The sequence below is a fragment of the Pagrus pagrus genome (genome assembly GCF_965226575.1).
Source record: "Pagrus pagrus genome assembly, chromosome: 9".
Classification (NCBI taxonomy): Eukaryota; Metazoa; Chordata; class Actinopteri; order Spariformes; family Sparidae; genus Pagrus; species Pagrus pagrus.
Window position 1 is genome coordinate 23,671,385 of NC_140193.1, and position 70,599 is coordinate 23,741,983.

The following is a 70,599-nucleotide window of genomic DNA, read 5'->3' on the forward strand; positions in this document are numbered from 1 at the left end:
CAGGGATCATTAGAATACTTCTCTTTGATTGCCCAGGCTGCAGCCGGCAGGAAGTGGCTCCCTTGTGAGTTTTTAGCAGCCTGTTTTTTCTACTGGTGGAAAAAAAATTACTTGATTTAAGATGCACAGAGATAAATGGACTGGTTTCAGTTTTACTCATGGTCTCTGTGGTATTGCTGTACACATTTAAAAGGCTCACACATGAGGGAGTGTGAAGATGGCATGAACTGCATGAGTGTAATCATTGTGATCAGTGTTATATATCGAGAGATTCATATCATATCATCTAATGTGAGAAATATTTAGAGAGGCATTTGTGTAATTTGGGTGAACTGGCCCTTTAAACTACCTTATGTGAATGAGCCACAAATGCATTAGAGTATATGCTGTGTTTTGGATTAGACTGAATAAATATAATAAGATGAAAGGTGGCAAGCATGGTGAAAGGTTATCTTATCATTATTCAGTGGAAACTTAAAATGACATGCTTGCACTACCCTGACATGCTCTTTTGAAAGGAGTTGATATTCCAGTCAATTCGCTCTCCATTTTTTTGGTGTGAGTGTCTCCTCCAGATTAAATCAACGAAGCTAGCACAAATGAATAAGCACCGCAGTTTCCACAACACACTGATATGCATCATGTAATCCTGAATGCAATCCTGAAATAAAAGGACTGTGATTTATTAGTTTTAAAAAGGACACTGTTAACAGCAAAAATAGCTTTATTGTCATAGAAATCATCATGTTAAAGGATATGTTCAACAATATGTTTATCTACTCACCCCCATGCCCATGGAAAGTTAGTGATGTTTGAAAGTCCACAAAACATTTTCAGGAGCTTCACAGCAAACCATTGTAAATGTTATTTACACCCTTTCTGAAGTCGAAATCTTCACTGTAGCTGATTAGCTAAAAGCATGAGCGCCCGTCCCGTCTGAAGTGTGTGCACAAGCTGGACCACGTGTCGAAGGTGTAAATATTTTCTTTTCAAATCAGTTTGGGGTCTTGGGGCCAGACGAGCCGTATACAGCCATTTTATTTTACCTTAAAACAAGTCCCCAGCTACTTCAGGTGTTTAGGAGAATGCTGTTTTCTCCATTTTTGGGTGAACTTATCCTTTAACATACTATAATGTTTTACAATACTGACATTTACTTTGAGAATGAAGCTTTTACATCAGTGTACTGCTGGGCAGCTTATAGTAGTGTCATATAAAAGAATGATCAATTTCTTCTAAGATGCCGCTCAGTCATTTATGTAAAAAGCATTGAGTTTATTAATCAGCTTGTTGTAGTATAATTTAGAAACTTGTGCAATGGCCCAAGTCATGGCTCAATGCTTTCAGGGATTTTGAGATTGGGACCACATGTGTATCTGCGCTCAGTGGCAGTGTTGAAACCATCCGCTCCCTTTCACTCAGCATGCCCACAGCCAAGATGTCTACCAATCAGAGAGGCAGACTGAGCTGTGTTTGGCACCGCCTAGAGCAAGTGTTTGCTAGCAAATGAACAGCTGCTGTGAACCAAGTCATGACCAAAGACACACACACACACACACACGCACATACACACACACACACACACACACACACACACACACATATAAACACAAAATCTTATTGTTAGAAAATGTTCTGCTAGCTTCCTTGCCCTCTTTCAAGTTGTGTACAACACAGCTGCTGATGTCCAGGGACAGAACTAAAACAAACAAAGTTGCCAGAACTGCTTTCTGTGCTTCACTGGGCTCAAACTACTACACTACACTACAGAGTCAATGTTGTGGTTCTTACCAGTTTACAGATATCGTCAGATTGGGTAACGCATATTGCATACTGCAACATGAAATACAGAATATACACATAATAGGATGTAGCTTTGATACTTGGCTAAAAAGCAATACCATATGCGATGTTTAGACATGGGCTCTAAAACCTCTTCAGCGCACCCACATTGTGACTAATAGGGCATAAGACCAATCGCACAAATTGAGGAATCCCACACACATAATAACCAATGCCTCTTTAAAATCCATTGTAACCAACAATATTCATTATTGCAGGGAGATAAGGGCAATGACACACTGGCCCAGTGAGGATTCAGGCACCCTCCACTGGTAAAGCAAAGCAGCCCACAGCCGGGGAATATAGAGTGCTAGTTATACAGTGGGTATACAGCACAGTGTCATGACTACATAATGATGATCACAGGACTATGTCTTCATACAATGTTATTTTCCCTTTTATCTGTCTTCCATGTGAGTTTCATGGTGCACAATTTAACAAAGTAGGATGGTACAGAAACAGTCTTTAAAGGGGCTCTATGTAACAATATGTGTCAATCTACATGTATTAATCACTTTTTTATTGACCATATGTGAGCATATTGTACCCTGACAGGAAGAATGAGACCTTCCCCATCTCTCTTGGTTGCCTACAAGCCTGTGGACAATTTGTTTAAGTAGTTAAATGCTGCTGGACTACAGATTTCTTTTTTGTAGGACTTGGGTCTGTTTTTCTGCGACAATCCAAAGGGTGTGACTTATGCATAAAGTCACAAGTCAGTGCTCTCTCTGCTTCGCTAACAGAGAGCAACAGTAGTTAATGTTAATTTAGAAATGAAGTCCGCTGACATTAACTAGCGACCGGCTTCCAGCATAACACAGAAGGTCCACAGAGCCGTTTAAAAACTGGAAAACTGCCTTTGCTATTCTGCTGTTGAAAGGTGGCAATCCAACCATTTAAAATAATTGTAGACCAATCTCTCAACTGTCTGTTTTGGCAAAGATGCTTGAATTTCTGGTCAGTGTGCAAGTAAAAGAATATCTGGCTTCCAATTCCATCATCTCCGTATTTCAGTCAGGATTTCGCAAGAACCATAACACTACTGCTGCTGCCATGAAGGTCATAAATTATATAACTGAAGCCCTGGATAATAAGCAATGCTGTCTTTCGCTGTTTATAGATTTTTTCCAAGGCCTTTGATACCATTGACCACGATACTCTTGTTGGACATCTTACAGCCATTGGTTTTTCTGAACAGGCAGTTGGGTGGTTTGCAAACAACCTCTCATACAGAGCCCAGGCTGTTCAGTAAGAGGCCCCTGAGGTACTGCAGGTCCACTAGGGGGTTCCACAAGGCTCAGTCCTGGGCCCTTTATTATTTACATTGTATATAAACTAGGGTTAGGTCGACATCGACAACTAATCCCTGACCATCGTAACATCATGACTCAAAAGGCTCCGCACCACAATTAAGTGGTGTGTTCCCTCAGAGTTGCCGTAGTGCAAGCGTTGTTGTTGTTTGTGATATGTTGGGAGAGGAAATGAAAAGTATGTTGCTCAGTGCACTAGCATTACGTCTCCATGTCCCGTTTATTATTTTCTTATTAAACCAGCTCAGTTAGGTGAGCCCAAGACACTCAGTTAAATTTGTTAAATTTAGAAACAAGTCTTTCTTTTCTTTTTGTTGATTATCTTTGATTATGGAGCTGTGTTGTATATGAATTCCTCTGCTCATTGTCTTCACATGCTGCGTAGCGTTCTCTTGACGTCTTATGATTTGTTGTTCCCAAAGTCCGAACTGAAATTTGTGTGCAAATGTTTCATCTGATTATTTGAGTGTGTGTGTGTGTGTGTGTGTTAGTTTGCTGTTGTAACTCTGTGTTGTGGCCATTATTGACTAGATCTCCCTTGTAAAAGAGATTTGTGATCTCAGTAGGACGAACCAGGTTAAATAAAGGCTAAATAAAAAATGTAACAAACTGCTTTCAGTGACAGCATTCAAGGGAGTCTCTACTGATGTAATTTAACCTGCTACTGTCCCAAGATTAATGGTGAATAAATCTTCAATAAGGTTGTCATATCAGTAACAGATTGCCACTTTCCTAGATGGTAACCGCACAGCTGTTGGAAATCCTGCGAAAGGGATCATTTTGAGCCCAAACCACGATCTTTATATTCACTGCGCCACTGACTTTTTGTGCCTAAAGCTAACCACATCTTGACCACAGTGTTGTTACAATATAAAACATGATGTACACAATAAAAGAAACAACACATACAAATCTTGTGAGAGTTTGACAAATCTACCATTGAGTCCGATCAAGAGTCCCCTCTCACATTTTCAGAAATATTAGGAGCAGTTGGAGATGTAATTTACTTTACATTGATTTCAAGTATTTAATGAATCTGCTGCTGTTCGTTTCAATGCGGGACTGGCATTTTCTGTTCCTGTTACAAACAGTTTTTCATCCTATGAAAAACTAAAGCTCTAAGATCATCTGTGGTTTGAACGCAGTCTTACAGTCTATATTTGGAGACATCTGTCACAAAGGCTTGTGGTTGAAAGATAGATGAAGATGATCTCAGTTTTGCTTTGGGGCGAGGCAAGAAGTGCCTTCACTGTTAAGTCACCCAGAGCATGAGGAAGGGCCCACAGTCAAATGGAGCAGTGAACAAGTGAGCGGATATCAGTAATGAATGCTACAGCGGTCACTCATGCCAAGCATCTTCGGCGCTGACATTGCCCTTCCTCTGGCCTTTCTCAACTTTACCCAGGAGTGATACACACAAACACACACACACACACACACACACACACACACACCGCACACTCACGTCTTAGTAATGTGCCAGGCCTAAAATAAAGCCCACTCAAATCACGCCCTTTTATAATCATCTCTCTGGCCATTTGCTTTCCAGTAAGAATTGTCATAATCAACTTATAGGATTCCCTATCATGACAACACTTTCCATTTTAGTCTCCCTGAGCTCTTTTCTACTGTTTACAGTTAAGTTTGAGCCTACTTTGATTTTACAGCTTTATTTTTGAAGCGATTGTCCAGCTTTTCTTGGTTATGTGTTTCTTTATGGCAGCAGGATGCACTGCAGTACTTTATATGGCTGTAACAGTGCAGTTATATAGTCAAGCTCATGAAGCCTGAGTTTACCCGAATGTACAGCCATGTGCGGTCATGTGATTGATTAGTTCCTGCAGTGCCAATAAGATAATCAATATTTCAGCTATTTCACTCCCTCTTTAGCCACTGATCTGCCATGTAGTGAGCCCTTCTGTTCTGTTCCAAACACTGTCTTTATCCTGTACATCTTTACAGATAGAAGAAGTCACTAGAAATGTGAGAAAAAATACTACAAGTAGGTGGACAATAAATGGGATACCATCAGGTTATTTTGAGTGTCAGACATGAGGAGGATGTTTCTTCATGAACTGTTTTATTCCATGCTAAAGGGTGCAGTCTTTTGCACTACTTTGAACAGCTGTTGTACATTTTGCCCTCAGTAGTGTTCATAGATTTGTCATCATGTTGCCTGAAGGGGAAGCCATGGCCTGACAGTGCCTTGATCATACACAGCAATAGGTCTAGTCATCTAAAGAAATAGTAAAATATTATGTTTATGAAGTTTTTGAATAAAATGACCTCTTAAATTCTTATTGTTCTTTCTGTGACAACAAACAGTAGCTCTTGAATGCAACGCACTTCAGCAACCAACTGTTATGTTTCAGATGTCTGAGCTTCAGCAGTAGACTTTTCAAGTTATCACACAGATCACACAAAATGCCATTTTCTACAGAATGTTGCTTTAATTAATAATTTAATAATAATAATAATTAATAATTTTTCCACTTTCAAAAGTATATAACTTAATGATGCTTTGGAAAATGTGGACAAGTCATGTAAAGAATATGTGATGCAGTCTGCATAGTGTATACAAAAAAAGGATCAGCTCTAAAGCTGCACAGCTGGAGCCTGATGTTCCCCTTTGACTTGGGCATTGAGGTATAGTATGGTCCCATATACAGTCAGCCTATATGTTCATTTGTAGTACACAGATTTAAAAAAACACAGTTCAGATTATGACTTCAGACATTCACACTGAACAAGATCAAAACATGGTTTTGACTCATATAAAAGATCTTTGGATGGGAAAAGATTGTATATAAACACAACAACATGCAGTCACTACTAAACAACAAACCAATAAGGATTATCCTGTCAGATATGCATTAATGAGAGGGACTGTTTGTATGTAGCAGGTTTTAAACCTAGATACAAGCACAACACCTTGCCAGTAACAAGAAGCTGAGATGTTCAGAAAATGTGAAGTTACCAAGGGAAACAGGAGACCATTTATAGTTGTGAACAAAATGGAGGTGACATTTAAGGGGACAAATCGGAGCATAAATCTGCGTTTGCGTTAGCCGACTGCAGTCGATTAGCCCGGCATGTTACTCTGCTCGGCCTCACTCCGCCTAATTTGTTATCCTCATAACTCATTCCACTGTTACGTAACAGCACTGTGGGTCTTTTCTAACTTGTAAAGACTGCATCTTTCATTATTTATACCCTTACATAGTGCAGATCTATCTGGGATATAGGCCTGTACGGGTTTGAGCATTAAAATGGGGCAAACTTCCTGCATTCAGGAGGAAGTGCAGCATGTGTGCGCCAAACTGTCATCAAAAGAGCCACTTTTAGAGGGATAAAGCCTATTTCCGAGTCAAAGCATCCATTCCTCTGTAGCTCAGTGGCATTAATGGAGCAGCAGGGCTGAGAGTATAGTGCCTCAGAGTCGTTACCTATTCTACCATCCATTAGCTGAGAATTGTGTTGACTTTAAAACTAGTTTCTATAAATCCAGTGAGAAGGGTTTTCACATTTCGTTAGAGTTAAGGTTTTGTCTCTGTTAACCAGAGGAATTGTACATGTTTGGTACTGTTTTTTTGCACAGAGAAAGGGGCAGGTGAGGTGAGCTGAGCACTCCTACATCATAGTCAAACCCTGAATATTGACAGTGTATTTTCTACATTTTCTACTGACATGATAAAACACAGACCAGTAGCCAGAATAAAATGTCGGCATTTTATGTTTCTGCAAATCATGGATACCTTCAAATGTGCGCATGTCATACAAATCATATCAACATTTCTACAATACGTGCCATATCACATGGTGCTTGGTGGAGGTGGACGGTATGGTGGTTGCGTTACAGGTAGGTGAGAAAGCTGCCATGTCAGAGACCACTGTTCGAGATGCCGTTTGAAAAAAAGCCTGAAACCAAAAATGAAAATGTTCATGGAAACAAAAAAGATACTTTGGCAAGAGTAGATACAATGTTCGTGGCAATAGAACCACGTAAGACTAACATGATCATTTCCTGGCCTTAAGCAAGTGTTTTCTGTCCGAACATAACCTGACCATAAGCACATTGTTGTCACAGCAAAAACTTTAACATAAAATAAAATAAATTTAAAGTTTCAACATATGTGGTGTTTGCAGAAAGGCACATTGTCAACATTTTAGTCCGGAGACTGGGTTGTTGAATATTATGTACAGTGTTCTCTATCATACTAGATAATGGCAGAACAGGGTTCACTCCAAAAGATGCAAGTAGTGTCCCCGGAGATGTCTCTAATGTCTGTTTCTATTTTTAAAAAGGTCAAGCCAGTGTTTGCAATGCTTCATCAACACCAATCTGATAGATGATCATGGAGTGTGAAGAGAGCTTTTAAGAGAAAAGAAGATACCTTCTTTTGGCAAGAGCTTCCTGGTCTGTTCACAAATCACTTTTAAGGGGCCTGTTGATCTGAGAGCTATGAATAAAGTGTTACATTTGAGCCAAGTAACAGAAAAAAATGAAGGTTTAACTGTTTAATCAAAACCGTATCCTGCATAGAAGGACTGCACTAGATAAAAGAATATCAGTCTACTTTTTACCAATGGAAACCCTTGACTGCAGGTGTTTGCTCAGTAATCCTTACAGATACTCTAAACGGGATCTCATGGGTCCTGTTACCGTGGTCACTTTCCATCACACAGATAGAAAAAAACAAAAGAAAAACTTGATCCTGGCCTTGGGGAAATGCACCAACTCCTCCTGCTGATGTCACTGTGGTTTGGGCATGGACTAGAAAAAATGAGCTCTGAGGGAACTCTTGGTATTTGTCTCAATCAGCAGAGACAGCGTGGCCAACAGGGGAGAGGGTGGTTCTTTTCTGTGGCTCATAAACACAGCAACACAAGGAACCACTTATCATTTCCTTAAAACAACAATATGTATCTTTACGGGGGTAGTCAGATATTGACGCTTTGCTTTGGTGGTTTGGGTCCATCGCCAACCCAGTGTGTCAGTATTTGACAACCTGGGGATGAGAGTTAACAATCAATTATCTTTATCCTCTAAGTTACATATTGTTGCTTTAAATCATTGGATTGGATTAATTATCAAAGCAAAGCAATATTTTCTTGTACTAACAAACAGCTATAGTATCATAATCAAATGGTGGAATGGTGATGATAGAGTTAGATAATCTGAAGTCTCAGAGAGTTCTTATGTATCAGGTCTTTCTGTATTCCCTGGTCCCATAGAGACCGTCGTTCTTAGCACTTATTCCCAAAATGGTGCGATGGAGGATCCACCTGTGAGACATCCCTGGAACCGCTAGCATCCCTTGCCATTCTGAATAAGACATGAAAACAAGCTTTGTTATCTTACACATATCATTATAACCCTTCTTGACTGATGATGACTTATGCAACCTACAAATAGTATTTTACTCATTCATGATTTGTTTTTTTACCACATACAATTATAATAGATACAATTTGGTCTTTTGAAAATGATCAAAATTGCTACATCAGCCTCAATCTATTACAAATATAAAAGACAATCTATTGCTTGATGACTTGGCCCTTTCACACAAACCAAATCATATGAATAAATGTTGGCAATATAGGTTCAGTTTTCTATTTTATGTGGTAACAATGCTGTGTTTATGGTACGGTTAGGTTTAGGCACAAAAGCCACCTGGTTGAAGTTAGAGAAATATCATGTTTTTGCTTAAAATACCCGTTTTGGTTGCCACAAACAAGGCAGTAAATTGTCCTGAGGTCTCCTTAAAAATATCCATCCAAACTTAAGCATGTAAAGCTGGAGATCTGTGTGTGTCAGTATACACGTGGGAGAGGAAGTAGAAGAAGATCATGGTTTATGAAACTAAAGTTGAACATTTTGGTTTTGTAGTTGTTTGCTGCACATCAGCAGAAAGTAACACTCAAACAGTTTCACATGAATCTGTGAAATCTGTGGTGTTCAGATGTGCTAACAGGATGCAGATGCATCAACATAGAACTGACTTGAAAGGGTGTGAATACTCATGTAGTCAGTTACTTTAGATTTACATTTGTGAATAATTTGGGACAATGCAGAGATTCATATTCACTTTTGAGATTTAGGCACTATTCCTGAGTTTATAGGATAGCCTTCTGATTCCCAACCCAAATGAAAGTGTTCAGAACTACTGCATTGATTTTGCAAAGCACAGCGCGTATAATTTTTGCAGCTTCCCCATTTAAGACTCAGGTACATACTGTACATTACAAAGGAAGTTATAGATTTTTTTGAAATGTCGAAAAAGCAATCACTAAGACAGAATGTGTGGGATAAAGATGCACCTAACTCCCGGTCCCTATTTTTATCCCCCTGGTATCTGCCATCTGTCCCACGAACACGTCTCCTCTTATACAACAAAGAAACAAATTGGACTGGAAACGTTTTACTGCCTATAATTCATTCATGAGGGCTCTACCCATGCACTGAGATGTGACTGCGCTGGGGGGAACAATTAATTGGCTTGTGAGGGCATCAGGGGGGAGATGTCAGACAGTAGGAATCGCCGTTTGCCATGGCAGCTTGACAACAACTCCTACAGTTATACACAACTGATTATTCTGTAATAAACATACAGCATGTTCCTTGTGTCTTGAGTTGGCTGTACAGGTATTGAGTTCATTTTCTCTGTCCTAATTTGTACACTGAATCTTGTTGAACTAAGCATTAACTTCACAGTTTATCACTGTGCATGGAAAGCTGTGACATAATGATCCATTACACTTTAATCTATTACAGCTTCATGAGTGCTTTGGTTGTTTATGAATTATTAACAGCTGCGATCTCAGTTGCACTGAAAGTCGTCATAGCCAGCTGTGGTCAGTAGGGGGGAGTGTTGTAATATAGATGTTCATTCATGAAGTCACATCACCTCAATGGAATTCATTCAGCAAATCTTTAACAGTATGCTCCATTGTGTTGTGCTATCTATTTTTAACCCAGGCAAGTGCATTGTGTTTTTGCTGTTCTTTTGAATATGTAACGTTTCTTTTTCGAATATGGAAACTAATAACAAAAGCAAAGGGAAATAAATAAAGTGCATCGTTTTAACACATTTAAATTCCAAGGCCTTACAGGTCAGACAGAGGGAATATGAGAGTCACTGGTCACTTCAAATGTGGCCCTTCTAAAAGCATACTTGAATAGGCCCTTATATACGCAGTACTTTGCATGATGATACATTAACAGTATACATTACTGAGAATGAATGAAATTTAACTGAATGTAGGTGTCTAATTTTGAATAAACATAATTTTCCTTGTGATGTGTTTTCATGATGAGGCATCAACCTGATGTGTGGTTTATGACAGCAAACTGTGTTTGCACTTTATCTGTTACTCTGATGTCAAGTTTCCAAGTAACTGTTACCGAGGCTGCACTACAGTACAGTAGCCTACATACTCCTCCTTGACCTCATTGATTTCATTCTGCCAAGTTACTCTTTTTTTAATGAAATGGAAGGATTCTGCATCATGCAACAATTGTTTTTTTTTCAAATTTTCCTCGAGCAGTTTGAAATTGGGTGAGCCCGTTTAGAACATTCATCTCCTCTCTCTCCAGGTGCTGTCATGGCAACCGTGTGTGACTGAATGCTTGGGTGCGTGAACACACTGTTATGGGCAGATAAAGAGCGGTGATATGGAGACTACAGGGCATCCGCACACTGTGAGGTGAGTCAAAGAAACCTGAGTGACTGGGCTAGCTAGCGTACTGTTTACTGATTCATACAAGACTGATGCGAAATGATTATGTCATTAAAATGCATGTTTCTGTATGGTTACAAAAAAATGCAATGCGTGTTTATGTAGCTTTGTTGTTTTTGTCGGATAAATAACTATTAACTAGAGAAGACAAGTTCTGAAGATTGTTGTGAATGTTCACTGTTGAGAAGCTGACGCCAAATGCGCATTGCTGTGTGTAAAAATGCTGAATAATGCCAAGAATAGATGAAAAATGTGGAATATTTTAACTGCAGCTGAAGAAGGATGAAGAGATGTTACAGTGGAAATTAGTCAAATATTATAAATGGGACTGAAACATTAAATAAATCTGCCTCCAGCATTCACAACCAGTGACTTCACAAACTTTAATTTCGTTTTGCAGCCCTGTGTTGTATAATGGCAAATAAATCACTGTGAACCTTGAAGTATTGCAACTTTGGTTCGATGTTTTGTCTTGACAGGACCAGGACCCATCGGGCATATCAACCACTGCTTCCCACCACAAATAAATATCTGCAGCAGACATGGGACAAAGCTACATATGATTTACACAGGACAAAGGTTAGGAGACACATGTTCTTTGTGAAGTACCTTAAAGGATAAATTCACCTAAAAATGGTAATTTGGTTGGTTTTAGCTTTTAAGTCTGGTCACAAACCAACCTAATTACTTTTTTTTGCAACCAGTTTATCGCCATTCAGTGCCTTGTACAAATTTGTTTTTTTTATTCTCCAAAGGTGAAGTCAGCAAAACCAACTATTGACACAACTCCACCAAAGACGTATGCTCACCTGACTCTCAGTCTGAAGAAACTTCAGGTTGGTATTTTAGCTCTCGTGTTTTCACCTCAACTCACATCATGTCCATAGGGTGGCAGCAGATGTTTCAGATGAAAACTTGCCGTAGCATAAATCCTGCTTGTGTTTCCAATAATGTGTTATTGTATTAAGATTGACGAGGAGAGGGCATTGAAGATTCAGATGGAAAACAAGCGGAATCTGGAGAGAATAAAACACATCATGAGGACAAATGGACAAGTTGACAACAGGAATTACTATGAGAAAAAAAGGTTAGTTCAGGCTGTCAAGTCAAGTCAAGCAACAAGTTGTATTGCCAAAAAATAAGGTCGCCCTTGAAACTAAAAACCCAGTTGCCGAGCATGTGTTCACTCTTCATTGTAGCCTTGGCATGGAGAAGCGACAGCAGGAGTTGCTCCAAATTACCAAGGAGAATCAGATGATCCAGTCTCGTCTGAGTCACTGCAAGTCTCACTATGATGCGAGAACCTTCCATGAGGACTGGCTCAAAACTCTCAAGGGGATGAACAGGATTGCACATTACCCACCAACAACAGCAAATCAGCAAAAGGTTACTTTATTTTATTTTTTTTATTTTAGATAAAGTAACACGACTGCTGTTATTCATTCACTATGCACAAGCTGTAATCTGTAATGTATTTATCAAGCACAAATTGTATCATGTGATCATTACTGTACACAATATAAAGACTTCATTTTATATGTCAATACCAGGGACAAAGAAACCCATCCTCATCAAAACGTGCAGTGACTGTGACGAAGAACAAAAGATCAACGCTTCACACACACAACAAGGCCAATGACAAAGCAGAGTCTGAGGAAAATGTGAAGAGGGAATAAACCAGCAAAACAGAGGGTACAGGGAGAGAGATCCAGCAGGACATAGCTACTGAACTCGATTATGTTCATTCAATAGATGGAAAACATCTCCATGCACACCCACACATACACACACACACACACAAACTCTCTCTCTCACACACATAATACAGGGGTTAAACATTTCCCCTCCTGGTGGATCTGACCAACACCCCTCATACATCTAACACACTCAAGCATAAGACTGCTGATATAAAAATGCAAATAAAATGTTTGTTTTTTTAAATAAATGAATGGTTTAATTGTGTATGTATTGTTTTTTTCATAATGAAAATAAAGCATACTGCAAATAGTGAAAGTTTTAAGTTACCGCGGAACTATCTGTCCAGTATGAGTTTCCGTAGGGAACACTTTTGCAGAACACCCGATGCAGAGAGAAGCCGCGGATTTGATTTTACGCAGCTAGCAAGCTAGCACGTACTGTTCTGTCCACTGTTTGATACACTGTATTTATGTGTCTCTAATAATGACATACTTCTGATAGTCAGAGAGATAATTCTAAAAATATATCAAAATGAATCTCGACAGACTTCGAAAGCGAGTACGACAGTACATTGACCAGGTAAGAATTATGATTTCTTTCGGAGTTTCTGTGTTGCTAGCTAATGCTAGCTTGAGTGCAAACCTAGCGTCACTGGTTACAAACATTCATAGTCTGCCTGCCTGGCTAACTTCAAGCTATCACCCGACCAGGCAGACAGCCACCCACAACATAAAAAGTACATTTGAGTGACTCTGACCCTGTCTTTGTGTGTGTTTACAGCAACAGTATCAAAGTGCTCTGTTTTGGGCCGACAAGATAGCATCCCTTTCTCACGGTGAGTGCCGTTAGTGCTGTTTAAGACGAGCCAGGATGATAGCATAATTAACCTACCAACCTGTTACCTAAACGTATAGAGCTAATGTTAGTAAGGCTCTGTTTTAGGGAGGACATTCGTGTTTTGTGCCTGTTCTTGTTTTTCATTGGTGCTTAGGAATTTAGCTGAAAGGAAACTTTTTACTCGTGATGATGGCGGTCAAAACAGTAGCTTACCAACAGCTGTAACGGTGCTGTGCAGCCTGTCAGTGATGACCCAGAACCAAACGGAGTCTGTGGATTTAACTTACACTTTTCAGCGGTGATTCATAATGAAAATCTGCTCGATTCAGCGAAATGTTTTGTTAGTTCAAGTGATTAACACTATCCATTTAAGATGACGAAGATGAGCCAAAATAAGCAAACGTAATACATTAAAACAAACTAAAATGATCTCAAGCATACATACTTTCATACCTACTGCCTAAGGTGAATCTTATTTTTGTACATATTTTCACACTACACCACACACTTTGATCGTATTGCTAACTGAACATGACACACGACTGTCCCACACATGCACAAAGGTGTGGAGATGTGTTTAAACGCACACATTCCGTGTGCTTCTGGTCATGACACTCCTACATCTTTGTTTTGGCATACAGAGGATCCCCAGGACATCTACTGGCTAGCTCAGTGCCTTTACTTGACCTCACAGTACCACAGAGCCTCCCATGCCCTCCGTTCGAGAAAACTTGACAAGGTAAGTGCAGGCCAAGTGTGAATGGTAGGTATGCCATTCAAAGCTATGTGCTGTGAAGTGAGTTTATGTTTATAACACAACTCAATACGTGAAGAGTGTGTAATGATTTGTTATGTGTTTAAATCAAAATGAAACCAATTACTACAAAATCATCAATAGCATAATCTTCCTTACGCCAGTCCCCAGTCTAAATCAACACTTGTCCTCTCACACACAGCTGTACGGAGCCTGTCAGTATCTTGCTGCTAGGTGCCATGTAAGTAACTGGACAATACAGATGCCAGATATTGTTGTGCGTTAGATTGACAATATTCTGACTGTTTTGGTTTTTTTTAGTATGCTGCCAAAGAGTTCCAGCAAGCCTTGGATATCCTGGATGCAGAGGAGCCAGCAAGTAAGAAGCTGTTGGACAGGAGTGTGAAAGAGGACAATGGCACACCAGAGTCAGCAAAGGATTGGGACATGTCCCCTGCCTCGGTAAGTTTGGGCTGCCACTAAAATTCTATTTTGAATACAACCCCATGATTTGGGTGCTTCAATTAGATAATAGATTTTCAACTGGCTTATTTATTATTTTTCCATAATATAATGTTGCGTCTGTGAGATTTTTTTTATTAAATGCTGCTGCTGCAAATTCATAGCTGCATTGTACCAATTAAATTTATTTTAGTGTCCAGAACATTCAGCCATGTGCAGTTCCAGTTCTCACAAAAACACCCACCACCAAGTACAGTTTTATTTACCTTGTTGGTAATAATTACATGTTTGCATGCATACAGTGCCATATATTCAGTCCCTTTAAATCCATTCACAAGTTCAGAAACCAACATTAGAAATGTTTCTGTTGTTCCGGTATCTTCCTACAACCTTGATTGGTATAAGGGATTTTCACACTGCACATTCTTAGCCCAGGGCAACCCCTGAATCCTAGCTGGTCATGCTGATGCAATTTTGAGCAGATGGACTCAATAACATAAAAGCCAGTGCAGATTATAGTATAGTTATAAGAGATAAGCATTGTCAGTAATAACCAGTGGAGTGCAGCAGATATGATTGAGCAAGAATGTTACGTGACATTTAATGTTGACATAAAATGTCTTCCATGTCAAAATGCGCGAGTTGTTTCAGATTGCTGCTTTAATCCATTCCTGTTATTATTATGGATGGACCTTTAGCAATATATGAAGTTATGAGTAAAATTATGGACATTTACGAGAGATTTGCATTTCTTCTCTCCCTCTTCCCTCTCTGAAATATTTCAGGTCAGCAGCTCCATTTGCCTCCTGCGGGGTAAGATCTATGATGCCATGGACAACAGACCACTGGCCACCTCCAGCTACAAAGAGGCCTTGAAACTGGATGTGTACTGCTTTGAAGCCTTTGACCTTTTAACATCCCACCACATGTTGACTGCACAGGAAGGTGAGGCTGAGCTGTGGCCATGATGTGCATTCATTCTAAAAATGTCTACACATATTTGCCATTAATTATCATTTCAGTCACATGTACAACAGCAATATATGTGAAACGTGTGTTCATTTTTCAATAGAGAAAGACTTCCTTGACTCACTTCCTCTGGGTCAACAGTGCACCGAGGAAGAGGAGGAGCTGTTACACTTTCTATTTGAGAATAAGTTAAAGAAGGTAGGAGGGCTCTGCATGTGTTCTAAAAAATTATTAATTATATCACTTTTTCTCTTTTAGTTATGTGATTGATTAAAGGGTAAGGCTGATGATATCCTTTATTCTTCTTGTTACCAAGTAATCCCATGAAAAAACCAACGATGAATCAGTCCAACTAACAAATATTGTCTAAAGCCTGATATGGCTTATTCCTCTGTGCCATAGACATATAATTGTTCCTTTGTTGTCCAGAAATTATTAAAAGCACATAATTGAGCCACATTGTTACATAGAATGATTATAAACGTAAACTGTTTATGTTTAGTCAATCCCAGATACATCATTCTGCCTTGTCCATTAATATGAGCTCTTTGAGAGCTAACAACCAAATGGTCCCCTACGGTGTTGCCAAGCTTCATTTGAATACAGTCATTAAAACATTGAAATGCAAATGTCTATTATGGATATTCTGGCCTTTGTTTGTTCTGACCCATCTTCATCTATCTCCTTGTCCTCTCCTTGTTTACTCTTTTCCCACCTACTCACACTTAAACCCTACACCCACCTTTCACAAACATGCATAAACACTTGCTCTCTCTCCCTCCCTCTCTTTCCTACTGCAGTATAACAAGCCCAGTGATCTGGTGGTGCCAGAGATGGTCAATGGTCTTCAGGACAACTTGGATGTAGTGGTGTCTCTTGCGGAGAGACATTACTATAACTGTGATTTCAAGATGTGCTACAAACTCACATCAATGTAGGTGTCTTCAGGTTTCCTATCAAATTTTTGTGTGTTGAATTAGTCAAATTGCACTGCAAATAATGAAGAGGTTCATAAGGAGCTGCTTTTGAAATGTAGCCCTTTATCCATATTGTAATATCTCAGCTCTGTACAGTGTGCAGCTTCCTTTACTGTACACATTTTCCTGAATTTCATACCACAAAGTGATTTTGTCTAATACACATCTATGTAGTCATTATAGAGTAACAGTCATCAAAACTAGCTGATAAATAATGTCCTTTGAGCAAAATTTCTCTCATTGCAGTTGTGCAGGTTTTAAAATGGCAGTTTAAAAACGATATGATGTGACACTTCAGTAATAATGGATAATTTTACTCTATATAACCTTGTTCACATCCTTTGTGTTTTATCTGGCAGCAGCAACTCTTGCCAGTGGCCCAATATTATCAATATTTCATATTGTAAGAACATGATTTCATTGCTGTAGCTTGTAAGCTTACTTTACTGAAGTCAGATTTAATTACTTGCTTTCATTGTCCGACTGGGAGATAATGAGCCTAAAACATGGCTCACTTATCCTGCTTGTGTTTCCCAGTAGAAAGCTGACATGAGTTGATTTTCTCATTTTGTATTTACTCTGAAATGGTTATGATGTGAAGACAGCTCGATGGGTAGCTTGGCCAAAATAAAATATGTTTTACCTACATATGGATACATTTGAGGATACTGTGGATATTCTGTTAAGTAGGCAAATGGTTTGGATTCCACACTATGAAAAGGTTAACAAGGTACTGCAGTATAATGTCCCAAATTTCTGACGATCAATAAAGGTTTATCTTATATCTTGTAAGTAAAAAATAATGCGGGGCAATTGAATGCAGCTGTGTTTTTCTATTCCAGGGTGATGGTCAAAGACCCCTTCCATGCCAACTGTTTACCAGTCCACATAGGAACTCTGGTGGAGCTTGGGAAAGCAAATGGTAAAATATATATCAACTGTTAATTCATGCATTAAGAATGTTTAGTTTGATTGTTTGACCTACCCATCCGTATAATGATTATTTCATTTTACACAATTTTGAGCTTTCTTGTGTTTTTTTCCCTGCAGAGTTGTTCTACCTATCGCACAAACTTGTCGACTTGTATCCCAACAACCCAGTAAGTGTTGCAACTTTATCACTATACGTCTGTTTCACTCTTAACATAGTTTTCAGTATTTAATAACTAAACAACAACTTGTTCTCAGGTATCCTGGTTTGCAGTTGGGTGCTATTATCTAATGGTTGGCCATAAAAACGAACATGCTCGGCGGTACCTGAGGTATGCATCTGCACACACAGGAAGTGCATCCTGTTTGAGGCCACGTTACAGACTGTTTATATTTAGCCTCAGTTATGCAAATTGGGTTTTGTGTTTTCTCCTGTAGTAAAGCCACCACGCTGGAGAGGACGTATGGTCCTGCATGGATTGCCTATGGCCATTCATTTGCCGTGGAGAGTGAGCACGACCAAGCAATGGCTGCCTACTTCACTGCTGCCCAGCTGATGAAAGGGTAGGTCCACGTCCTGCAGCTCAGCCTATTTGATAGAAAAGCACGTCTCTGTAAGTTTTTTCTTTTGAAAAGTTACATTTTAGCTCTGCAGCTGACTGTGTTTGACTCTATGTTGGAGAGCAGGCACAGACTATCAAGTCACTTGTCACTAAACCCCACATTTCTTTTACTGATAGTGCAGAAGTTTTACTTTTAGAGGTAATTTTTATGTGATTCGTTTGTTACAAGTAAGTTTTATGATTTTAAAGTCAGCCAAAAACGTCCACAATTGCATTCAGAACGACAACTTGAAAACATGCAAAACTGCAAAAGAAGGCAGGCTCAGATATTGGCATTTTTTTGCCTGCAGAAACCTTTGTAGGAACTTAGAAGGCAACTTCTCTAACAAAAGCAAAGAAATTCATTATTGCACTCATCCGTGGCTGTTAAACATACTATACAGTATTAAAAGATTGTCTGTTTTTTAACTTCAGCAATAGTTTTTATGGCTTCCAAAGATTTTATTCAAACATAAAGTAGGGATACATTATGCCTTGTTTGATGTCTCCTGCACTCTCTCTTCAGGTGTCACTTACCCATGCTCTACATCGGCCTGGAGTACGGTCTGACCAACAACTCCAAGCTGGCTGAACGTTTCTTCAGTCAGGCTCTCAGTATCGCTCCTGAGGACCCATTTGTCATACATGAGGTGGCGGTGGTTGCCTTTCAAAATGGAGAGTGAGTCATGCAGTCACAAACACACATGATCACACTCAGGCCTCTAGTTAAAAAAGGAACCATACATGTTATTGACAGCACAAATGGCACACAGTGGTGGAATTTGTAAAAGCTGGTTTTAACTGACAAAAAAGTATTTTTTGAAATATGAACTGTGTGTGCTGTAAATGTAGCGGCCATATGTGATTATCAGCAACTGAAATGAAATCAATAATGAATGAATGACCAATGACTATTTTCTTTAGAAGGGATTTTGGGTTAAATTGTGTCTGCTGCAATCCTGCACTGCTGCTGGCAGAAAGATTTACATCAAATTATTGCAACTTATATTACTTTGTGCTTTAGCTAACACACATTGCTGTTACTATCAGTGATTTACTGATTAGCTTCTGATTGGAAAAATCTAAATTGTCCCTCTTTTTCTCAGATTACAAAAAGACACATTTACTTAATAAGTGGTATCTAGCCATGTAGATAGATTTAGTTTAATTTGCGCTGGTTCTAACATATGTGGATAATCAACATTGTGTTAATTGGAACTACTTTCTGCTGATGAAATACTTCCTATGAAAACTTTTGACAACACCGTTTATTAAGTATATGTGTTCCTGCTGAAACACGAAAACAAATTTGCGTAACTCATAATGCAGCTCATTTAAAGATGAGCTGGAACAGCAGCCACACATGAAGGGTACACAGATTACACATATGGGTTGACACACTATTTTATTGAAGATTCAGATGTGCTGTAAGAATGTCTTTTCATATCTGCTTTTTTAGTTGGAAGACTGCAGAGAGGTTGTTTCTTGATGCAATGGAGAAGATCAAAGCCATAGGGAACGAGGTAACTGCTCCATTTTTTTAATCATAAAAGTGAAAACACGACCATGTCTCTGCGAGGGATACTTACTTTATCTGTTTTTTTTTTCTTCTTTCAATTTGAGGTCACTGTGGACAAATGGGAGCCCTTGTTAAACAACTTGGGTCATGTGTGTCGGAAACTGAAGTAAGTATGGAGCCAATTTTACTGTGCAATTTTCTATTTAATGAATGGTGTTGAATAGGCCCAGTAGGAGGAGTGGGCTGCACTTGCATCTCTGCCTTTCTTCCAAATGGCATAATAGATATCAGTCTTGAGCAGCACCTACAGTATAGTACTATTATGGGAGGATAAATTTAGGCTGAGTTGATAAATGAAGAAGATTGGTTGGCGTGAGATCTCCTCTTATTTGTTCATTGACCTTTTTTTTCTGCCAGCCTGCTACAAACCATTTTCAGAGATGTGCTTAACACTTGTTCTAGTCATTCAGCATAGGTAGGGCCCTCATTGAGAATTCATGAAATAAACCTTTAATGAATTATGCATAGGCACCATTCAATAGTCATAAGGGGCTTGTGAAATGTGTGCCAAACAAGTGGTTGTTTTGAAAGGCTTTGATAGTTTTTATGAAGACAGAGGGTTTGATCCGTGCAGTGTGTAAGCCTCTTGGAGGTTGTGGGTGCGTCATTAAAACATTCACGGTCTTTTTAAGGTTTTATTCCTCCTATGTATTCCTTTTATAATCTTGTATTACTGAAAATGAATAAAGTTTTCTGCTTTAATGTATCATTATGAACTCTGTAGCCACTTTAATAATGGTTATTATACAGTGTTTGGATCTGTAATTTTAATATATGTCATGTAGTAGTCATGTGTGAAGTTTGTACGATTACTTTTTTTTTTTTTCTCGTCATGATGCCGTCATTCACGATAAACTTCAAACATACAGCAGCTTTCAATGAAACAAAAAGTGCCCTTGTCAAGTTGTTTTATTGTAGCACTCAAATTAATGACTGTATCCTCGTTGTCAATCATCTATATTTGTTGTCAATCCATCACTAAACACAGTCATGGGAAATTAAATAATTCAGTTTAAATTACTTCAATTTACTGTTGCCATCTGCTTATGAAATGTGTTGACTCCACTGATTTTGTCTTTATGACGATGTTTATTTCCATAGAAAGTACGACCAGGCTCTGGAGTACCACCGTCAGGCACTGGTGTTAATCCCTCAGCACGCCTCCACCTACGCTGCCATAGGATATGTGCACAGCCTCATGGGTGACTTTGAGAGTGCAATTGACTACTTTCATACGGTACACCTGTGTTTCATTGGTTGATTTTCATCAATACGTGTTTTTTTTAAGGAAATGCTTGATGCTGATTTGGTTTCTTTCTGTGCAGGCACTTGGACTGAAAAGGGACGACACTTTCTCTGTGACGATGCTCGGCCACTGTATTGAGATGTACATTGGTGACACAGATGCCTATATAGGTAGGGTACAGCTGTACTGCAGTTTCAGTGGAATTATTATCATCTTTTATAGATGGTTTCAAAAGAATCGTGATTATTTGACAGTTATGAAGCTGGAATTTAGCTGTACTAGTGTTAGTAATACTTTTAGTTCTTGTCTACACTTTTCACTGACTGCGGTGAATGAGTTTTTATTGGAGCTACTTCATCTAGTTCATACTGAGGAAGAAGTCCCAATGACGACGATAGTGTGCGTTACTGGCTTTATCCAGGGTAACTAGGTCTTTGGGCATAGATTTGTCATGAAGGTGAGATCAACAGAAAACATGTTGGAGTGGCAACACAAATCCCAGTGGCAGATGTATTAAACCCAAACCCCAAACAATCTGCAAGGCCAGATACCACAAGAGGCAAATGAGAATTTTTGAATTTATGTCAGCCAAAATGTTAATTTTGTGGCAAGTATTAATATATTCACACCAATGAATATTAAAACAAAAAGTGTTGTCATTTGTTTCCACTAAGGCACAGACATCAACGACAAGGTGCGAGGCAGCTTAAACACTCCAGCACTGATGAAGATGCTGAACACATCAGAGCCTGGTGAGCTTCTAGCCACGCCGAGATTGGAAGACACCAGCATCACATCCTTGGAAACGCCACTGTCCAATCAGGACAAGATGATGCTTGGGACACCTCTGCGACTCTCTTTAACCCTGGAGTGTGACATGTATGAGAGTGATGTGATGTTAGACACCTTGTCAGACACCAGCACGTGATGTCATCCTGTCAGGAGGTGGAACTGTCTTAGCAACAGGTTGTCATAGGTACACATATCCGAGCCCAAGGACTACTATCAAGCCAAAACTCTTGGCACCCATCCTCCACCAAAGGTTTCCTGTGGATTCTCCCTGTTGTGCATTAGATATGGTTGTTTCTGTATGTGACAAAACATAGAATATGCCATTGTGAACATTATGAACATGACTAAAAGAGTGTGAAGAGTTTGTTTACAGCACCTGCTGTACATCGTATTCATTTAGCAAGAATGCACTTTAAAAGGGGAATTGACATGTGCCTTGGTTAAGGGGTTGAATACTTGGTTGACTTTGGACCTTGGGTTAAGCCTGAAGACCCTGGGAGCATGTGGTCCTCTGACACTTGATTGAACAGAGCAAACACAGCCATACACCTCACATCAGATCTAAAAGACTATAAGTTACCTATTGCTGCCTATGGCAGGACCCTCCCTGTTGCTTAACCTGTGGATTTACATGTTGAATAAAGAGCCAGCTCAATACAAGCAGTTTTGGTGAAAACAATTCTTGCGATTCCTACAATAAACCATGAATTTATCTTAAAAGTCTTAATGTATCTGTGTTTTGTTAGAAAGAAAAAAGTGTGTGATCATAAAAACCAGCATTGTCATAAGGGCTACTATAGGTTTAATATCATCCTGGATTTTGTATGTATAGTCCAATATTTCTACTTGTTATATCAAAATTATTGACAAGGCACTTATTGAGATACTGTAGATTACATGTATAAATGGACGAGTTCCTTTCCATTTAAAACCTGTTGCAGGATGATAACTTGCAAAGTTATGTAAACCACTAAATTAATTAAAATAAAAATGTAATTTCAACAAACATTTGCTCGTATAGTCATTGATGATGTTAAACAGAGATTTTACCTCTTAATCCTAACCCCTCCAGAGAAAACAGGTGATGTAGGCTACATGCGGTGATAAACTGTGCAGCTCTGTCCGTCCTCTCAGATGTCATGTTGTGGTTCAGGGGAGGAGTGAGCTCTCGGAGGCTCAAGTGAAAACACACAATGATGTTCACAGTCCAGACACAGTATTTCTCCGTTTACCTCCTGGACCTTCTTTCCGATGGAGAGCAGCTTCAGTAACTTGAGGAGAGATGGGCTGTACTCCGTCTAAATCAGCCGTCATTTACAGCCAAGACAAGGTGTGCCGGGACCTGGACACCTGCTCCACTTTTGTCCCCAGCCTGAAGAGCTCCGTGTCGACACCAGAGAAGCCTCGGCTGAGTGTGGAGAGCAGCCGGGGCAGGCACACTTTCCTCAGTGGTGAGTTCATGGTCAGATTATGAATCCAACTCCCTGCATCTCATACATGGGATTTTATCTTAAGATTAATTAAGAATTCGCTTTAAAATACATGTTAAGATTTAATATCTCGTGTGTTTAGTAAAATAATCCACATAGTGCGTGTTTGCTCGCTAGACTACTGAAGAATGACCTGAGGAAGATATAAGAAGATGTTAAGGAAAATCAGTGTATTAAATCCAACCACCTTACCTTCAGTGACATCTCACGTTTCCATTTGACAAGTTATTTCTGCGGACCTCTCGGTTTGTCCTCAGTTCCCTGCCGAGACGTCCACGGGCGGTCTGTGAGCCAGTCCTCCTACCCTGACTGCTGGAGCAGCGTGCCCGCAGGCAGCTCGGCCTGTCCGGATCAGCTCAGCATGCAGCCCCGCAGCCCGACTCCGGACCTACACGGTGACACTGAGGGACTGCTGAACTGAGTCCAACCTGCAGCTGTACAGTGGAAAATGGACACACACATCTACCTTCTCGGTGGAGCACATGTTTCTAACGCAGTGATGCAAAGGATACTTACATGAAGGCGTTTGTGGACTTGTGGTCTGAGTGTTGGATTGTTTTCTAATGATGGCTGTGTAATAATGATACTTAAAAACCAGATGCATGACCTGGTGTCATGGTGGAATCTGCATAATGAGTGATTTTACTTTTGGTACTTGATCATGACTAATAGCCTACGTTTGTAATTAACATAAGTGAAACTAGAATATATGCACAACTTCCCCTTGTAACAGAGTTTTTCCCCACTGCTTTAATGTTACCGGTAAAGTTCTGACTTCTTCTTCCAGAGGTTGTAAAGATAGATTGATCTTTGATTCAACTATGTAAGCATATTGGTAACAAATTAGGATAACCATTACTGATAAATGTAAATTCAGGGTTTAGTTAACACACAATGGAGTACTTTATAAACCACTTTTCAAGCAACTGTAAAGGTTTATAAACAATCCGTTAATAAATTGTTCATAGCCTAAAGCATTTCATCGTTTTTTACCAGTGTAAACTACAGTTTAATGAACTAACTCAAATTTCCCTCCTCTGCCCCAATAAAAGCCTGTTCATAGTCCCTAAGAGCATTATTATTTTTAAAAAAGTATTCAATTGAAAGTATTTCAATATAATTTGCAGCAACAATAAACTCGTGTTAATGTTCTCCTGTTTGTTTCACACCTGTGATAGAAAAAGTGGGTTGTGAGTTTCAGGAGAGCAACGCTGTCATTTTAAATCCCTCTACTCTCGCGATATTACCATACTCTCGCGAGTACGCCGCGACTTAGCACGGGCGAGAGGGAGATGGAGAGAAATGAGGTCTGAAAAGGACCAAATGACCGTGGGCAAGGAGAAAAGCGTCGTCGAGATACAGTTTCGAGACCTCCCGAGAGAGCAGGAAAACACTCCCGGTAACCCCAAGCAGAAAGAAGAGAAGAAAGAGGTTTTCACCAAGGTGCGTAGCCGAGCGTTTAGCGATGTGTTGCATTGTTTACGCTGTGTGGAAAACAGACATGGAGGAGGCGAGCAGGAGGAGGAGGAGGTGGGATCAGTTCAGCACCGCGGACAGCGACGAGGCGGAGGAAGGACTTTATTTACGCAGCTTCTTCCACCTGTCAGCTACACTTATGACCGCGTAGCAGATTAGGTTTCACATTTTCGACATTTATATTTAGTGTTAGGAGAAATGTCATAAACAAAAGACCCCACACTGTGTCCGAACCATGTTCATGCATCGTATGTGGTTTAAAGCACCTTCTCTCAACATGTTCAGCTCTGAAGCATTTCCCCAGCAGCTAAAGAGAGGCCAAGGTGACATATCTGAGCAATGCTGCTACTGACAGTGATATCCAATATTTATTACACTATAAATCTGAATTATTGTTTAGTGTATAACATATTTTTAATAAAAAGTATTGACGCGTGTTGGCTACATCTGCAGGCCGAAGTGATAAGAAACAGCCACGTCCCTTCATATTTTCCTTTAAGTATCTTTAATGTTAACAAATAAATAAATGATCTTGGTCAGGGAAGTGTAAGGAGTTAACATGGCACTCTTTAATATGTCTGTCTGTCAGATCTGGACTGGAAACAGCAACATCTCAAGAACAGAAGTTAAAAGCTGAATCATCCAACCAGCAAAAATGCAGATTTACGCGCCTCACCAACATGGTTCTTTCTGCTGAAGTGAAAAAACAATACATACCAGGGTTGATTGATACGTTCATGGCCTAAGGTAGAAGGAGATGAGTTATACAGCTCACGTTTCATTGACCTTGCAGTTCAACACTTAATTAGGTAGAAAGTAAATCATTTCTATGATATTCTCCACCACTGCTGGACCAAGTATGTAAATGTAGGAGGGGACTGTGTTGAAAAATAAATGTTAGGCTTTTGGAAATTGACTCCTTCTACCTTAGGCCATGAACAATCACCCCTTGTATTATATATACGTGTACCCTAAATGATATATAAATGATTGATTACAGGTGGTGCTTAGAAGGCTTCCACCTAGCCTGTCAAAGGACCAGCTGGAGGAACAGCTCAGTCCACTGCCATCCTATGACTACTTTGAGTTCTTTCCAGCGGATCAAAGGTAATCATGATAACCCTTATAACCATTCAAGAAGATAACTTGTATTTATGATAGGAAACTTGTTTTTTCCCTTGCATGACATTGTTTATGACTTCTCCCGTTTTCTCTTTCTCTCTCTTACCACAGTCTCTATCCACACCTGTTCTCCAGAGCATACATCAACTTTAAAAACCCTGAAGACATCTTGCTGTTTAGGGACCGATTTGATGGTTACGTCTTCATCGACAACAAGGGTAATTCTTGATTTTGTTTAATCTCGGTGAACGTGGGCAAACAGTGCGACCTATTCTGCCATATTAAAAGCAAACAAGAGCGTGTTTGTTTTGCAGATACACCGGCTAAATATTATGGACAGCGAGGTGGCTTTAGAGCTTTTGTTGCCACTGTTACTATCTGATAGCAGGTCTGTTAAATGATGAGCTGCCTTCTATTTCAATATTTACCCAGGCCAGGAGTATCCTGCAGTGGTAGAGTTCGCACCCTTCCAGAAAATCTCCAAGAAGAAGCTCAAAAAGAAAGATGCTAAAGCTGGGAGCATTGAAGAAGGTACTGAAACGCCAAATTTGAGCCATCAATAGACGTCATATTTAGCTGGTTAATATATTCTTGTGTATATAAGATTTGCATAAAATCATTATTTGGCATTTATTGATAATCAAACATATGCTGCCCGGAAACTCCCTCAGACCCAGAATATAAGCGGTTCCTGGAGAATTACTCCTGTGATGAGGAGAAGTCTATGGCCAACCCTGAGACTCTTCTGGGAGAGATAGAGGCTAAAACCAGAGAGCTCATAGGTACAGTACTATTTGCACTGATTCTTATTTTATCAAGACTCAGCTGTATTTTAGTAGCAGCTACTCTCAACATCTGATTACTCCTCTCCCATTTTTTTGGTTTCAGCCAAACGGACAACACCGCTGTTGGAGTACATCAAAAATAAGAAAATTGAGAAACAGGTAAGATGCTTAATTGGCAAGAAAATACATTTTCTTCCCCACAGATTTAAACGATGTAAAGAATGTTTTCTAACTTGTTACATCTTTCTTTACAGAGAATAAGAGAGGAGAAAAGAGAGGAGAGGAGAAGAAGAGAGCTTGAAAAGAAACGGCAGAGAGAAGAAGAGAAGAGGAAGCGACGAGAGGAAGAGAGGCGCAAACGAAAAGAGGCAGAGAAGCAGAAGAAATTATCTGATAAAGACATTAAAATTAAGGTAGTAGCTCATCACGAAAAACAGTTCCACATTATCATGTCTAATCTTGTTCTTTGGACGGTGTACCATATAATTATGGAGTCTGTTGCGTCTTATCTGCAATGTTGTAGCTCCTGAAGAAGAGTGACAGGGATGATGACATGGATTCAGACCGAATTAAGGACAAAAGTGACATTGGGGAGACAGACAGAGGCAAATGGGAGAAAGCTGGAGGACAAATGAAGTCAAAGGACTCCAAAGAAAAGTAAGGATTGTGAAATGATTCAATGTAGATAGGCAGCTTTCTGTCAGAGGGCGCTTTTAGATGGCTGTGAAACAAAATGGTATACTTTACATTCAGGCATACTGAGGGAATACAAACAAGTCTTTGGTCACTTTGAAGGTACAGTTTGTGAGAAAGGCGATTTTTGAGCCTCATTCCCAGGTCGTCAAACACTGATGCTTTGTGTTGGTCAAAAGCGTCAATACACAGTATGACAACCTGGGAATGAGATCTTCTGCCAATGTGGCTTGCTTTGACCTTTAAACAAGCACTCTATTTAACCTAACCCCCTCCTGTTTAATATTGGATTCTTTACCCGACTGTAAAGAAGACTGTGGAGCAACTGCGATAAAAGAATGATATCTACATTTATAACTGCAGCTTGACATCATAAAGTAAAGTGAAAAACACACAATGTTTTACGGAGGAGATCAGTAAAGCCTTCACTTATTTTCATACTGCCATGAGACATCAGTCCTGCATTTTTCAGTGTTAGCAGCTTTATTCCAAAAGGTTAGGGGTCCGGCAGTCAATGGGAGGGGTCTGTCCTGACTAATAGTAGGTGACATTTGCAGTGGACAGATACCACTCGTAAGTAAGGGTTCCCAATCTACCAATCTGAAAATGAATTTAATTTAATTTAATGTATAATTGGATGATCTGTGAGGCATGAACAAGTCATATCCTAACCACTAATAAAATAATAAAAGGCCCAACTCTTGTTCTGAATGAAAAAGGGAGAAAGCACCAACAGCTAAATTCAAAACAAAGCATAAGTTGGAATTTGCTCACTCACTAAATAATTCAGGTCAGGTCTTTTATTAAATGTGCTAACACTAAATATGTTTTGTAAACACAGGGAAAACGGTTTACTGTATGTCTGTGTTATGATGTTTTTGATGTGCAATCTCCACTCTGACCACTAGAGGTCAGCCTGAGAGTGACAAGGAGCAGAGAGAGCAGCATGGCCGCAGACAGAGGGACAAGGAGCACCGTGGCAAAGACGAAGAGAGGAAACGACAGCGAAACCACTATGAATTTGACAAGTTTATGCGCCGCAAAGATGAGACCAAATGGGGGAAAGGCTACTGTCAGGATCGAGCCAAGAAAGAGGGGCATCATCACGGATACTCCTACTGTCCTGACAGTGGAGACAAACTGGGCAAGGAAGACAGGGAGGACCTGGGTAACAGGAAGGAACGCCTCCGAAACAAGGTGAGCGAGAAGGTGAGCATGAGATGGGGGGCGGGTTGACAATTCATTGCTTTTTCTCTCATGATGTAGATGTGTAAGTGTGTTTCAAATTTTGGTTGGTGTCTGTTTTTTTTACAGGTGATTATCAGCTCAGAGAAATCAGGTTTCTTTTCTTTCAGAGTACTCATGTTGTGAAAATGAATTTTCTTCTCCTGAAGTCTTAATGCCAACTTGAAGAGAGCACTTCTGCATATAGAATAGAATAGAATAGAATAGAATAGAATAGGGTATTTAACTTTAGTTAATTGACAAAAACATGCAAAACAGGTGGATGTGAGGGCATAAATTGTTCCCTAAGACAAATGCATGTTCGTGTATCTGTGTTTGTCCTGTGAAAAAAACAATTCTTTGATGTTAGTGGCGATGGCTCACAGAACATCAGGAGTTGGGTTCACATTTAAACACAAAGGATTTAGTTTATTAAGTCAACGAGGTCATCAGTATTCTATTATTCTATATAATTATTTATTAATCAGTAACAGGTGTTCAGTAATAGGGATGGGAATTGATAAGATTTTATTGATACCAATGCCATTATCAATTCTGCTTATGGGTCCGATTCCCCTTTTGATTCCTGATCAATTTTTGTCAAGCTGGCTGTAGCCTGAGAGCGAGCTGTTGCAACAGTCTGTCGTCATCTATACCAACAACAAGGTAACAAGGTAATTTGTTTGTCATTATACAACACAGGGTTGCATAACATCATGAAAGTTTATAGTTCTTTTATGCTCCACAAGCATTAAATATATATACAGTGATTTATATATGTATATATATATATACCAATACATATATATATATAAACACATACACAAAAGCAATACATTACTTACTCATTAAAAGTCTAGTAAAAAAACCCAGCAAAAACAATCCTAATGCGATAACTGTGTCATAAGTTACAGGCTGCTGAGGTATTGACCTTATAAAAAGTGCTTTAATAGGCTTGTTTTATACTAAGCTGGATGTGACAGCTTGGACTAAACCAAATAAAATAAGACTATAATGTTGAAAAGTCTCTATTTTAACCGACTACATCTGTCTCTTTGTTCAGACCTCAGTCATAGTAGAAATGGCTAACAGACCTAAAGGGAGTTTTTTTTATTAATTTCCTGGGAGTGTCTCAGAGCTTCTCTGGACTTCATAACAGAGAGTTGGGTGTTTTCTACACCTGCAAGCCCAGTGCATGTTGGGATACACTTGAGGCCTGTGTGACTCATAAAAAGAATTAATATATACATTCAAATTGTGTGTGTCTCTCCCATGTCCCTGCTCTTATGTCTCCCTGCAGGACCGTCCAGCTATGCAGCTCTATCAGCCAGGCGCACGCAACAGGAAGCGCATGAGCTCTGCGGGCAAAGGCTACGACTGCATCCCTGTGGGCCACTCACCTGAACCCGGGACAGAGCACTGTTTTGAGGTCGTCACCATGGCAACGGGGCTGGAGAAGGGGTTTGAGAAAAGCAAAGATGAACTGTGAGCAGTCTGGACGATTATAGAAAGTACATATAAATTATTTGGCTTTTTAGCCTATGCTGATGGTGACAGGTTTGACTGGTTATCATTGAGATTTTAAAAATAACACACTCCATTGGGGGAGAAAGGCACTTCAGAAGCAGCAATCTTTTAGTAACTTTCATCTGCATTAGGTTTATTAAAATTCAGAGCTTTGAATGTTGGTCAAGGCCTTTGTTTTGCTGAAGCATGAACATTTTTAGCACGCACTAAACATTTAACTGTTTTACTGATTAGTATTTAAGAATCATCAGAGTATACCAAAAGGTTGAATGCTTGGAGTAGACCATGTGAAGAATATCGAGAACAGAGACAAACATTAGTTGTAACCTTCAGGATAGCACAACAGTTAACTAATTTTGTTTTTTACAGTAATTTGGTATATTACATGTACTGTTTGGTGCAAATGCACGGATTGATGTTGCATTGAATTTTGCAGTTGCTTCCTGCTAGCTACTTTTCAGTTTCCTCAAAGCTTTTTCACACGAAGCAGTGCAGTGTCATTCCTTTTGGTCATCGTGTGTCCCTGTTAGAGGCAGCTCACATTTGGTGTCCATCAATAACTTGCGAGTGCAACCTCATCATCTGAAACCGATCTTGTTACTCAGCCTTTATAGACTCCACTGGACCTGGATGTTTTTAGAAATCCTATAAAGTTTTTATCAAAACAAAATATAAGGTAAGTCAAACTTACAAACGATGGATGTAGAAAATGTAATAGATTAAATCATGTGTGTATTTCTGTGTGTAAAGGTGTGTGAATGAGAAGGGATAAGAGATATTATTGATGAAGAGTCAACATGTCAACATGTTTTACCGCTTTTCCCTATGTTCTATGTGTCTTATTACATGCAGTCCATCGTATTCTAGGTGTCATACAACAGAGACAATATTTTTTTGTGATCAAAGCTTTGTACATGATCACCCATGAGCCAAGAAGAACATACTCTCTACATTTCTATAAAGCATTTCCAAAAAGTAATATGTAAAGTTCAAAGATACGACACAGATAAATGGAATACATTTTCTATGCTGTGCGCATGGTTTTCTATTGATCCTGTCAACTAAATGTAACTGAGAAGACACAAATGTTGATGAAGTAATATAGTGTGTTTAACAAGCCTTATATTATTTTTGCACATGACCTAACATTTGTCTATCATACCTGTTTTATCATTTTTTTTCCTTTCAGTTGTGATAAAATAAAGCTCTTCAACCGTTATAACAGACTAAACTGTGTTTCAGTCATTGTGGAAGTGCCCTGACAGTTTGGGTGAGGCAGCCCTGCCCATAATGCAAATATTCAGCTGGCAGATATGAATCATTTACAGTTAGTAATGTATAGATGCGCAGCAGTATCACAGCATAGTGGGCGTAGACATGCCTAGCTGTTTCATTAGTGATACTGGAGATAGCTTTACCAAAGCTGACATAAAACGTAACCATTTTTCTTTCTAAATGTCAGTTGAGATCGTGGTCACATAAGGAAGATGGAATGTTGTAATTGTGGTTTGACACATTCCTTTGCTCAATGTTCTCCATTACCAGGGTCACAATAATCTCACAGAAAGTGTCTGCCACACTGTCACCCAGATAAAGCAGAACTGTCATAATCAACAGGAAGCCAGCAGCATAAGAACACATCCCGTGGATCTTGTGAGTGATGAGTTTAAATCTGGTGCTCTCACTTCACTTAAAAACACTTTCGAACAGAACCTGTGGGTGTTTGTTTATAGGACAGTGGCTACCTACTGATACCGCAAACCCTTCTTGTGGTGCCTTAAGAAATATTTAAAGATACCCTCCACACATGTACTTAGGCATACAAAAACATTTCTAATGTCTGAAATGGTTTTTGCAGATATAAAGTGTAATTACCACATTGAAATCCTTTAAATGGCACCTACTCCTTCTACCTCATTAGAAATTCCACAAGAATCAGAATCAGAAATACTTAAATAAATGAATAAATAAAATAAAATATATATTTTACTTCATGTATTTATTTATTTATTCATTATACTTTATATATAATACATGAATATGCAAATATTGTCATTTCACAAGTTTATCTGCTGGACACAAGATGTCTCTTACTTCACTGTAAAGTCCATCCTCAGTGTGTGTGCACTGGAGGCTTCGAGTTTCCACATCACACTTGAGTCTGCTGGATATTGATCCAGGCCTCCAAACTATTTGTGATGTCACAAATCATGCTTGTAGGCCCACCAACATTATTGAGCACAGTGGAAATCTACACTTTCAGCAATTAATGTTGAAAACCGCCTCCTTGTGTCAAACATACAACATTCTACAGAGTTGAAACAAACTGAAACATTCAACTGTAGGAAGAAGAAGAAAAACATTTTTGACTGGAGGACACATAGATCCGATATTATCTCAGCCCGCATACAGAATAAGGATTGTTTTTCTTCTCTATTTGCATACATTTCACAGGAATTTCTTTTTAACACCCACTTGTGTTTTTCCCTTTTCCATCACAGCAGTGATAGGAACAACAGTAAGCAAGAGTGAAAGTGACACCCTTTGATACGTTACATACGTAACATAACAGAATGGTTTTGTCAGTTTCCTATAAGCACTTCGTAGTGTGCAGTCCTCCCATGTGTACAGATAATTCATGAATTTCATCATGATAAGTAAATGTCTTTGTTCCCCATGCTGTTCTCTTGATGTATTTCTAAAGAGTCATTCTCCAAGACCGCCTCTAAAGCGTGGCTTTTACTACAGTTGGTAGAATGAAATATGTCACATGATCCATTTCCTCTCCCTCTCTATCTGTGGTAGAGTGACAAGTTCAGACCCCCGTCACAATATCTACACCTCCATCTGCAACTGCCTTCCTACCTGCCTGCCACGTCTTGTCTGCCTGTTTCCATATAGGTGAGTGTTAAACTGACTTTTATCAGGGGAATTGTTCATTATATTTTCATGATTTGACATTTTTGAGATTGAAACCAAACTGCACCACGTGTCAGTTGTATTATACAGCATTTTTTCTTGTATTATTTCTGTGTACTTTTAAGTTCTCAGTAAAAGGACTCTGGTCAACATTTGCTATTTTTAGTAGGTTTTCAGTAAGTTAATAACATTATTCAAAAGAGGATACAGCTGCATATGACATTGAAAGTGTAAATGTAAAATATATATATACACTTTCTATCATATCATACATTTATCATACATATCATATATCATATATCATATATATATATATATATATATATATATATATAAACATATAATGCCACATCTTGGGTTTTTCATTATTGCAACACAGTGTGTTTCTCGGGTTGTTTCTCAGGTGTTACCACATTGTATAACTATAACAAAATAGTTTTAAAAATTACAACGGCTCAACAATGTGTTTCTGTTGATTACATCTCCGTTTGGTTTGTGGTAACCCCCCTACCCACCCCCACTACCACCATGTGCACCACATATTATAGAAAGTGTTCGTATTTCCTGCCCTTACTGTGGTGTTAACTACCTAATATTCGATTGGGTCTCACCTCCCTCTTTAAGCCTGTTATAACATAATGGCTGACAGTTGTGATACTACCCCCTAAACATTTTTGCATGTGTCAATTGTGAGCTCCCCAGCGGCAGTTGGCATGCTTCACCGCAAATCAAGCATGTCCTTTTCCTGTGCGAAAACTCCACCCAGCACATGTGCCACTTGCACGCTAACAACAACACGGTCTAGATATGAATGCTACTGTATCTGTTTCACACCTTGAGATCAATCAGTTTTGCAGCCAAAGAGGAGAAATTACACCTAGTGACATGCATCACTTTGCTCATCATGTTGCTTCTTTCCCAGAAGTATTTTCTGAGAAAAATGAACTCTACCACATCCTCACAAGTCTTTGTCAAACTCTGGCACACAGGTGGTGAGAGGCCATTCTGATCTGATCATGACGGGGAATTCCAGCATCCCCAAACTAGACAACGCCACCCTGTCCCTGTTTAAGAATACAAACACCAGTGTTGCCATCTCTGTCATCTACATGTTCGTCACTGCCATTAACCTGGTAGGAAATGGCCTCTCCCTGTGGATCCTCATCTTCCGTACCTCCCCCAAGTCTGCCTCCATCATCTTCATGATTAATCTCACCTTCACCGACTTGGCCCTTGGCATTGCCCTGCCCTTTCAGATCGCCTACCAGCTCCAAGGGTATGACTGGAGACTGGGACCCAAGATGTGCAGGTATTCCTTATGATTGCAGTGTATTGTTAAAGTATTGATACGGAGAAATCCACATACATTTGAAAGGACATTCTTCAACTTGTTTACCTTGTGATTGTCAGGCAAAACATTATTTTCACAGCTACTCAGTGGACGTCCACAGTCCATCAGTTAGAATATTTTGACATTTTGATAAATACACTTTGCTTTCATGCAGAGAGTTAGATGAGAAGTTTAATACCACTCTTGTCATATCTGTTTGTTCATTATGAAGTGACAGCCGGCAGCCATTTAGCCTAGCTTAGCATAGCATAGAGATTCTAAACGGGTGGAAACAGCTAGCCTTGCTCTATCCAAAAGTTACAAAATCTGCCAATAAGCACCTTTAAAGCTCACTAATTAATCTGTACAAAAACTTTAGATTAATAGTGACAACAAAGATGGGCTACTTAAGGGTTATGTGTCTTACTTGATTTTGCAGATTCTCCAGTGGTTGGCTGCTAACCTCATGGTGGCAACAAATAATTCACTGCCCTTGGCAAATGAAAAGTTTGTTACGTAACCCCCCATAAAACCAGCGATGGTCCTTTTAACACTTTGGTTTTTGTCTCTATCAATAGTTCCCTGACCCTCATCTTCTACACCAATATGTACTGCTCCATCCTGACCATGATGGCCATCGGAATCGACCGCTACCTTGGCATCGTCAGGCCCATGATGTTCAGGCAGATCAGGAGGAAGAAGTCCATCGCAGTCATAAGCTGCATCCTCATGTGGGCTGTGGTCCTGTGCGTTCTGTACCCACTGATGACCACAGACCTGACCTTTGAGTTCCCTGAACTCGGGATTACCACATGCTTTGACATGCTGAAGAGAGACATGCTCCCGTCCACGGCAGCCTGGGCAGCCTTTCTCTTCAGCATGGTGTTCATCCTCTTCCTCTTCCCTTTCTGTGTCACGACGTTCTGCTATGTCAGTGTCATCCGCCAACTAGCCAAAGATTACAAATCAACCCAGAAAAACAGAGCAATACGTCTGGCTGTCATTGTTCTCCTAGTCTTCACTCTTTGCTTTGCCCCCAACAACATCCTCCTGTTGGCTCACTCAGTGCTGAGACTCTTCTATAAGAAGTCCATTTACATGGCCTACAAACTGTCTCTCTGTTTCAGCTGCCTCAATAGCTGCATCGATCCATTCATTTACTACTTTGGTTCCAAGGAATTCAGACAAAAGCTGAGGCAGATGGTGAATCTGCATAGCCTGAGTAGTGGGGACTCAATGAAGATGGAGCATAAAGAGAGTGTGTACTCGGCACATTGCACTTTCGAAGGTCAAGAGAGACAACACAGCAAGGTGTATTTGATGCCAGGCACATCACAGCATAGAGACAAAGAATGAGAGAAATTGAGGAAGAAAAAGTAGACATGTGAGAAAGGAAGTGATTGATAGTGTAAGAGTGAGTGACATGGGCTGGTCTTGTGTGCGTCAAACTCTTTCATCACCTTTTCCTGGGTGTGATTTCAGAACCATTTTACTTCTTATTTTTATGTGCACCGAGCTGATGAACATGGATGGCAGATGAATGTCTTTGCTAACTTAGTCATTATTCCTGCATTACCCTATGTGTTATTTCATGGAATGAAAAAAAAACAAACATTAATTTTGTATTTTAGTATCTGCCACGAGTATCAAAATATAACAAAAGATGTAGCATGCACGAGTGTCAATAAAATGTGAATTAAACATGTATTTTATGAAGGCCTTCTCTGCCTGAACATAGCTGACTTTGTAACATTTATAACATATTCTCTGTTCATGTTTCTGTACATTGTTGTCCTGTTTTTAACTATGAATTGATATAGATGACCTTGTGACCTTTTTAACTTATGAAACTTTCAATCTCCTCCTATTGTTATTTTTATTTTCTGTTTTCTTTGTCTACAAAATAAATGTTTATTCATTGTATTATTATTATTATTATTATTATTAATATTATTATTATCATCATCATCATCATTATCATCATCCTCATTATTATTATTATTATTGTTATTATTATTATCATAATCCTCACTATTATTATTATTATTATCATCATCATCATAATTATTATCATTATTATAGTACTAGTAGTAGTTGTTGCACATTGAAACTTGCATACGTCTCTCGTGTGGCGCCGCCCACGTAGTGTAACGTCATCACGTAAGCGTCGTCACGTTGGTTGTCGTAGCAAGCAGCCATCACTGCCAGTTTCCCTACTTGAGCAGGTAAGTCATATACCGACGTTATATATCTTGTATAAAGTAATGCGCAGACATTGAAACGTGCTTTTTAAATGACTGTGTCTATTCAACCGTGTCCATTTTTGGAGGCTGAACTCGCGAACTAAATATTACAGTACGTGTCGTTCACTTGCAGTCGAAGGAGCTTTTTCTTGAAGCAAAGAAACTAGAATCAACAAACCAACCTATACTAGCTGATAGATAACAGTAAGGTAACATAGTCAGGGCAGCAGAGTGGTGAACCATCTATGTCGCATGTTCTGTTATAAGGTTATATGTTCACCTACGTTGGTTAACTTTTGACTCTTGCTTCAGAGAAGCCTCATATTGATTGTGTAGGCACAGTAAATATGCTACACTAGCATAAAACAGTTATTCAGGAAAGCTGTGACTTAAAGAAATGGCTTCCTTCATGCATGAAGTTACTCACAGTGAGGGGAAATACTGACAGCTGCTCATTCACTTTATTTTTTAATGCATTATTCAGTAATGTATGTATGAGACGTATTGGACTGGGGCTGCAACTCACTACTTTAATGATTAACTGTTTAGCTTACGTCAGTTGACCCATTAAACGGTCAGCTAATTGTTTTAGCTCTTTATGGACCGGTCCCCACTGACTGTGTATGAACAGCTGCAGTCATCTGATTCCGTATTGCTGCAACCTTTACATAAAGTGGGACACATCTGTAATGTTTAACTCTGTTCATCACTTTAGGGGCAGTTCGTTGAGAAGGCCGCCATGGTGCTGAACCCGGTCATTTCCAAGCTTGCCGGTAAACTGGTCGTGCTGGCAAGTGCTTCTCCAAGAAGACTGGAGATCCTCCGCAATGCAGTATGTTTGCTATAGTCAAACTCATTGGAACTGAATATATATCACGACAGCTGCACATTTTGTTTGATTGTGAACTCATACAATTGTACTTTTTGAGTTGAGCTGGAACAAGATGTCTCTTTTCAGGACTATGACTCTGCTGTCAGGACTAATCTTGACTCCAGCAGTTAGAGAGTTAACAAGCTTTCATGTGAACGTATGCATCAAACAAAAACCAAACAAAGTTATTGACTTATATATACAAAATATTAGTAAATCAATACATTTAGGTGTAACTGTAAATGTTTCACGATCCAATCAGTATATCAGTCAAGCTCAACAAAGCTGAAAACTTTGGTCTGAATGGATAATACATGACACACACTTGTCACATCTCTAACTTTGCCTTATCTGATGATTATGGTGTCAGTGACAATCCGCATAATGATAATGAGTATTTTTTATTATGACTGAACTGATAAATCAGACGGGCTGATACATTATCCAATACCAACTTATTGCAGATACGTAAATCTGTAACAAGAGTATGTGTTGTAGGTAATTCATAAAACAGTGCTGCCATCCACCAGAGAGTATTATATTATATGTAGTATATAAGTTTGTAATTCAACTGTGAAATATTCCACTCAAGTACATATTTTGGTCACGGTCCTTTAGAAAACATTTGTTTATATTGTGCACTCACGTAAAATGATTCAAATATTGATATCAACTTAAAAAATAATGAATGGTTTGGACTATAATTCTGCTTATCTCCCCTATACATTTCAGGGCTTAAGGTTTGAGGTGGTACCATCCTGGTTCAAAGAAACTCTTGACAAGGGGCTTTTCAAAGCACCTCATGAGTATGCTGTTGAGACAGCCAAACAGAAGGCCCTGGAGGTGGCCAGGAGGATGCTTTTTGTGAGTTAAGCTCCTTTCTGTGTGACAGTAAACAGTAAATATTATCTTGTTCAGTTACATGCTGATAATTTATTGTGTATTAATTTGCTTTAGAAACACTTGAAGACTCCAAACATGGTAATCGGAGCAGACACAATTGTGGTAAGAGTAAGAAGGGATTACAGTTTTGTATATGCTTACTCTCTGCAATAAAAGTTGCATGTTGTATATTGTTTAATTTGCCCATTGTTTTTAATTTCCACAGACTGTAGATGGCATGATTCTGGAGAAGCCAGTGGACAAACATGATGCCTACAGGATGCTGTCAAAGTCAGTCTCACGTCATACATCCTGTCTGAGTTAACTTTACAACAGGAAATGGACAAGATCTTGTTTACAAGTTCTCTCTTCTTGGTCTTTCTCTTCCAGATTGAGTGGCAAAGAGCACAGTGTCTTCACTGGTGTAGCTGTAATCCTCTGCCACGAGAAAGAAAGTAAGTCACGACTAAATAATAATTGTTTTCTGTAGAAATGTGTTGAAGAAACACGTATTAGAAAAGTTCAGCCCTTTGCGGCTTCTTTTGTTTTTCTAAAATGTCCAGGAAGAATATCTGTATGGAAAAGCTAATAATGAAAGATTTCATACCAGTTTCCTAAAAGTACTGTTCGCAAGAGGGCTTTACTGGCCAAATGTGATTCATTTATTAACCTCCCTGCCCCCCAGATGAAGAAGTGGACTACCAGTCATTTGAATTCTACGAAGAAACAAAGGTCAAGTTTGCTGATCTCTCAGAAAGTATGCTATGGGAGTACATCAATAGTGGTGAACCCATGTGAGTATGAACATTTGAACTTCCACGCGTGTAAAATCTATTGATTTGCCCTGGTGAAGTAACCGAACCAAGCATTTGATCAGTGGAGGTCATTAAGTGAATGCAAGCCTCATGAACCTTTCGTTTTTTTGGACTTTGATGCCTGAGCTTTTTTTTTTTTCCTGCTGTGTTTGCCTTGTCCTATTTGATAGAGATGTGTCAACAAGAAATACAATCTCGACTTGGGCCAGAGAGAATGTATCTTTTCACTTATGTATCTTTGATTGAAACTTACTTTGAAGAAGTACTACTTCACTGTATTGCTCAGTGTATACGTTATGGTTTAAGAGGCCATATCATGCTCATTTTCAGGTTCATACTTTAATTTGAGGTGTCTAAAAGATGAGTTTTACATGCTTTATTTGTTCAAAAAACACATCAGTGTTGTCAGTTCTGACAGTTTTTTTGTTCCCTGGGAATCACGAGAATCAACTAGAACTTCTACCATGAATATCACCACAGTAAACACTTCTAAACGTAAAACCTTACCACCCCACAGCAGGAGTCTGATCCATATAAGCCTCAGCCTCACTGTCGAGTGGTCATTTACGTCACAGCTTTATAATATGAGCAAGCTAGCTGCTGGGAGCTAACTTAAGTTACCAAGCAAATTAATTCATCCAGCACCCTTTTCATATCTACATGCAGCAGTCAACAACACACATTCACACTCACCAGCAGGCTAATGTATAACAACGAAGCTAACGTGCAGCAGTAACGTTATAAACTTAGACAAAAAACAACATGAAAAAACAGTTACCAGCATATAACTACCTCTCGTTATTTAGTTGGCTTCAGATGAGTTTTGATGTTCACATAGTTTGGCTTCATTGTTCCTCAATATTACAGCACGAGTCCAACATCACTCCAGGATGTGGTAAGAGATGTCACAATGGATGTGCAAGATGCTAACACAAAGTTTAACAGGCTAATCTACAAAGTAAATGGTAAAACAAGATAAAAAAAAATAATTTGTTCGTATCGTTTCTATCCGACCTTGAGCTTGTATAGTTACCAGCCCTTGTTGATAATGCAGTCCGGAGTTAAATGCACACATTTGTTGCGGTGACATCTCTGCAACTTTTAGATCTAAAAATAAAGTTAATCCACTGAGCCTTGAAATCCTCATATGGTGGGATTAGATGAAGACTTTTGTGTTGGTTCTTGCAACCAACAACGGAAATGTTGCTGTGCTTTGATAGTACAGTCCACATCTTCAATAGGTTACAGTAGGGCGGGCGGTCTAGCTGGTGCTGTGTTACATAGTGACAAGTTACTGAGGAAAAGGCTTGACCACAAAGGAGGAATTTCCCTTTGCGTGGACTTTGTTCTTTGTAACTTGGCGTTCGCATGCACCAAAAAGTTATATGAAAAACTAAAGGACAGGGGAAAAACCCAAAAGCGTAACATGGCCTCCCTCAATGAGATATTTGTATCTGTTTGTGTCAGGGACAAGGCTGGTGGCTATGGTATTCAGGCTCTCGGTGGCATGCTGGTGGAATACGTCCATGGAGACTTCCTCAACGTTGTGGGTTTCCCCCTCAACCACTTCTGCAAACAGCTGGACCTTATTTACAACCGCTGCACTTCCTCCTCGGACGAAGAAAGTTTGTCTGTCTGCCTGAGCCAGAACAGCAGTCACACTCCCACAATACTCACTCAGCCCCCACCTAACCTGTCGACCCAGTCTAGCCACAATCCCACCTCTTCAGCCAAACACAACCTCTCCTCCGGTTCCGGACCAAACGGCCCATCTGCCAGTCAAACACACCATACCCAGAACAGCCCTACAGCCAGTCCTGGCCATAAGGTTAGCTTTTCTCACCCTGCTAGCACAATCCCCCTTTTGTCATGATTCATTAGTAACAATTTCCCCTTGTAGGTGAAAAGGAATGGCAGCGAAAGTGAAGTGAGTCAGAGTTCCTGGATGTTGGTCAACAGCTTGTCGAAACATACAGACACGAGAGAGGCCCAAGACTCTGAGAATACAACACTGCCACATGTGACCAGCGGGGGGCAGGTGATTGAGCTCAATGTGACAGAGCAAGAGGACAGTGAGCCGAAAAAAGAGGACTTGCAGCGAATCACTGAGCTGATGGATGGATTCAAAGCCTCAAAGGTAATTAGAGATAAACTATGCATTGTATTGTTAAAGCTCTTTGGGATATCATATTGAAATATAACCTTTAATGAATTTCTGAACTTTTGGGTAATTCACTTAAAGGTTGGGTGAGCAATTAGTTGATTATTGGTTCTCACTCCCAGGTTATCAATTACCAACGTTTTGGGTTGTTACTTTTGTTGTGACTCGGACCAACCCAAAACGTCTGAATATGAAGACTTGGACATGAGACTCAACAATAAACTATCTTTCTCTAGAATGGCTCACCCAAACTTTTAATCACTTTCTTGTTGAGAGTTAGATTCGAAAATTGATACCACTCACATATACAGTAAGTACATTTGATATGAAGCTACAGCCACATGTCGTCAGCCTAGAAACAGCTACCCTGGCTCTTTCCAAAGTTAAATAAATCACCTCTTAAGATCAATAATTAACATGGTTTTGTGTCAAAACGACAAGTTGCGGTTTTACGGGGGGTTTATGAGCAGGAATATTTATTTTGCGGGTGTCGTAACTTGGAAACTCAGATGGTTGCACGGCAACTTCAAGGTGACCAAAAGACTCAAAAAAAATGTGGTAATTAGTGAGCTGCTGGTTCATATTGAACTAACCCTAAAAATAAATAAAAACATTCCTTAAATACTTAAAACAATAATCTATTCTGTTGAATAATGTACCAGATAGAGTGCTGGTATGGAACTACACACAGAGGAATTAAGATTTTTCATTTAATTACATTTTTTATTTAATTCAATTGCTTCTGTGTCCATTTTTCCTTTCCCAAAATGTTTCAGGCACTCTTTACCTCATCCAAGATGGGTGTGTTTGACCTGCTACAGAGCCGACCAGGGCTGGATGCAGCACAGGTGGCCCAGGAGATCAAAGCCTCTGTGAAGGGGACTGAATGCCTGCTGGAAGCCTGTGTATCTCTGGGACTGTTGAAGAGCAAAGGAAGAAGTTAGCCAGAATTCCTCTATTTCCATTATACTTTTTCATACCATTAAGAGGTAGAATTTATAACTTAGTTTAAAATGAACCTAACTCATGTTTCATGATGTGTCTACTCCCAGCATGCCAGAACCTGGTGTACGAGAACACACATCTGGCCACGCGTTTTCTTCTATCAGATGCTCCTCTCTCGCTGCAAGGCTACATCCGGCATTGCAACGACACAGTGTGGCCTCTTTTCTCCCACCTGGAGAGTGCTGTGCAGGATGGAACCAACCAGCGCGAGAAGGTCTTTGGCAAGAAATCTCAAGATGTGTTTCAGGTGATTATCAGCCTCAGATGGATAAAAGGTGGGGGGGAAAAAACATTTGGAAAATTTTTACAGTTCCTTTTCTTTGTTCCTTTCTGTCACTTGTTTCTATTTAAAGGATACTTACTACAACAGTAAAGAAGTCAAACTGAGATTCATGAATGCCATGCATGGTATCGCTAAAGTCACAGGGAAGGCTGTAGCAACAGCCTTTGACCTCTCCAGATTTAAAACTGCCTGCGATGTTGGAGGTAAGGAGAGAACTAAAAGGTGTAAAATTGTGTTCTTGATGAATAAACTATTTTTTACATATCATCTTTTTATTTTTTTTTCCCAGGATGCACTGGTGCCATGGCCTATGAGTTTACTAAAGCCCATCCTAAGCTGTCTGTTACAGTGTTTGACTTGCCAGCTGTTGTTGAGATGAGTGAACATTTTCATCCTCTGCGCACAGACAACAGGGTGTCATTCGTAGCAGGTCAGTTTGTTTATCTGCATCAGAATACAATCTTGATGTCGATGTTTAATGACAAAGGTGGAAAATGCAGATACATTTGTGACCACCACTCATGGCTCTGTCCTCTCTGTATGAACAGGGGACTTTTTTAAAGATGAGTTGCCCAAAGCAGACTTGTACATCCTGGCAAGAATTCTGCATGACTGGCCTGATGAGAAAGTGCATCTTCTGCTGAGTAAAATCGCGGATGCATGCGCACCAGGTAAATTCTTAAAGCTATCTCAGCCTTTTTGTTTTTAATACATGTTTTTAATACATGTTTTTATACGAAGTAATGCTAAGGTATTTCAAGTATAAACTTCAATTCTGCAGCTTTTTATTCATACAGGCAAACTGTAGCAACTGATTTCTTCGATAAGTAACCAACTTCGGGGAAAATCATGTGTGAAATCTGCCCTTTGTCTAGTTGCAATGACAATCTGCTGCTCTTGGCCTAAGTGAAAACCGCTTCTGTAACAAGTTATTGTCAGTGTTCAGCTGATGGAAAAGATAAAAATGATAACGCTGTTGTGACAAAGAAAACAACAGTTTCTAAGAACCTCAAAGCCAAACCAAAATACCAGCTTGATGGTATATTTGTTTCCATCCTTGCTCTTCTTGACCTATTCTTTGCCGAGAGCAAAGCAATGCAAGGGGACAAACCCACCACTATTCTTCTGGTAAAGTTGTACATCTGCATAAACATCATGCACTTGCACCATTGTGCCAGGCTGTGGAGTCCTGCTCAGTGAGATCTTCCTGGATGAAGAGAGAAGGGGCCCGAGTCGTGGGCTGCTCCAGGCCCTTAGCATGAGCGAAGGGAAACAGAGGAGCGCCACAGAATACAGTCAGCTTTTGAAGAGTCATGGCTTCATAACAGCACATGTCAGACATACAGCCAACCTCCTGGACGCTATGCTCTGCATCAAAGCATGACTGACAACGCCCTCAACAATGCTACATAGAAGGTCTTGTGATATACTGTATACTGCAGGTAACCTTTCCTTTCCTACACACTAAAGTTTTAAACAATATCTTTTGTTGGGCTCTAGGATGTGCAGTGCTCATAGCTGAGACCATGTTGGATGGACAGACACCCTACTCTGCTCTGCAATCTCTGAACATGCTTGCCCAGACTGATGGGACTGAGAGGACAGAGAGCCAGTATGCAGACTTGCTGAGCAAACATGGATTTCGGGAGACGCGTGTGGTTCACACTCGGAACTTCCTTGATGCCTTTATTGCCATTAAAATGTAACTTGTCAATCATGCACATGAATCCTCATGTTTTTCATTCTTTATGACGGATGGTATTTGTTCCGATTTTGGCCTTTTGAGCAGGATCGGATTATTACTACAGTTTCATCAGGTGTGAGCTGCAAGTGAAGTTGGAGCTCATTTGAACTATTTTATGTCATGTGCAAGTGGAAAACACATCTTTTCCAACATGCTGCAGGAATGATGCACACCTGGTGTTGCATGCAAATATGCACAGTAGATCAACAGTGTAACAGTGGAACAAATAGGGTTCAACCGTTTTGATTGTTCTGCGGTGTGAAGCTGTGTGAAAGCCTGAGAAAGTGTATTGATAAGCAATCTAACATCAGCAGCATCCTGCTTGTGGTGCGGCTGCTAACGCAGTATGCTTTGTTTGCTGTTGTATTAGAGATTAACCTTTATAGTGCAGGACGTCCTGTATTTAGGCATATATTTTTTTACTATAGGAAAAAAAATCCATCTGTGGTTGCTTGGTGTGTTTCCAAAAACACTCACGTTGTGGTCAGCTGAATGACGTGTGTGGCTGGAAAGTGCATCCCTCCTCTTAAACACTCTGAAGTGTCATGTTGTGATGATGCAATCTGGATGCAATGGGAGAAATATGATTAAAGAAGAAATAATAAAATCCAATCAGCGTTATAGATGTCATTTTTCTACACCATCTCCCCAGTGGACATGACTTCACATTTACTTCAACTTTATAGGAGGCTGGAGTAATATTGCCAGTGATGAGGGTGGCTGAGCTTTCTCCAGTGGGGCCCTGTCAAGCATACACTGAGGAATGGGTGGAGCCTTTGTCTTGATCTCACATGATGGCTTCAGTATATTTTGCGAAGTTGACCCTCATTCTCCCACCCCTAAAAACTCTGCAAGTGTTATTTAGGCATTGGTGTAGGTCCTCCCTAAAAGACAGGGCATTTATGCGTTGGTAATGCTGGTGCCAAGTCAGCTGCAACAGGCGCTCAGTTTGGGGTACCACACAGCTCGGTGCTGGGTCCAGTCCTCCAGTCCATTTTTACGTACCTTCACACAACTTGAAGATGCAAGATGCACACAAGGTGATGAGGCAGAAATATTGTTCGCAGATCAGATTAACACTTTCCAATAAAGACACAAAACTGAATAGTAACTGAGGAGCATTTCATTTATGTTTTATAACATTTTTTTTACTCATTTGTTTTGTTTGCTTGTTTTTGTGGCTCTTAGTTCATTTTATTCTCTTTGTGTTTTATAAATGTGTTATGTTTTTTATCGTAAAGCACTATGCAAATGTGTTTTGAAAGGTGCTACATGAAGTTTATTATTTGTTATTAACCTTCCCCTGCCAACCAAAGTGGTTTTGCTTGCAGTTTAAGTCACTATATCCAGTGGAAAAATCCATCAAAGCACTATTATACACATACAGTATTATCGCCCCATGTGGTCTGTTTGACCATAATTGCCCTATTTTTTGCACAGAATGATCAAACTGTCTACTTATCCTCTGACGTTAATCTATCCCTAATTAAAGCTGCAGAGAAACAGTAGATGCAGCTCACTTCAGAAGTGATATTTGATACTCTGGGAATGTAACCCAAATATTTATTTTGAGGTTGAAAGAATTGATCAGTGCTTCCGTCCCCTGCTGTGTCAGTAAACCTCCTCAAGATGGCATCACAAACCTGCAGATCTCTCCAGAAAACTCAGAGAAGGAGAGAGTCGCCTGCTTTGTTGAACTGTCTAAATTCTTCCCAGTGGCAGCTGGATGTGTGCTACAGAGACTGTTTGAACATTAAGTGACAGTGAGCAATCAGAATTACCAACCCTGGGAATTAATATGTGGGTGGGATAGTCTGTTAATGCATTGAAACACATGACAGCAACCTTAAATTCCTCTTTGACTTCAGCTTTGAGGCAGCGGCTAAAAAAGACAAGCAGCTGATAGGAATGCGGGAATATCTCTGGCCAGGATAAATAGCTCTTATTCTTTGTGACACTGAAAGTGTATCCGGATTACTCTTCATTTTGGATCCCTCTCTAAGTATTTTCCTAGAAGGGTAATAAGGGTGGTCATGTTATTCATAGCTATTTTCTTGTCAGTCTGGGCTCAGGCTCTCTGTGACATCTAATTGATTTCCATTACTCAGATTTTGCTCTGTCGACGAGGAGAGACAGGGGGAGGGTGGGCTGAAGTTCACATCTGACACAGAGTGTAAATCACACAAGGTCTGTTTTACTGTGAACACACACTGAAGGCATCAAAATGGCATCTACTGCATTACTTTCCTGCCACAGTGAAAGCCGGTTTTTATTTCAATACATTCAATACTTCATACGTTACTGCTCAGGTTTTTTTTTAAACACCAAATTGTTGTGTAGCAGGAGAATGTCAGGCTTGTAAAACACAGAGGGGCATCACAAATCAAACTGCAGAGTCTGGGATCCCTTAAAACATGATGAAGCATTCTCATGAGAGGATTTGCATATTGTGTTCACTTCCAGTGTCCCATCTGCACCAGCTCACCCTCAAACGCCTCCACTCTTGTGTACAAGCATCAACAGCAGAGCCTCGGCCCTCTAATGAAAACCATTCAAGTCAATCAAGTTTACCAGAGACCAAAGGCCAGTGTAATTTGGGAAAATTGCTGAAACTCCAAAGTAATCTTCTGTAATGTGATCTTGCCTATTGAACACTGGCTGTACTGTACGTGTCGGATAAGAGCTCAGTCATTTTCTTCAAATGCAGTCCTGACAAGCAGCATGGATATCCACCTGCAAGTAATCATCATTCTAGTGTTAAGTGCTTTGATATTAAAATGACTGATTTAAGACCATTTGCTGCTCGTAGATAGCGATTTGAAAACACTTCCATATGCTGATAGAGAGGATAAGCTGGGTTTGTGAACTGGGTGGACCGCATGTTGTGTTCACTGTTGTAGGACAGCCAGCAGGAAACACAACATGGCTTAGTCGTGACTTCAGTTGAGGAAAGCAGTCTATATGTTTCACAAGAATGACGCGATAAAAGCCAGATAAATAACAATGAATGCAAAGATTTATTATGTGAATTGTAATGTAAAGTTTTTGTGCAACTTTTTGTGTAACCACTTGGGGGCAACGTTGGTTAAAGGAAACCTCCAATACGAATGCTGATTTTTATCAAGTTACATTGTTTGTTGACACTCTTATCAAAGTGACAGGAGAGGACAGACAATTTCACCGCTGAGATATTTGATCATTGTCAAATATCCATGTCAACCTATTGTGTTGAAAAAATAAATAGCATCATTGTTTATACGGAAAGCATCTCTGTGACTTTGGGAAGGATACACAGGATCCAAATGGTTGCATGCGGAATAACAAACACTCTCTAATCAGTCAGTTTTCTGAATTGCCTCTCAAAACTGAACTCATGCTTGGGCACCTGTTTCAAAGAACAGGCTTGTTTATCAAAGGCCTCCTCTGTCAACAAACAGAATAAGCGCGATGATGGCTGGCTCCTCAACCCACATCTGATTTCAGCAAATGTGCAATTGTTCAAAGTGAGTTGTGCTTCATTGATTTGTTTCAAGGCAGAGGAAAAATAACCTCGGGGCTTCTACCAGTTAGAAATAACAATGGAGTCCTTCTCTGCTGTTTGTAGTGTTTTTGGCCAGACATCAGTAGTAGAACATGGAGGGATTTTCACTGCGGATTTAACTGCTAGACTGTGTAAAAGAGTGGGCTACTTTTCTATGGAGACTGGGCTTTATGTTGTTGTATCAGATCAGTAAATTATGCCGTCATTGCTCTCTAATGTTACAGTGATTCATTTCAAATTGATTTATGTCGGCTTTTCTTTCCGCTGTCTCATATGAGTTAAACATTTCTTGATTTGTTGAACTTTAGATCAGAGTTGCCCAAAGTTGGCCCGTCATAAGGTCCAATTTGGCCCGCCAGATGAAACTGGCTAAAAAAAAAATTTGAGTTAATCTTATCAAACTATTAGAAGCATGGGACATGTAAAAAAAATGAAGGTGGATAAAAAGAAAAGATCTTGTTTTTGCTTTTGGCCCTTGTCTGCCATTACGTTTTAGTTTTGACCTTCTGGAGGAAAAAGTCTGGGCGCCCCTGCTTTATAAGACTTAAACAAATAGTTTCACATTTTGAAAAAAAGACAACAGCGGAGCGATACCTCCCTCACGTTTGTGTTCCAAGCAGAAGTAATAAGATCACAAGTTTAGCTTAGCATAACACCTGGAAGCAAGGGGGAAAAGCTAGCACAGCTCCATCCACACTTTACTGGCACCCACAGCACCTCTAAAGCTAATAGCCTCTTAGCTTTCACCGTGTACTTAAGGCACACACGAGAGTGGGATCTATTTTCTCATCTAACTTTTTGCAAGAAAGCAAGTAAGTGTATTTCCCAAAATGTCGAACTATTCCTTTAAAAAAACAACCAAACAAAAAAGACATATTAACATAAATATTTGGATTGTACATGTGGATTGAACATCCCAACTTTTACTCACACCAAACTCAGTGTACACTAGCCCTGAAATAGCAAACACAATACCGTTCAGCCCATAATCAGAACCCATTTGCCCCCCCGCTAAAAGCCAACAACAGTCTCATTAACATATGGAAATATTTGTTGCGGTCAAATACGAGAGACTGTCTCCCCTTCCTGTCTCCATGTGATGTGTGAGGTGTCACTCAGAGATACAGTAGGGGAGGAGACTCTCTGTGCTGAAATGGTTGGTGACAGGGCTTTCATCCGACCCACTGAGGGCTCTTTGTTGTTATTTTGGGATCTCTCATGGGTGCAATCTGAGAGAGCAGCAGACAGACGGGTCTCATCTCTGCACGAGCACTCGCTCTCTCCCACATACACACCATGGGGCAGAAATGCACATGCACACACTAACCTGCATATACAAAAAATGTAATGACATGCTCACTGTCATGTCAATCAAATTGGCTGCTTTTCTGGAGGTAAGTGTGCATATGGAAATCCATTAATTCTCATAATTAAGACACAAGTAGAATATTTCCAAACAGAGGAATGATTTGCTCCTCGTGCTGTGATGTAATTTGTATGGAAGCTCATTTTTGCAATGAAAATAAAAATAAAAGTTTTTTAAGAGTAAAACTAAAAATGCTGTGGGCCAAAATGACGAGCTTAGTCAAAATACTGGACTAATTCACAGTTTCTATGTAATCAAAATTTGCCCATTTCCATTTTCATCATGTCTACTTTTAATCTATTTGTTTTCTTGTCATGATGGGCTTCAATAGATTCAAGTCTCTAGTGAACTAGTAGCTTGTTCAACTTCCAGTTAAAGACCTAAGTAAGTAATAAGGTTCGTTTATATGCTGCTTAGATTTAAGCTATTTCATATTTTATTTTGTTTGAGTGTTGTGGCACCAGTGTATCCAATTTATTGTATTTTTTTTTAACGCTGTCTGCACAAGGTTTTCTACAGAGGCCCTGAGAGCCAAATGAAAACAAAAATAATCCTGACAAAAACAACAACCAAAAAACCTGCCGCATTATCTTTTAGAACTTTTTCTTTTTCTTTTTTTTTTTTACAGATGAAAAAAAGATTTAAGGAACTCAAAGGAATTTAGGAAGATTATTCCAGCAAACATGTTCTTATGTCATAAACACGGGAGAGAAAACAGCTTCAGACGTACAGGATGCTTCACCAGAATTGTTTTTCTCTCCTGCCTCTCAGGACTTCCGTAGTTTTGTGATATGAAAAATCAAAAGCTTTGGGACAGTTCACAGTGAGGTTTCAGAATCACCGGCCACAATGCTTTTGAGTCTCATGTAAGTTTTTTTTATATATATATAACTTTGAGCATTTTGTGAATTACATACAGTCGAGAGATGGGTCACTGTGCAGCTTGGAGGGTTGTGTTTAACTACAACGCATCTCAGATTTTTTCAGTCTGAGCATTTAAAAAGAAAACGTCAGTCACAGCCACTGTGTTTTGGCAGCGGCGGAAGTTTCAAAGGTGGATAATCAAAACATTGGTGCATAAAACCAAAATTATCCACACAGCTAGATACCACTAAGACTGAGTGAGGAATCATGCTTTTTGTAATTTAGTTAAACTGACCCTTTAAAGAATTAAAAACATAAGAAAGCAGCATTTTCCCCACCACGGAAATTACACTGTATGAATGGAAATGAAAGTCTCGAGTTAACAGCTTAAGTCTATTTGATTTCACATTCAAACAGTAACAATGACGGTAACCTCTGACGGTGTAAGATGCAAAACAAATGTTTAGCCTATCAACGGTTTGTGCCGATAAGATATTTATGGGGTTGACAAAGATGTCTTTGTGTCTGTCTTGTTGTCTGTTATCACGAGTTGAAGGTGCTTCCGCAGTGGCCTCTGACACAGATCACAGGCGGCTGCTGTTTAAAACAAGTGAGGAGATATATTCCTCTCACTGTGCGATGATAACCCTTGCTCTTAACCCCCTCCAGCAGCAGTTCATCCTCCAAACAATAACAATCAATTCCCTCCACATCTGACGGAGCCGAAGAACAACTTATAAATGATATGCATCTCCTGCTGGTCCCATGGCAACCGCCTTGACTTTATTGTTGCGTTTCTTTGATCCCCGCCAAGCTTTGATTCATTTCTCTTTCACCCTTTTAGCTAAACATATCATGTGAATTTGGAGCTTTGTTCCTGACAGTCCCCGTCTTACCTCGCTCTCTCCACAGGCTCCTGACGCCTCCCAGAGGAGCCGCGGAGGAGGAGAGGAATTCCACTGGATTCAAAGACTTCTCTCGCTTGCTTTTTGACTCTTCCGCCTGCCTTGCCTTCCCCGGCTCCTCGTGTTGACCTGTTCCCCGTGATCCCCTGCCAAGCCATCTTCCTGGCCCTGGGGCGCCGTGGCTGTATGTGCACGAGCAGGAACATTACACGACTGCTTTTATTCTGGACAAATCCAAGAGTAGGTTCTTCTGCATGCCCAAGCCTTTGATTCAATGAAGAAGGAGAATAAACTTTGGCCTGATTCAATGGGGCGTTTTTCATCAGGGCTTATGAATTTGTGGAGGGAGCTGTAGATAAGTTGCCAGGTTCCTTACAAACTGCAGCCTCGAGCATATTCCTATAGATTCCACTGAGAATTCTGTGGCAGGCAGTCTTCAAAAGAGTGGGACATTATATCTAAAAGGACTTTTGCCGTAATGAAAAATGAAAAGTGTGTGTTTTCCCAGTACCATCTGGTTTCAATCATGGCAATATCCTAAACATGACCAGTTTCTTGAATCAGCTACCCTCAGCTTGCCTCCCAGACGTTAGGCACTCATTATTCCAGTCAGGCCTCTCCGACAGCTACACAAAGTTGAACGTTTTCACCAGTCAAGCCCAAGTAGAAGTCAACTATTCTCTCATTCACCTCATAATCACTCTACAATGGCTGTTTTCATTGTTATAATGTGGTTCGTAATGGTCCAGTTTTTATTATAGGTCATGTGATCCAATACGACTCCAAGGAAAGTCTTTTTTTAGGTGTTGATCGTCACTGTTGGACATCTGTTTCTTTCTGTCGGATTAGTCATCCGCACAAGAACAAAAAAACTGAAAGTAATTCAGCCTTTGTGCACTGACTCTAACTTTGTACTGACCTGCCTATAGTTCAGATGTATATTTGTGTCTGAGAATAACAAGGGCAGCGATCTGGCTTTGAAGATACCCCCTCCTGGTTTTGTTATTGCAACAAAAAGCATGCTCAAAACCAAAAATGTCTCCCCGGCTCACTGGTGATGTTTTGAAAATGAATACTTGTAATTCAAAAGGTAAGTTGGGCTTAGGTGTTGCCATCGGTTGCTGTAACAAAATCAGTAAATCAGGAAGGTATTTTTTATGACGTGATAATTGTGTACTGGTTGTGTGTGTCATTCAGTATGAACAGCAGCTAAAACTACAAAAGTAAATGTGTAAAGTCAGGTAGCGGATCACTCCACCAGCCCTTTTTATTCTATTGTTGTGCCCCTGTGGGAGAGTTGGCTTTAGATGTATAGAACAGGCAACATACTGTAGTATCACAGCAGTTTGTGAAATTGTCATGAAATGTAATCTACAGAATTAGTGTACATGGACATGAATTATCAATTGTTTTCGTGACTCTCAGCACAAATACCTTTAGTGCCTGCATCACGTTTCTGAATAAAACACTACATTGATGGAATCAGAGGGAGGTGGGCAGGATGGATGGTGGGAGGACAGAACTGTTGCACCAGAATCCAGCATTTGCATCAAGTCTGTGATTAGGTTTAAGCAATAAAAGCACTTTGGTTATGGTTAGGGAAAGATCGTGATTTCAGGTATATGTTAACACAAATCAGATCGTCAGATACTGACATCTTTCTTTCTTTAGGCTTCGTGTACATGGACGCAAATCTTCCATTTTAAACTTGTGCTGCATGTCACCAAAAAAATGGACAATTCCTGCCCATGTACACAAATCCTAGATTAAATGTTGTCACTCTTTCACTAGCTGTCGTGATACTGGGTTGGAGCGGGATAAAGGGACCTACTGTATATACACCAGAGTAAGAATACTCGAGTATCTACCTGAAGCTTTGACTGCCATTCATCAGCCATAGTAGATGTAGTGCTGCGTTATACATCTATTTGTCTGAGCAAAGTTTCATGTTTTTCTGCTAATTTGCATTGTTATGTAATGAGGATGCAACAAAAAGGTAACTGTATTCTGGTAAAGTTACAGGAAAAAAAGATGTAATTAGATTACAGTCTAACACAACATCACTCAGGTCTTGAGTGAGTGGTCTTTTAATAAGTTACTGTATCTGAATACATTTTAAAAGTACACCAACCCTGCTAATGTGTGCACGTGTGCTGTATGTCTGAGGGGTTGAATCATGTCAGTTAAAGGCATTAAACAGCATGTGACATGATTCTTTTTTTTTTTTTTTTACACATCAATACATCATTTTAAAATTAATTGTATGGCACAATAACCGTTAACAAATTAAACTACTGTATGGTCTATATGACTGCCTCTCTCTCATGCCAGATGCACCATTAAATCAGCACCACATTTCCCATAAACCTCACTACAAACTGCTGCAAAAGAGGGCGTTGCCACTTGACAGAAGCCCTGAGGGATAATTCTAATTATTAGAGGCCAGGCCTTACAGCACATACAGCTTTACTGTACGTAGCTCCGATCACAAGCTATTAAAACACATCCTTTCATAAACTCACACATTTGTCTCCGGTGACAAGAAAATGAGAAGTCTCACTCTATCAAAGATGCATGTTACAGTTGGTAAAGAAGTTTCAGCCCTTCACTAATTACCTGGTTGTACATGTGCATTTGTATGTGTATGCTCTCTTCTGCACAGGTGTTTTCACTTATGCTTGCTGATTACACTCTAGCTCAGGTTGAAGCTGGGCGGAGCTGTGCTCGAGGTGTAAAATCATCAAACTACAGGTACCATCAGGATGATAACGGTGTAAGCTGAGCTGTCCAAACAGGTGCATCAAAGCTAACAGTCTGCACATTCCCACAAAGTCGAGAGAAGGGGTCTAATCAGGTATTAAAAAAGACGTGCACTTCTAGTCTGTGAGACAGCTCAGTCATGTCATAGATGTGCTCTTAAAAGCAATTCAACAGACTCACTGACTCATGTGGGAAGCATCCACACGACACAGCGCAGTAGCTCTTCTGCCGCGAGTGCAACTTAAGTCTAAGGAGCATTTATGACACTGATGGGGAGATATTAGGAAAACACTGCTTTCTTTATACTCTTAAGAGCAGCATTTCAATATGTTTTTGTACCTACTTTAGTAAGTGCTCATAGTGCCATGTTTTAAAACAGAATAAATATAGTTTAGATAAAATAGATAAGAAAGTAACAACTTGTCCCCTGTTCTCCTCGTTTCTCTTCATAATACACACTAGGTAAAATGATGAAGACAATAACAATAATGAGGACCAATACAAGAAAGTACAAAAAAAGGTAACTGGTGTATCAGTTTTTTCCTTCCATCAAAATAATATTTGACAAACCTTAGTGAGTGACTCCCCTTTCTCTTTGATCACCCTTCTTAAGAGCCAAAACACTTAGGCAGAATCGTTAGAAGAGTACGAGCTGGAATATATCATTTATTTAAAAACTCATTCCTAACCACAGCCATGTGTGCAATGCAACAAGTTTCAGCAGGGATGCGATCATTGTTTTTCCACACGTTACGAGATAGAGGAGAAGGGTGGACAGTACTTATATTTATTGAAACTGATGTTTCAGTGATGACTACATTCAGCTATGCGTTGGCCTAAGGGGTTGCAGCGAACCACCATCCGCTGTTTCACGAACTGAACTTCATCGATATTGGCAAACAGTATGAAACTGCATTTTGATATGTAAGCCACATCTAATGTTAACTCATTTATTGCGTAGCTGTCATTATCTCAGATTGTGAGCTTGGATAGAAAACGTGAAGTAAAACAGCACAGATGGGAAGAAGAGAGCAGAAAAGCTTGGACAGAAACCTTCCTCAAACATGAGTAATACTTTGGGAACGAGGTGCTGGAAGTTGGACCTTGTAATGATCAGCAGATCTTTAAAACAAAATGCTGTCCATCATTATAATGAAGTCATTCCCTGTTGTCAATAATTTGATCACACCTGTCTCTGACAGCTATTAGTCAAATTGGAATATCAATACTGACTCTGCCCTCAGCACAGTTGTTGTAGTATGGGTTTTAACCAATGGAGGGCAGTATGACTATGATGACAAGCATCACCACAAAAGACTACAGCCCAAATAAGCTCTGTTCAACACCCAGTGTTTGGTATAGAGTGCATGATATATAAACTACATGGTGAATTTTGTGTCTTCTGACATCCAGTTGTGACACTTAAACAAGTTTAGGCCTCTGTGATTATAACTGATGAATGAACATAGAACAAGAGGAAATGTTGGACTGTAAAATGAAAAAGAAAAGGTGAAAAGATTTGGTGATTTATGGCTTCAGTATGTCACAGTCCGGTTTTAATAAGCACGACATTTTCTATGTGAACTCCTGTTATTTAACTCTATTCCCTGACAAGTTTTTTTGAGGGCAGCATTGTTTTCTGATCTGGTAGATACTGTACCGGAGTAACAGATTTCCACTGACACACAGATCATTTTCTATTTACAGTGTTGATGGGTCAATAAGATTAATACCACAATTTGACATCATTTGTCCACTAATATGTTGTCTATGTTTTAAAATCGAAAAATGTTGAGTTGCTCATTTAGATATTGTTCTCCAGTTTGCTAAATTCCTCTCACCTTTTATATTTAGTCTGCCTCCGGAAATAAACATCTGCCAATGTTTTCTTGCTAATCAATGTTTAATCTCCCCCCACACACACACATTTTTTTTTGTTTGTTTCAAGTAGTGTTTGAAGAGCAGCTGGAGCCTGAGGATGGCTGGGGGTGAGCTCAGCCTGGACGGCAGACAGCACCTGAGAGCGAACCTCAAACCTGGGGGTACGACCCACAACGTGACCTCTGCAGTCAGAGCAGAAAAACACAAAGAAACAAAGACTTTTGCCGAGATCACTACGACACAAAGGGGAATCTGTCTGGTCCTCTGCGCGCACCATTGTGGGGAGTAATTTGGAAAATGTTGTTTCATGTAGCCAGTGATTTATAATGGGTTCTGATTGTGTTAACTCTTCTTGTCAGCTCCATTTTATATCCTCATAAATGCTTTGTTTAATCATTACACACATCACTTTTTTTAAGGTCCAACAAATTTCCCAATTTAGTTTTCTGACTGTATTACTAATTTAGATTAATATAACAATATATTTCCCCCTCATACACACACACACACACCCACGCTGAGTTATTACTGTACCTCTTCTTCTGCATTTCTCCGAAGAGCTACAGCAAACAGCTGCCTGATTAATAAGTTAGGTCCTCTAAATATGGCTCAGAGTCATGTATCTTTAAGAACTACTTAATAATGGTAATCAAGATTATCAACAACGTAGCAATTATATCTTTACACTTTCCTCTCTTAATTATGTATAGTTCTCCTTCTCCATGGATAAAAGGGCTGCTTTCTCGGTCTCAGGTGGATTGTTCATCTTAAGTGTTTATGATGGTGTATTTGTATCACAGCTAAGCTACGCTCCCTTAAAGTGGCAGCGAGCTAAAAGGGGGCCTGCGCCTCTTCCCGTGCGTGAATCAACCACAATGGAGGAGTTCCTATGTTTTATTTATTGATATGTTTTAGTGGGGGAAGACCTGCCGTTCATTATCATAAAGGCCTCTAGACATCAAGTCACACACACAAAAGACCCAGCCATCTCACAGTCTCTCTCACACACACGCAGATCAACACAAGAGGAGCAGGCCGCTTTGCTGCAGCTACTCCTCGCCAGCAACCATCGGTAGCGTCGGTGACAGAAGCTGACAGTGTCAAAGTATCTTTGTCTCTCGCACATAAACTGTCCCTGAAGCTGTCGTTGTGAGAGAGATGTAAAACACAAGGCTTGTGTTTTTTTTCTTCGTGGGGGGAAGTTGTTTTCATTCCCCCCCTTCTAGTATTTTTTTTTTTTAAATGTCATATCTTTCCTGTCAGGGCCCTGGGGCGCCTGGTGGTGCTCGTGCTAAAGGAGGAGTGTAAGCATGTGCAAACCCAGCGGAGTCTGACCACGTTGTACCTGCGCTCGTCTTCATCTCGCTTATTTTGTCAAAAGCTCAAAGGCGCGGATTTTCAGACAGCCGTGTTGTCATCTGATCTGTGCGAGCGTGGATCTTTATACGTGTGTGTGAGGCAGCCAGTAGGAACAGATGTGGGGAAAGTCAGTAAAAACTCAATATGAACCCTGCCGAGGCCTTCCTCTCTCTCTGTTCAATTATTTAGAGTCAAAGAAAAGAGGCAAGAGTAACATGTTTCCACAGAAGCCACTGTGTTCGGCAGGAATGAATAACATATTTATCTAGTCTCATCTTTGCCAAATAGCCGGAAATGGAAACAAATACCTTCAATTGGATTCTTGGCTCTGGTGTTTTCCTTGAGCTGCCGCTGTGTGTACTCACGCAGTCATATTGAAAAATTCCTCAGGACCAAAAATTATGGAAGTGCTGACAGGCAGAATTTTTCATGGTATCTAGATGTACACTTGGCAGTTTCAGGCAAAGCTTATCCACTCCCTTCTCATGTGATGGGAGGGGGAGACAGAGAAAGAGAGAGGGAGAGAGAGAGAGCACGAGCAGGAAAAAAGTGTTCACCTATTTAATTTGATTAGAGATTAAAAGAGGAAAAGAGTCACATTTCCTCCCTGGCACGTCTCTACTTGGCGCACCGTGAACCTGATTTTATAAAGAGATGTCACAGCCAAGCACCACGGTAATGCCTGTAATTACTCTGAACTCAAATAAATAAATAAATTTGCTTTTCTTTGTGAAAGTCTGACAGGTTTTCCAACATCCTTGACTGGAAGAATTGCAGCGTGTGTGTGCATAGGCGTGTACTTTTCACTGGCTGTGTATTTGTGTGTGTGTCTTTGTGTGGGTGTGCTTGTGTTTACATATACTGAGGCACTTGTAAAGGAGAAATTCAGACAGGATGAAATTTTGACAGCTACAGTATAGCTTGTTTTCCCCTCTCTTCTTTTTTTGACTGCGATAATCTCTGCTCAGCCGTGTGCGCTGACGGCAAACTTCCGTTTGAGACTGATAAGGTTCGAGGTGCAGCTTTGTAAATAATAAGGTTAGAGTTTTTACACAGTTGCTAGTGCCGCGGCTCATCTCACTCCTATTAGTGACAATTGGCTGTGACCTCACCTGCTCACCCATGCTGTCATCACTGAGGGTGTATCTAGCAGCAGCAGCAGGCGATTAGATCATCCACTCTGGTCATAGAAGGAGACATCTAGACAAATGCTGCTCTACTGAACCAAAGGAGGTCTGATGCATGTTGTCATGAAGGCTGGCTCCTTGACTTTTCATATTGTTAGACTGCAAAAACGCTTTCATATTTCCTGCTTTAGGGAAAGAACTCTGGCTCACAAAGCAACCAGCCTGTTCGCTCTGTACTGCCTTCATCATGCTTCGTCATCACGGCCCTTCATTGGTTAGTAATCACAAACATTGATTACCAATTATTGCATATTGAGAGGCCACCTCCATTTCCATACATGACTTAAAAATTCTCACCAGGCCCCTAATAGGATTCAATGAATCCCCATCACAAACAAATGCTTTTGAAAGTAAAATAGCTCGGGCTCGTTTGGCCTACAGTAAATCATGCCGCAACAAACATGCAATTAATGGCAACTCAAACAAAAAGAGTACTTTAAGAATATTTTTTTTTCATTATTGGAAAACGCAACTAAACTAGAATGGCATCCAATAGAGTGCTTACCTCCGCCAAGGCCCAACAGTACCCTTTATCTGCATCAAGCTCATAGATCCTGACCTGAAAACTTAACAAAAATGTCTAAAACACCCAATCTCACAATGCAAGAGCAAGTACAAATAAATCTTTATTTGTCCCTTTGTCCAGATCCTCACCAAACATGAATGAGGTCTATTCATCCAAGTTTTGTGGAAATTCAGTTTAGTAATTTTTGTGTAGTCTGGTTGATTGACACCTTACCCCAAACACTGGGGACCACCATGTTCCAAATGTGTTCGTTTGAATTTAATTTAGTCTATATGGATGATATTTAACAAAACTATCAATTATATAAAATGTGTTATTCTTACAGTAACTTTAGTAGTAGTTAGTAGTAGTAGTTTAGTAGTAAGTATTATTACTTTAAGCTATATATTTTTATCCATTACTCAGCTACACATCTCAGCTGTTGTTAATTTGATTCTTTAGCTCACAGTTTGAACTTCTCGACCCACTAGCTAACTAATGCTGCCATTAGTTGTCACCTGGGCCTACTCTCCATCGCAGCTGTGGTGTTCAGGTGTTACAGAGAACTAAATACGACAATTTGAATATATTTTGAGATCAAATTGTGATTCCTGTTTCCCCAAATTTATTGAGCTTTTACACGACCCTTACATTGGATCCCCTGGATCAACTTAAGAGGTAGCCTCCCCCTCGGGCACAAGGAGCTGCGCCTGGGGTTTGAATTAGACTGTACAGGTGCATCTAATTAACTGGTCACTTGTCATTAGGAGCATTTCTCAGTCTGTGACAGCAGCTCTATACGCAACTCTGTAGGGAGCTTTTTTAAGTCTGAAATCAGCACCTATCAGGCAGGAAGGGTCACACAAAATTATGATAAGGGTTGCATTATGGGAAATATAAGTTTACATGTTTTTGGAGCTTGAGCCAAAACTAAAAGTCAGGATACATGTCTTTAATCTGTCTCTTTAGAGACTCAACAAACAATATTAAGAATGTTCCCCAATTAAAGAAGTGATTTTTAAAAAGGGATACTATTAATTAATAATCAGCAAGTTAGTATAAAGGTCCAACTTGTAAGAAAAGTTGGTATTTGAGCCTCACCCCCACCTCTCGACCTACTGTACCATCCCAAAGTGTCAGTATTTGACGAGTTGAGCATGACACTCAAAAGTCAACTATTCATACAAATAAGACCTTAGTACTGCATATATATTTCCTGATAACAAAGCAAAAAAGAAAACTCACCTGGCTTTTCTGTGATGCCTGATGTCAGGGTTCATCTCATTTATTGATGTGATTTTACACTATAAGGGAAAGTTGGATATTTAAAGGATCAGTTCATTGGGGCGCTCTGGTAGCTCACCTGGTAGAGCGCGTTCAGGGTCCTTACCACCTTAACCCAACCACGGTGGCCTGCGTTCAAATCCAGTCGGGCCCTTCGCTGCATAGTGTCCCCTCTCTCTCCCGCCTGTCTATCACCATCAAATAAAGCAGGAACGGCCAAAACAAAAGGAGCAGTTGTGTAAAGCCTCAGGATAGAGAGGAAAAAATACAGTTACCACCTTAAACAGAATCACCTACCTTCTACCAGGACAACACATCTGTTTCCTCCCTCACCTTCCCATCGCTGCCTTTTTCTTTTGAGTGACAGTCATGCTGATATTCAAGGCCTTCCAAACCTTTTCCCTCCATCGTTTTCCTTCTCTGGTCAATGAGTGTCAATCAGCGGCTCCTCGCACAATTTGGCAACCAATATGTTCATGCTCACAATGCCTCCATATCCCATGAGTCCCTCTGCACGCCACAGCGGTGTCAAGCAGTCACACCACTCCGACAAAGCAGATGCTCATGCTGCTCTTTACCATCACGATCAGGGATTCACCGTACGAAAAGAAACTAGCCCTTTTTCCCCGACGAAGCCCTACCACATAAATTATAGATGGTGAAACAATCTTTAAACATGTTCATTAAAGACAACGCTTTCTTTAAAAAAAATCAGCTCATAAATATTTCTTTCAAGCAAATCTCAATACAACTCCCCCGCCCCTCCCCTCTCTGCTCTACCCCCCGTATTCTCTCTTCCCAGTCAACTGGTACGTGTGAGGGGAAGGAGAGAGACAGTGCCTCAGCAACCTTGACTGGAGACAAGCAGGAGACACATGCGTGACTGGATCCACTTCGCCTGTGATGGCTGTTAGCTAGCTTTTCCTCCAGAAGTCGAGCCGCCCGCCCGCCTGCCTGCCTGCTGATGTGCTATTACTCGCTCTGGAGGAGATGCTTGTGTGGAGGATGACACATTATTATCCTTTAATCTCGGTCTCAGCTTGTTGAGCATCAAATTGAAATATCCTGAACAGATGTAAAAACACATGTGAGCCTGGGCGCGCAAGCTGTGCTGCGCTTTGTTTCATCTATCCGTGATGTGAGCCTTAAGGAGAAGCTTTTTAAAATTTCATCACTATTCAAAAGGATAATTAATACGTACCCCCAGGCTTTGATTATGCGATACCCAGTGTGTAGTGCTGGTGTTGCCATAATGAGCCACTCATCAGTGCTCTGCCTGTGCCTCTGCAACAAACATACAGTTTGCATAAGGTACTTAAGATTCTGCTGAGGTACCATCGTGCTTGTGTGTGTGTGTGTGTGTGTGTGTGTGTGTGTGTGTGCGCTTATACGTGTATGCACCTGCATTTATTTATATGTAGGAGCTTGTATGTGTGTACAGTATGTGCGAGTCCCCCTTTCTAATTTGCAGTACAATGCTATAGGTTAGATCACACTGGTTGTTGCAGTTTGTTTACAAGAGGACCCCTGTCAGATTGTCAGCAGATAGCTGGGCCCTTTCTATAAAGCCTGCCACTGCCTACACCCACACACACAGACAGAGACACACACACACACACACGCTCTTCAGCACGTTCCCGGCCTAAAAAGCTGGCGAGGAGATGGTGGTTGTCACTGAGTGGGTGCTGAGGCAACGCAGCAGTGAGATGGACAGGCAGGTGGAGACTGACAGGCCATGGAATCCGAAGGGGAATATTGGGAGTTCACACATAATGAGACCTGTCAATTTGAATGCCTCAAGGCTAAGCAGCGAGCAGGCCCAGGCTGACGACTGAGGCAGCCATGTCTTCTCAGGGAAAATATTTCAGGGTAATCTCTCACCCTTGACCCTTACCGGTCTCTAAACAACACCGTTACCGCAGCAATTACTCTGGAAGTAACCACTGCTTTCTGAATGGCAAAACACACCAAACTGGTGCCGCTGAGAATACAAGGCTGTCTGGTTTTAAGCATGAGCTGCCTGTTTTAAGGATTTGTATCAATCATTTAATGTCAGATCAAAAAAATGTTTTTCCAGTGTAAACATTAGGGTGTTTCTGTCTTTACGGAGGTGTGTGTGGGCCTGACAGATAACTGTCACAGGGGCAGGATCTTCTCTTGCTTCCTATTCCCTATACAATGTGCTGCTTCAGCTTAAAGATACTCCTGGATCCTGGTCCAAAGTAGCGGGGTATACGGGGAATAGAGGGTGTCATCAGAGATTTGCCCTGGGCCTCAGATGGCCTGTGTTGGATGATTTACCCTGTTGGGAATTTAACATGTTCACCCAGCGCTGAAGTGACACGCGAGAGGGGCGCTGGGACCTGCTGACAGCAGACGGACCCGTGCAACTTCTCCGTCCTTAAATCCAATTCCATGCTTGACACCGGGCGGAATTAGCTTTGGACAGGTGAGTGATAAGTTCCCTGGGTGCTTTCGCCAAATAGATCTAAGCCATCTCACAGAGTAGTGGAGGAGCCACGGGTTTGCGGATATTAAGTTGTTCCTTCAAAGTCAATTGAGCCGTAGAGCATGTGGTAATCGCAATCAGTGTTGAGGATCTCTTTGATAAAGCAGACAGGCATCTGTGTTGATCTAAAGAGATGATCGTATCAATTACTAATCAATAGTTCTCCTGCAGCTTAGAGAGGATAAAATATACATTTGCCCCTGTAGTGTATAGAGCTGAGAAAATCATTACGTTTGGCCGTGCTGCTTGTTTTCAGGGTTAGTGCTCTATTGACTTGTGTAAATGATCATTCACCAGGGAGTAGGTTGGAATTTTTGAAGGATAAATAATGAAAAAGCAAAGTATCAGAAGAGAAACAGGATAATTAAGGCAACACATTTGAATCTTGATTATCGTCAACCCTTTCCCCTCCTTCCTCTCTCTCCTGCTTTACTCCTCACCTCCCCTTCGTGCCCTCTCTCCTCCACTTCTAATCTTTGAGTGACAATCGTGGTGATACTCAAGGCCTTCCAAAAAGCCCTCTCCCTCTCTCCCTGCCTCCCCCAGTCTCTCTGGTCAATGGGTGTCAATCAGAGCTTGGCCCTCACGCAGATTGGCAACAAGTATCCTCGTGCTCATGGAACAATTATGACTGGGCTGCAGTGAAAATGGATTCCCGCGTCGGCTCTCCACACTGCGCTCCTCTTCTCCCGGCCGACGGGGTCCTGCCATGGGAAGCAATTATCGCTAGATGCCAGCTGACAGCCCGGTTCTATTGCCAGCGCGATCAGCCCTCATCCTCAGGCTTTCTCTAGGCAAATAGCATCCTCAACACTCAAATCAAACCTCTTACCAACCATTGGCTTCTATCAGAGAAATAGATGGTTCCCTTTGTTCCCCTGGACAATGCGGCGGGAATAAGGCGGATACAGAGGCGGACAATAAAGAGGTGTTTTGATTTGCAAGCACTCGGCTCAAACTGCTCTATCTCCCCCAGTGTCGAACCCTCAGGGAGGCCTATGCAAGGGCGGTGAAAAGGAGGTGGGGGGGATGCAGCACTGCCCTCTGTCCCAGACTTACAGGAAGGCAAGAAGACAAATGAGAGGAACAGTTAGAGGGAGACATTAATGAGTGTCCGTCATACTGACGGGTACATGGAGTATCCAGATATGTTGCTTAAGTAAAAGTAGAAATACCATCGTTTCAAAATACTTGGTTACAAGTTAAAGTCCTGATTTCAGTAACACTAACCTTTGTGAATAAATGGTATATCTGTAGTTAATTAAACTTTAGTTTAGTTATTTCACTGTTAACAGACAATGAAAAGCTTTATCAACCATTTATTCAGAATTTGTTATTGTAAAGTTGGAAGTGATATGTGTAAACCCTTACAATTGCTTAATTGCTTGCTTTAAAGCATTTCACTGTTTGTTGTTTGTTTTTATTAATGATGGTTATTATAAAGTGTCACTCTGAATTCAAAATGTTACTTAAAGAGCTTTTAACTGGTAATGAAACAGTCTGAATTTAATACTGACACCTCTATATGACCTACATAAGCAAACAAGATGATCGCTGGGAAGATGGGCTATTTCTGTATAATTATTTTCATTCATAATGCTCATCACCGGGTCGGATCCTGACTCATCCGGATAGTGTTAGTCATAAAGTGAAAACTGTTATTTATGTCAGAGTGCTGAGGATGAATTGAGGAGTCTCACAGCCTGACGAAGAAGATGGTTTACTTTGGTTCACCATCATCATCTTTTGTCCAAAGGGACCGTCAGTCAACAAGAAATGCAAGTTTCTTGTAGTAGCTTTAAGAGAAAGTACAGAAGCAAAATGTACTTTAACCATCAAATGTACGCAGAATGGCCTCTTCACTGTGTTTTTTCTTTCACCAAAGTCTACATGGAGGAGCCTGTTAATGTTGTAATTTGTCAATGTGTAGCCAATTTTAGATACTTTGGGTAGATTAGTTATATAGAAGAAGTTACCAGTAACAATAAGTGTAAAATAAATGTAATGGAGTAAAAAGGTAAAATATAGAATAGAAGTAAAAGGCACTGTAAAATAGAAATAATGTTTTTCTAACTTTCTCTAACATTTGGAGATAGGTTCTGTGCTGTGACAATTATTTCCAGTCGAGAAAGAATATCAGGAATTTTATAAAGTTTTAAAAGAGAGCAAAGTTAAACACAGTATCATTCATTTGTGATAGCTGAAAAATCTAACTGCTCAGTATGATCACAAACACAATACTGGTGTAAAAAATGGGTGTATAAGAACCTGAAGTGTGTTAAATTGTCATTCATGTAGATTTTTAGCCAGACTTTGTTTGGTAATTAAAGACGGGGGATTCTCTGTGAAACGGGCAAAGATTGATGTGATGGCTTAAGAGGATGAGTGTAAGATGAATGGGCCTAAATTAACGAAAACGGTACAATTAATCGTTATAAAAGTCAAACAGTCATCTGCCACTTTGCTTATTAATTGAATAAACACATCAAGGCAAAGTTCAGTCAATCCTTTAATCACTTTAATTAATGCACATTGTTCTATTTTCCTCTCCCTCTCTTTTCTGTAGCGCACTCTTTCCCTCTCCCTGTGTACCTATATTTGTGAAATAATAAATTAATTAGAATACACGCTGCCACCAACTAATTATCATGCAAATAAAGCAGCAACAAAGCATTGTGGGACTGTTAATCTGTGCCAGATCGTGGGTGAAATTCCCCAATGTACTCAGAGATGTCCACCATGCAATTAGAGAGAAGAGTGACTTGGGGATGAGGAAGGAGAGGAGAAGAAAGCGCAGCACTAAAGGACGGGAATGGCTGTCACTTATTCACTGTCAAATTAATTCTGTCTTCTCTGCCTTCTGCCTTTGTCTAGCAGAGACGCTGCAGTCTCCCTCTTATTTTATCTTTGTCTCCCTCTGTATCTCTCTCCATGTCTAAATGCTAAAAAAAAAAGCTCTGCTATTGCCCCATGATGGCTGCTGTGTTCACTGCAATCCTTAATTCAAAAGTATAGGATAAAACAAACGAATGGCTCCAACGAATGTTAAAACAAAAAATATACATATTGCCCTGAGGTTTGAGATAGAGGAAAGCCTTTACAATCAGATGGGTTTATATTCACGAGTGCAGGGATGAGCTTATCACATTTCATAGCAGTCGACCTAATAGATTATGGGACATCTCAGTCGAATGGGTCATGTGTGCAAGCAGCTTAGTACGACACTATTTATTGTTAGGTGGCGACCTCTTGTGGCCTTAATCATTTCGATGGCAGCAAAGGAGGAAGTCAGGTGATGTAGCATAAGAGCGGAGACAAAGTTTGACACAGGACACAGGACTTTCACCCAGGAGACTGTTTGTGTCCAGCCTGAAACCAAAAGTCAATAGTGAGTTTTATAAACGTATGTAACATACATAACATTACACTCATTACTTCATGTATGTAATGTAAGTTTTGCATAACTAACACAATTTTGTTTAGATTTTTTCAAATACATCACAAACCCCAAAAGCAGCAACAGTTTCACCACATAACCAGGTGACTACCGAGGTCTGGTATGCCGCCTCTTGCTGGTACTCTAACAGACGTACATGTCGTTCTGGGAGTCACTGGCAATGGAGTCATTTAGGTCTGGTCACAGACACAAACTTACAAACTTACACTTCACGGAGGTACATTTTGCTACATGCTGATACTGAGTGGATGTCTTGGCTCTGACGAACAATAATCCCCCCCAAAATACCCCATTTACTCCTGTTTTCATGATGTTTGATGAAAATATAGTGGTAGCCAGGTGTTTCAGGAAAATATTTAGCCTTTCAAGTAATGAAACTATATATCTGGGATCCAGTTTTATAGATTTAAACCTTCCTTAAGATGAATAAGCTTGGTGCCAATTACAGAATAGTGCTTTATTGTCTTTTTATGGAATCTCTTGACAATGACAAAAAGAAAAGAAAAGCATCAGCTGTCATATCATCATGACTGTATCTGTTCTTGTCTGTATCAAATTAAATGAAACATATGAAAATGATATAAAATGCAATTACACCGAGAATAGCACTGGCCTTAACCTTTAAGCTATAGCAAAATCTTGATCATTATCTGCTGTGTATCACTATTTAAGAGTGATTGCTTGCTGTGAGCAAATTGTTGTGTTGTCTGACTGACACAGAGTGAAGCTTGTAAGACAATTCGCTACCAGTAACATCACAGTAGTATTGAAGGAAATACGCAACAATTCTTCCAAATTAGCTACAAAATGCTCCATTTGTATCGGACCTTAACAATGACACATGGAGACAGCTTCTGTTCTGACACCCACATCAGCAGCACAGTGTCGTGTGTGTGTGCCTTCCAAAACCACAAGCCAAAAACAACTGAGGTTTATGGGAAGATCCTGGTTCGGTTTAGAATAACTACTTGCTGCTTGCTGTGCTGCTCATTTGCAAGCATTTTCCATAAACTGATGGCTGCTGATGCAGCTGGTCATATACACAAAAAAATCAAGGGAACACTTAAATCACACATCGGATCTTGATGAACAAATTATTCAAGTTGAAAATATAACAACAGTCAGTGGAAACCAAAATCATCAACCCACTGAGGGCAGGATTTAAAATCACACCGAAAATCAAAGTAAAAAATTGAAATGACAGGCTGATTCAACTTGCGTGAATTTTATCACGGCAACTCATAATTTGACTCAGTAGTGTGTATGGGCCCCGCATGCCTGTATGCACTCCCGACAACGTCCGGGCATGCTCCTGATGTGTCGGAGGATGGTGTCCTTGGAGATCTCCTCCCAGACCTGGATCAGAGCATCAGTGAGCTTGTGGACAGTCTGTGGCATTACCTGGCAGCGTCGGATGCACCAATACATAACGTCCCATAGGTGCTCAATTGGACTTAGGTCAGGGGAAGGTGAGGGTCAGTCCAATGGCATCAATGCCTTTGTCATCCAGGAACTGCCTACACACTCTGGCCAGATGAGGCCAGGCAGCACCAGGAGGAACTTGGGGCCCACAGCACCAGCATAAGGTCTGACAATCGCTCTGTGGATTTCATCCCGGTTCCTAACAGCAGTCAGGGTACTGTTGACTGTGCTGGGAGACACAGCAAACCCTCTTGCGACTGCACACATGGATGTGCCCTCCTAGAAGAGCTGGACTTCCTGTGCAACCTGACTGGGCTGCAGGAACCACCTCATGCTACCAGTAGTGACAAGGACACTAGCAGAAGAATCGGGATGGATAAAGAGAGAGCAGTTGTCTGTAGCCACCACATGCAAAACCATTCCCTTTTTGGGGGGTTGTCTTGCTTTTGCACCTTTTGTCACTTCCATTTGCACTAAAACAGGTGAAATTGATTCACAATCACTTGTGTTTCCTAAATGTACAGATTGATATCCCTGCAGTTTAACTGACTTGGTGTTAAACTGTGATGATTAAGTGTTCCCTTAATTTTTTCTAGCAGTGTAGCATTTAATAAGCCCCAATCCTACGTCATCATCCACCTGTAGGCTCGTCAGAGTCTGCTATGCTGAGCTTGGTTTATGCTCGCTGGGACTGATGAGGTCAGAGCCAAATATCAAATCTGCATAATAAATCCGTTCCACATGAGTCGGCTGACTGAACTTATGTTTAAATGTATCCACTATAATCCCATTGCCAAACATTTTACACCGGACAAAGACACCCAAAGAGGGATTTGTAGTTGATAGCTTGTCTACAGCGCACCATTCTTTGTTCTTTGTTTATGAAGCCGTTCATAGATGAAACACACACACGCGCACCAAATGCATCACCTGCTGTGTCAAACCAATTGCACTTTTATTGAGTGCCTTCAACTTTCAGGCATTAACCTACTTTAGGAAACTTAAATTCTCACAGGTAATTACTTGCGTAGACTACCCCCACACCAAGACAAGCCATAATCCTATAAAATAAGCCGCAAAGAGGACCTTGTTTAAAAATTCAGACCCCGTCTTGATTCATCCCTGGTGAATTCAAAGAACACATCAGTGGTGCTCTGCTAAGAGAATTAAAATCAAAGAAAAAGACCAATCGGATGCAAGTTATTTTTCCTCCTCAGTGGCGATGTAGGGTAAATATGCCACAAAATAAGAAAACAAACAAGAGCAAAAATGCCTTATTATCAGCAGCCTGATTATCATAACGGCCTTATTTGCCTAAATCATGTCCTTATTAGGCCCAAAAGTCTCTCTGTCCCCAGTGAGTAATGAGTAGCCAGGCTGGGATTCTTCTCCCAGCTCTGACATGTCTTTTATTACTCTTACACTAAATGGAGGCAATGATGAACATTTCAGTCGTGTGATTACTTGCTGTGTACCCTTGATGTCAGAGGGGAAAAGTGGTGTGCCCTCTTTTAATATTTGATTGTTTTTTTCTGTGTAATTTAGTCCAATTCATCATTTGAGTCTTTCATTTGCTCGCTCTGTGACATTTGTCTAATGTGGATGTCCTGATTACTGGACTCTGATATTGTGTAAGCCTTTGATGTCCAATTTCTTCTTCTTCTTGTCCCAATTTTGGCCACAGCGAGTGTGGAAAAACTTTCCCCTCGCTCCGTTCCAACTTTTGCCCAATTTCGCAGCCAGTGTATTTGCTGTGCCCTGCAAATGACATAGCTAAATAATTCACAAATAATTCACATAATTATGATAAGGGCACAGCCAGATAATTTGTTTTTAGCGTGTTTTGATTAGTGTATGTTTTAGAAATAGCCGGGAATACTTGGAATGTTTGCTTGAAAAACACATGAGCTGTGCAGGCTTGGTCGAGCAGGAAAAGTTGGCTTCCGATTGGCATCAGAAGTCCAATGAACATGTTTCACAACAGTTAATTTTTTTTTTCCTGTGGATTGAACTTGGGATGTGAACTGTCCATAAAATAATAAGCTGCTTGAGCCCCACATTTAACATATCAGCAGCTGTTTCAAAGTGCAAAAACATCAGTCTTGTTATAAACGCTGAAAACAACAAATTAGTGGCCTGTGTAAACAGCTAAAACATGCCAAAGAAATCATTTTACCACATTGAAAGGGAAAAGGGATCAGCATCTTCAAGTTATTCTCTCTCTGTGTCTGTCTCAAACTGTTATTATTGCCAAAAAACAGAAAAAACCCCATCAATTATAAGTTAAAAATGTGAGGGAATCACATTCATTATTTTCATTACACGCACCGACCAAATTGCATCAAGCTTATGAAATATTTCTTCCTCCTGTTCAAAGGCTTGTTAGAGCTTGTATTCAATTACAGCTGTGGCTGTAACATGCTGTCAGGTCTCTTTAGCCAATCATTAGTCAGGGACTATTCCTCGCTACACAGTCGGCCTGGCAGAGTCAAGCCGGCGAGCGAACGACAGGCCTAATTGTCGTTCGGTGGCTAAAGGTCGGCTAATGAACCGGGGGGCTGACGGAGGAGGCTGTTGGTGCGAGGGTGGCAGGGTGTGGGGTGTTGGGGTGGGGTGACGGGGTTGGCAGACACGCTCAACACACAGAATTTGCTAAACTTTCCTCAGATCAAAGTGGGGAGGAAGCGGGGCATTTTAGGAATTTCTCAGCTTCAGATTAGGTCTGTCTGAGATTTGAAAAAGATGGGAAACAGCTAGGAAAAGACTATTATTTATGACTGTATATACTTTCAGAGCAAACAGAAAACCATTATTCTGATTAACATCAATCAGTGTCTCTTTACTGAGGAGCATCCACTAATGTCTGACCTCCAGCTAAGACTGAATGATTAGGGTTTGCAGGGTTAACAGCAACTTTTATCAAAGACCAAAAGACCAAAGACAAAACAGTAATTATTCCCCATTTTTCTCTTCCTGGGCAAATTACTGTATGACTTAATGCATGTGAGCTCTCTCTGTCACTCTCTCTCTCTCGTTCTCATACCTTTCTACAACACGGCCGCTCTAACCAAAGCACTTTATTCTGTATGACAGGGCAATGACGTGAGAATGGGCCGAAGTAACATGCCACTACTCTATGAGCCCCACTTTGGCAAGGAAACAAAGGGAAGCTTAGGTTAGCCGAGACAGTCACAATGCTGTTGATTCCCTTTAGGCTTCAGAGGACGGGTAGCATGTTGTGAGAACCTGCC

The 70,599-nt window shown here is 40.3% G+C and overlaps 6 protein-coding genes across 11 annotated transcripts; all 6 read left to right on the top strand.

The window, feature by feature from the left end:
- Positions 1–10,749: 10,749 nt before the first annotated feature.
- cfap97d2 (CFAP97 domain containing 2) lies at positions 10,750–12,854 on the top strand. Its single transcript, XM_084362955.1, has 6 exons — positions 10,750–10,859; positions 11,372–11,471; positions 11,648–11,728; positions 11,861–11,979; positions 12,092–12,278; positions 12,443–12,854. Exons 1-6 carry the CDS (start codon positions 10,828–10,830, stop codon positions 12,566–12,568), a joined length of 645 nt encoding a protein of 214 aa, XP_084219081.1. The 5' UTR covers positions 10,750–10,827; the 3' UTR covers positions 12,569–12,854.
- An 83-nt stretch (positions 12,855–12,937) lies between these two features.
- On the top strand, positions 12,938–22,461 carry cdc16 (cell division cycle 16 homolog). Its single transcript, XM_084362949.1, has 18 exons — positions 12,938–13,169; positions 13,371–13,425; positions 14,069–14,166; positions 14,384–14,422; positions 14,503–14,643; positions 15,429–15,588; positions 15,716–15,810; positions 16,413–16,546; positions 17,432–17,511; positions 17,640–17,689; positions 17,778–17,851; positions 17,958–18,083; positions 18,648–18,800; positions 19,581–19,644; positions 19,745–19,806; positions 20,802–20,937; positions 21,026–21,116; positions 21,621–22,461. The coding sequence occupies exons 1-18, from the start codon at positions 13,122–13,124 to the stop codon at positions 21,872–21,874; spliced, it is 1,860 nt and encodes a 619-aa protein (XP_084219075.1). The 5' UTR covers positions 12,938–13,121; the 3' UTR covers positions 21,875–22,461.
- Positions 22,462–22,913: 452 nt separating this feature from the next.
- Positions 22,914–23,744, top strand: LOC311263088 (uncharacterized protein). The gene is made up of 2 exons (XM_084362959.1): positions 22,914–23,189; positions 23,486–23,744. The coding sequence occupies exons 1-2, from the start codon at positions 23,021–23,023 to the stop codon at positions 23,647–23,649; spliced, it is 333 nt and encodes a 110-aa protein (XP_084219085.1). The 5' UTR covers positions 22,914–23,020; the 3' UTR covers positions 23,650–23,744.
- A 747-nt stretch (positions 23,745–24,491) lies between these two features.
- Positions 24,492–31,277, top strand: upf3a (UPF3A regulator of nonsense mediated mRNA decay). 4 transcript variants are annotated; one of them, XR_014623290.1, is made up of 11 exons: positions 24,492–24,671; positions 25,705–25,811; positions 25,938–26,044; positions 26,259–26,357; positions 26,498–26,608; positions 26,715–26,770; positions 26,866–27,024; positions 27,135–27,268; positions 28,213–28,513; positions 29,134–29,202; positions 29,829–29,916. XR_014623290.1 is itself a non-coding variant. In XM_084362258.1 (10 exons), exons 1-10 carry the CDS (start codon positions 24,531–24,533, stop codon positions 30,015–30,017), a joined length of 1,404 nt encoding a protein of 467 aa, XP_084218384.1. In that variant the 5' UTR covers positions 24,492–24,530; the 3' UTR covers positions 30,018–31,277. The 4 variants fall into 4 exon arrangements, 2 of the variants coding, with proteins under 2 accessions (XP_084218384.1, XP_084218385.1); XR_014623291.1 differs by having other exon boundaries at positions 28,213–28,501; XM_084362258.1 differs by lacking the exon at positions 29,134–29,202 and having other exon boundaries at positions 29,829–31,277.
- Positions 31,278–32,769: 1,492 nt separating this feature from the next.
- On the top strand, positions 32,770–36,227 carry p2ry8 (P2Y receptor family member 8). Its single transcript, XM_084361739.1, has 3 exons — positions 32,770–32,956; positions 33,964–34,283; positions 34,883–36,227. The coding sequence occupies exons 2-3, from the start codon at positions 33,991–33,993 to the stop codon at positions 35,658–35,660; spliced, it is 1,071 nt and encodes a 356-aa protein (XP_084217865.1). The 5' UTR covers positions 32,770–32,956; positions 33,964–33,990; the 3' UTR covers positions 35,661–36,227.
- A 248-nt stretch (positions 36,228–36,475) lies between these two features.
- asmtl (acetylserotonin O-methyltransferase-like) lies at positions 36,476–44,283 on the top strand. 3 transcript variants are annotated; one of them, XM_084361341.1, is made up of 16 exons: positions 36,476–36,529; positions 37,263–37,379; positions 38,151–38,282; positions 38,376–38,423; positions 38,527–38,591; positions 38,691–38,755; positions 38,986–39,094; positions 40,583–40,943; positions 41,016–41,252; positions 42,053–42,215; positions 42,329–42,528; positions 42,635–42,767; positions 42,854–42,994; positions 43,113–43,235; positions 43,743–43,980; positions 44,065–44,283. In XM_084361341.1, exons 2-15 carry the CDS (start codon positions 37,287–37,289, stop codon positions 43,946–43,948), a joined length of 2,076 nt encoding a protein of 691 aa, XP_084217467.1. In that variant the 5' UTR covers positions 36,476–36,529; positions 37,263–37,286; the 3' UTR covers positions 43,949–43,980; positions 44,065–44,283. The 3 variants fall into 3 exon arrangements, with proteins under 3 accessions (XP_084217467.1, XP_084217469.1, XP_084217468.1); XM_084361342.1 differs by lacking the exon at positions 36,476–36,529 and adding an exon at positions 36,601–36,659; XM_084361343.1 differs by lacking the exon at positions 43,743–43,980.
- The last annotated feature ends 26,316 nt before the right edge of the window (positions 44,284–70,599 follow it).

Bases quoted from the DNA above. Each gene is read 5' to 3' on its own strand.
- cfap97d2 (XM_084362955.1), top strand. From the start codon at position 10,828: ATGGAGACTACAGGGCATCCGCACACTGTGAG. The intron at 11,729-11,860 runs GTTGGTATTTTA...TATTGTATTAAG, and splicing joins TCAGTCTGAAGAAACTTCAG to ATTGACGAGGAGAGGGCATT. The intron at 11,980-12,091 runs GTTAGTTCAGGC...TCTTCATTGTAG, and splicing joins AATTACTATGAGAAAAAAAG to CCTTGGCATGGAGAAGCGAC.
- cdc16 (XM_084362949.1), top strand. From the start codon at position 13,122: ATGAATCTCGACAGACTTCGAAAGCGAGTACGACAGTACATTGACCAG. The intron at 19,807-20,801 runs GTAAGTATGGAG...TTATTTCCATAG, and splicing joins CATGTGTGTCGGAAACTGAA to AAAGTACGACCAGGCTCTGG. The intron at 20,938-21,025 runs GTACACCTGTGT...CTTTCTGTGCAG, and splicing joins CAATTGACTACTTTCATACG to GCACTTGGACTGAAAAGGGA.
- LOC311263088 (XM_084362959.1), top strand. From the start codon at position 23,021: ATGGGCTGTACTCCGTCTAAATCAGCCGTCATTTACAGCCAAGACAAG. The intron at 23,190-23,485 runs GTGAGTTCATGG...GTTTGTCCTCAG, and splicing joins CAGGCACACTTTCCTCAGTG to TTCCCTGCCGAGACGTCCAC.
- upf3a (XM_084362258.1), top strand. From the start codon at position 24,531: ATGAGGTCTGAAAAGGACCAAATGACCGTGGGCAAGGAGAAAAGCGTC. The intron at 27,025-27,134 runs GTAGTAGCTCAT...GCAATGTTGTAG, and splicing joins ATAAAGACATTAAAATTAAG to CTCCTGAAGAAGAGTGACAG. The intron at 27,269-28,212 runs GTAAGGATTGTG...TCTGACCACTAG, and splicing joins TCAAAGGACTCCAAAGAAAA to AGGTCAGCCTGAGAGTGACA.
- p2ry8 (XM_084361739.1), top strand. From the start codon at position 33,991: ATGACGGGGAATTCCAGCATCCCCAAACTAGACAACGCCACCCTGTCC. The intron at 34,284-34,882 runs GTATTCCTTATG...CTCTATCAATAG, and splicing joins CTGGGACCCAAGATGTGCAG to TTCCCTGACCCTCATCTTCT.
- asmtl (XM_084361341.1), top strand. From the start codon at position 37,287: ATGGTGCTGAACCCGGTCATTTCCAAGCTTGCCGGTAAACTGGTCGTG. The intron at 38,756-38,985 runs GTAAGTCACGAC...CCTGCCCCCCAG, and splicing joins CCTCTGCCACGAGAAAGAAA to ATGAAGAAGTGGACTACCAG. The intron at 42,216-42,328 runs GTTAGCCAGAAT...GTCTACTCCCAG, and splicing joins GTTGAAGAGCAAAGGAAGAA to CATGCCAGAACCTGGTGTAC.